The sequence below is a fragment of the Alosa alosa genome, chromosome 8 (assembly GCF_017589495.1).
Source record: "Alosa alosa isolate M-15738 ecotype Scorff River chromosome 8, AALO_Geno_1.1, whole genome shotgun sequence".
In the NCBI taxonomy this organism is placed as follows: Eukaryota; Metazoa; Chordata; class Actinopteri; order Clupeiformes; family Clupeidae; genus Alosa; species Alosa alosa.
This window is the reverse complement of record NC_063196.1, coordinates 20,987,101-21,059,189: the sequence shown is the minus strand read 5'-3', so window position 1 is coordinate 21,059,189 and position 72,089 is coordinate 20,987,101. Positions and strand designations below refer to the sequence as shown.

The following is a 72,089-nucleotide window of genomic DNA, read 5'->3' as shown; positions in this document are numbered from 1 at the left end:
TGAGGGCTTGTATTTATTTCTTTGCTGAAGGCCAAAAGAGGGAAAACTCTCCAGCTCAACATTTTACCAGAGTGCAAGAGATGACAAACATGTTTACTCACTAGTGCTTTGAACTCCACCGCACTTACCACATTTACAGCATGGGTACATTACGGCATGACAGACATTTCTAATCACTGACTTTTTTGATTGCTGACGTTTCCAAGGGCTGCTGAGTGCTGACGTTTCCAAGGGCTTGACGGGGAAACTGTTGAACTCTGCACTACCTTTTTCCCCCAGAAAGAACGTGGGCTGTGCAGTGCTAACAAACTACAGTACCTGATTAAGTATCTGCGTCACTGCCTTAGGTCTAGAGGTTTTGTGTGTGTGTGTGTGTGTGTGTGTGTGTTGTGGGGGTGGGCAGGAGGGGTGGTGGTGATTAGAACTGGGGGAGATGTTTCATTACCGGCCTCATTGTTTACTCGCGCGTGTGATACTCGGTCTTGCGTTACAGCAGGATTAAGGCCCATTGTTATTTCTTGTCTGTGTCGGCGCTTCTTGCCTCCCCTCTGCTGCTCTGCTCTGCTGCGGAGTGCAGTGCACGCGTCTGTTTGGAAAGCTTATGTTATCTGGCCCGCAGCCTGTCGGGATGGATTTTTCAATGTGACTCATCTTCAGTCCGTGTTGTTGACAAAAAAAAAAAAAAGAAAAATGAAAAGAAGCATGCAAAAAAAAGAAAGAGAGAGTGAGAGAGAGATAACTTAAAAACAGCCCAGGCTGCTGATTGGTCAGGGGCTTTGTTGTTGTAGTGTGTTTTGCAATGCAGATGGAGCTGTTTCTGGGGAGAGAGAGCGTGATGGAGAGGAGAGGAGAGGGAGGAGAGGAGAGGAGAGGGAGAGGGAGAGGAGAGGGGAGAGGAGAGGAGAGGAGAGGAGAGGAGAGGAGAGGAGAGGAGAGGAGAGGAGAGGAGAGGAGAGGCCATGAGGGCAGGGTGGCTTCAGTCTGATGAGAGGTCCACTGAGAGTGGTGATGGCTTAATGAAGGCGCCGGAGGGCGCATGTGGAAGACACACACACACACACACACACACACACACAGGTTTCACTTGGGGGGCCCCTCCGCCAGGATTGGTTTCACACCGTACCATATGGTCAGACACACAGACATACACACACACACACAGACACACACACACACACACACACACACACACACACACACACACACACACTCAGACACAGACACAGACAGAAACGCACAAAGACACATAAGCTCACAAACATACACACACAGGTGTACGCAAACAGCCATACAAACACAATCACATTCAACTCAGACACGTGCATATCCCCACTTGCATAGCCACACATACATGCACAGCCACCCATAGCCACACATACATGCACAGCCACGCTCACCTGACAGCCTTCGTTCATCACTATGCCGTGTACCTTCCATTCCATTCACCCATTCTTTTCGGGGCCCCATTGTTTGTCACATGATCTGCATCCCAGCAGAAAAGATGAATGAGCATTTGGAGGATGCAGATGCACTCAAACGGAGCTGGTTTTAAACTGTGACCGTCACTCACGCTGCTCAGACAGTGCGTGCAGGGCGAAGCAGGCCCAGGGGAGGTGAATGGCAGTAAAATAAAATTATGCCACAGCCCTGTGACAGCTTCTCCCTCAGACAAGCACACTGTTTATTCTGTCGCCTATGTATGTTGCCATGCCAACCCCCAAGCCCTGTCAAGCTCTGATGCTAGTGTCCATGCAGTAGTTTTCAGTTATTCACAGGAGAAGATTAGATTCAGTGCCGCTGGTTGGGGGCTTGCCACAGAGGCCAAAACACTGTCACAGTGATAGCAGAGAGCCTCTGCTTCAGAAGCCTGAGACATGAGTGTAATTCTGATGCTGATGGGACTGATCAGACGAATAACACATAGGCTCATGGGAACTGGGCAAACACACACTCTGGGCAAGGTTAAAGGTGCAGTCCTTGATTCCTGCAAAAGATTATTGATATTTGTGCCCATGCAAATGGTAAACCTTCCATTCTCTCCGTCTTGAAAGAACATGTAGATTGGTTGGAGCTGGTTGGCTAGGTTTGAGCCAGTTGGGTTCTATGCAGAATCTGGACGATGCACAGGCACTGTTTTAAGGGCACACCCTGGACGCACAACAAGAGCAGTGTGAGGAGAATTTTGCTCAACAAAAAAAGTAATGGATTAGAATCAAGGATCACACCTTGAAGATACCTTGACTGTCAGAGAAGATGATGTTTTAGTCACTTATCAGACAAAGAGTTATGTCTCTTTCAACCACTAGGTGGAAGCAAAGACCCTGTAGTTCAAAACCTGCAGAGGGATGATGTCACTGGTTTTAGTGGAGGCAGTACAGTGGACTCCAACCACTGAAATCGATGCAAACTTTACGATCTTAAGACCTGTCAAGTTCACTTACTCCGGTTCTGACTAAAAGTCTTACCGATCTCATTAGAATTGATTTGGCAGTGGCACTTCACCTAGTGGACCACTGTCATGATCACATCTCTCATAACTTGAAGTAAAATAAATAATTCATGTGATACTCTGACTCAGACTTGGCTCTGTGATTTCAGCAATGAACCCCCAACGAGTGTACTTGTGTGTTGAATGGAGAGTGGTGAATATGCAAAGGACACTATATTAGGAAACTCTTGGGGTTTGGAGATGTGCAGTATGCTGCTGTACATTCATTAAGAACTGTAAATGTCATCCTCCACTCTGTTTCCCCCTCAGCCCTCACATGATGATGCTTTCCCCAGTGTAGATTGACACTAAATGCAGCCATATAAGATTCATCAGTAAGAGTAGTAACACAACCCACAAGCATAGAGTTGCTGTATTTACATGTAAATGACAAAAAACCTGAAATGATCATAAATAATGTACTTTTTAGAAAATGGTGTTTTTATACTTTATTCCAGCCACTCACACAAGTCATCAAACAAAAGGACATTCAAGGGGAAACCAGCACAGACAGCAGTTATCTCAAGTGCTATCAAACTAGTTAGACTCACAAATACAGTTGTCATATATGGCATCAAGCAAATTCAGCTTTCAGAAGATGTTACATTTTAGCTCACCACTAACCACACAAATCAGAGCCGTATATAGAGAGAGTTTGAGCAGCTGGTGCCATGTTAGAAACCAACGTCAGATGACTCTACAGCATAACCCTATGAGGCAAATTGAAATAAATTGCTTATTTTCACCATTCTAACAGGCATATACCGGTACATATTATCATCAACCTTTGTAAATATTTAAAAGGCCCTTACAGAAATATTGGTCTCCAACATGGTGCCCATTCGATTCCCTAGTTGTCCAAACTCTATCTATATACGGCTCTGACACAAATGATGTTAGTCTGACCTCTGGTGGTAATAAGCTATAATTGCTCCTCTGTCATCATGTCTGGGAAATGACAACAATGGGCTGTATTTTGCACACCAGCGCATGGCGTAAAACCCGTTTTTCACCCACAGTTTAATTCGGTATTTTGCACGTTTATTTTTTAAACATTTTGCCCAGGGGTGGCAATTAACAACCTAGGGAGGGGCCTGGCGCGTTGTCTAAAAATCGCTATCGTACACCACCTAAACTTGGTCAGAAGTCAATGGCGAGTTGTTCATATGCTATTTTAAGAGCGCATGTCAACAGTAATATTGGCAGGTGCACGCACCATCCTTCTATCATTCATGAACGCACACCAGCGCGCGTCCATGCAAAGCATTACAAATTGCACGATTACAATGGGAAATATAATTAGAATAAAGATATTACGAAATACTGTACATCTCATGATGAGTAGTTATTCACCATCATTTACAAATTGGTAATGACGGTTACAAGTGATTAGGGGAGAGGCGAGAGACACTTATGGAGCACAGCTGAAGACGTACTGTCACGAGATATAAGCAACTCCTCTGCAGGATAAATGTTGTTTTATTTAGTCATTTGAGCAATATTAGGGTAAGTGTTGCTTTTTCCAGCCTATGTTTTCGATGGTAACCCATGGTCAGTCAATAGTGAACGTAACTGCATATAACTGTCTTCGTTGACTGACACCTTGGTAAAGTTAGTTTCACTTTGCCAATGAGTTCAGATAATAGACGAGTGCCGATGCGTGAAGGCTATGCTAGGTTTTAGTAGCCTAAAGCATGGTTTAAGAATGACTATTTCATACGGTCTTGCAAGCAGCCTCCTTCAAATGTGCCTTGAATGCCAAAATACCGATGCATTTATTTGACATATCGCGCGTTGCGCCGTTAAAGGGAATGACAGATGTCATTCTCATTGGTTTAAATGATGTTACGCCCCAAACACACCCATATGACTGATTAAAAAACCTAGGAACACCTTGTTGCGCCATGCGCTCCACGTTTGATAACGAAACCCCTCCCAATGTGAACTGGACATCCTACTAAATTTGAATAGACTTTTGACGAGTGACGATGCACTTTAGAATGTCATGATAGGGCCCAATGTCTTAGTCAGTGAAATGCACCTTGAACAAATGTAACTAAGTCATGTCGCTCATGGATGTCATGACTGTTATGGCTGTCGCTCAGGGATGAGTAATTCATCTAAGCAAACAGACACCAGATTCAATTTACACTGACAACCCCAAATTCTCACTGCCCTAATCAGGTCATCATTGTTTCCTGATGCCTGTTACCCCTGATAAGCAGCTGTAACGCAATAGAAAAGGGCTGTTAACCGGTCGTTTGACGTGGAAATTGGCAAGGCTTAAGGAATGGCGGTGAACAGAGGAAGCTGGAAAGGGATGCATTAGGAGATCATAATGGCCTGAGTGATGATTAGCACACCTCTCTGGGGTAAGGGGGGATAATATGGTCGTTTGTTGTGCGTCAGAACAGGAGTCACTAGAGGGGAGCTTACTGGCCTGGGCTTTGGTCCATACCTCACACAGAACTGGTCCATCTTGTGACAACTTCCTGCCAACGACGCCATGACTGGCTCATGAGATGTTGAGCTTTTAAGTGTGATGTTGACCAGAAGCCATACTATCAGATTTTCTTTATTTAGATACACATATATTTTGATAAGTGTGTGTTTGTGTGTGTGTTTGTGTGTGTGTGTGTGTGTGTGTGTGTGAGTGAGAGAGAGTGAGAGTCCACACATGCTTGCTGTTGAAGTAATGGATTCCAAGAACAAACATGGTGGAAAGAAAGAGTTATACAATCTTTGGAGTTTGATCATATCACTGGGCCCATGTATGCCAAGTTCCTATCACACCCTGTGCATGCTGCCAGTTTTGAAATCCATCCAATGCAGCTTGAGAAAAAAACAGGCTAGTATCAATCCCATTCTCATCCAATTAAGACGTTTGAAGCCAGCAGCATGCAGCTATGCAGCCAAGCTCCCCAATACATAGTGAGACCTTCATAATTACTTTCCCTGACCTCACTCACAACAACTGAGGCAAACTTTAATAGCTTTACAAACTACCCATCAAGCAGTGACTGAGAAAGTGGTGCTGGAAAAACAAACACATCGAAACTGCTACACACTCACGGCCACGGTTAATAGGTTGGAAACATTTAAAGGCGAAATGACAGCCGCTCCACGAGGAACCATTTCCCAAACCTCTGGGGTAATGGCTATAAAACCTCTCTGTTGTAGATGCATGGAGTCACCTGTGGTAAATGAAGGCGAATGAGACATTGTACTTTCAGGGAAGACTGCATACAGAGGGGCTGTTGGGGGAGAGGGGAGCAGAAGGCTCGGACGACACACACAGCCTCATATATCAAGATTAGCGAGTGTCTGGTTGAGGTCCCCACACACAAACCAGAACAGGAACACCCGTCGGCAACACCACAGCCCGCATGGAAATGAACATGATTCTGCGTCTTTATTACTGAGTGGAAGAGGACATCCATCTCCTCCATGTTACATATTTCACACAATAAATAGTACAGGCTTCAAGTGACAGGAAAACAAAATGTTGTAGATGATGAAATGTAACACAAAGTTCAATGTGTTTTGCTATTACATTTTGTTACATCAATAGTGCAATAAAATATTCAACCATAACCCCAAGAGTTAAGAAGAGGTAAGTAAACATTTTGAATTTGAGCTTCATTGACTTTTTATGAAGATTGTGTTCCTCTTGTGAACTGACAGCATACTCATGCGCAGTCTGGCTGTGCCTGAAGTATTTCATTAATAAGACAGACAAGAGGGATGCAGATATACCAAGTGACAGCAGATGGGGAACGATAATCAGTGCTCGAGGTCAAACCAAAGTGGATTCATTCTCTCCTGTCTCCTGTTCTTGAGTCATATCCAAAACTGTTCAAATATATTGTAATGATTCATATCCAAAACAATTAAAATAGTCTATAATATATATATATATATATACAAGATAAGATACAACATAACGTTTTTGGCTAATTTAGCACATTAATTTATCAATACGGTTAAGAGATATCTTTCGTGTTTCTCTGCTCAGTGACGAGGCGTTGCCTGAAAACGAAGCATTGCCTTTTGACCTGTAAGGCCAGCACTGCTTTAACACGGCTCTGGCCTTCCTTCGGAAGTGTTTCCCCACGATCACATAGAGGAAGGGGTTAACGGCACTGTTGCTGTAGGCCAAGTAGACGACCAGCTGCTCGCTCACATCCATGAAGTCTCCCCACCAGCAACTCGTTTTGACCCGGAAGTAGTCTATAGTGTCCAGCGCCCGCATGACCTGGTAGGGCATCCAGCAGAAGACGAAGACGATGAGGACGGCGAGCACCAGCTGCGTTGCCTTCCTCTCATTCCTCATGCCGCGCGCCGCCACGCCCACCGGGCCACCGTTCCTCAGCGCCTTGATGATGTGATACGTGCAGACGGTCACCACGGGCAGCGGCACCAGGAAGCCCACCACGTTGACCGTAATGTTGTGCTGGACGCGCCAGCCCTGGTGCGGGTAGGCCAGGAAGCAGGCGCTCGCACGGGCCTCGGGCACATACGCCACCGTGCGAAAGAGCAGCACGGGCAGGCTAAGCAGCAGGCCCAGGAGCCAGATGGCCAGGCAAATGCGCTTGGCCCAGGGCGCCCGCCGCAGGCAGCTGGGTCGCATGGGCTGGACCAGGGCCAGGTAACGGTCCACACTCACCAGCACCAAAAAGAGCACGCTGCAGAAGTAGTTCATGTAGATGGCCACGCTGACCAGCTTGCAGAATAGCACGCCGAACACCCAGTCAAAGTTGTTGGCGATAGTGACCGCCCAGAAGGGCAGGCATATGACCAGGACCAAGTCCGCCGCGGCCAGGTTGCCCAGGTAGACATCCGGCACGGAGCAGGATGCTTTCCTCTGGAGACAGAAGATGCAGAGCACGAAGCTGTTGCCCAGAAGCCCGATGGCGCTGATGAGGGTGAGGTATATTGGCTGCAGGGTGGCCAGCAGCTCCCAGAATCCCTCAATGTTGGTGCAGTTGTCCACGGGATAGAGTGTGGGGGACACCTCAGCAGAGCCGTTAAGAGACATCCTCAAACTGTCAAGAAATAGCAGAATGCCTTAGTATTTTAGAGTCTATGTTTACTGTATAGTATAGTGTAGTATTGTATAGTATAGTATAGTAGAAATGTTAGTGGATGTTAGAAAAGAAAAATGTTTAGTAAAGGTTGGAAAAATCTTTTTTCTTTTTTGTTTTTAAAAGGTGTTTTTTTTAAAGATGTCTATGTAGTTACAGTGCGCTGAACTACTTCAACACTAATTGTAATATTAACAAATCAGTGAGAACATATTTGTTGATCAAAACGTTTCCATCTGTTATTCACTACAAATTAATTTAGTTTCTATCCATTTTACAGATGTGTTTTGAGAACTAAGAATGTTGAAATTCCTGCTTCTTCTCGGAACAGTTGTTTACGTTGATTTGACACAGTTGTTAATATTTTCTACATTCCTCAGAACATAGTGAAATGAAATGATACACTGTACTTTGCACATTGATATAATAAAACTATATAAGGTATCAGACCATACCTTATTTAGTATAATGTGAGCAACTTGTCAACAAAGTCCCAAATGATCTCTCCTAATCTGTTTCTCACATCTGACCAAAATTGTGTATTTTATATTGATTTTAAAAATAAGCAAATAAGAAAAGACACTTACCTATCCCGCACAAACTTCAGGAACTGTAAATTTGTCCCTGATAGGTATTCATTCTAGATGTGCTGTCTGGTCAAACTATCTCTTCTCTCCCCACACAAGAGACAGCAGTGCTTCTTATAGCAGGGGGGAGAGACCCTTGGCTGCTGTCGTCACTAAGGGATGGGGTCTGTTTTCTCCGATTTCCCAGAGCTCTCTGCTTCACTGCATTTCTCAGATGAGTTTCATCGGAGAGATGTGCTGATTGCCTGTTGTGACTGAGTGGGCAGTTATCACACCGCAAGTGATACAACAAAACACTTCAGAGATTCCCTCCGAGGAACTCACCCAAGATAAGATCAGTTAACACTCACTTGATGCCACAGGAGAACATCCACATGGATTTTGACACTGACTAAATAAGGTTGTGAATATAAAAATCATAACAATCATACACTATGTGTAAACTACCCAAACCGCATTACTTTTGCCTTCGGGTGGGTTAGTATTAAGCCCACTCTAAATCAATGACTAAACTAGGAATAAACACATGCTCAGTTTTGTCCTTCTGTTTTCTGTTTCACATGAATTCAGGTGCTGACTAACCGAGCAGGTACTATGACAAAAGAGAGGGGGTGGCTTTCCTGTAAGCAGGGAGTGTAAAATGCAAGGGAGCGAAGACATAAATCTTTCACATTGTTTTTGCTGGGACTCACAAATCCCCTCTGACCATTTTTGCAAGCTAGAGAACTGTGAGTTTGAAAACATGTTTTTATCACGAGAAAAAAGAGATCTGGATCTGATAAGCAAACATTAAATCTCTACCCCTCACCAAATACTTGGCCTGGAGCCTGTACATTTGATTCAGTACAATCTTGTAAAGGCCACTATGAGTTGGCCTCAAAGTCTCATTTTAAAACTGCATTACATAATACTTTCCACATTGGCTCCTGGGTCCACTCTCTAAAATGCTTAATTTTTCCTTTTGGCTCATTGTGGGAATAATGAATCTGGCATGGGAGGTGAGCTCTGGTTTCCAAAAGGAAATTAAACCAGGTTTTTACTGCCAGGATGTTTTGGAATTTGAAAAAAACACTCCTGGCGGATGATAGAAGACATCTTGCTTGCAGTGATGAGATATGATGACGGCAAGGACTAAAAATGTTCCCATTCACACTGCTCAACACATACATGTCAATATTGTGCTTTTTGTTCAGTATGTGTAATATAGTATATATGCCTACATACTTCTAAGCTTCACTGATAACCATAGCATAATAAAAATCTGATATATTCTGGTGGTTGTTACATTCAGTTCATTTGTTGGGTGTTACATGATCTAACATTAAAGTGTTCATTTTCCATGTAGTAGACCTATGTATACATGTATACCAGAATAAACCTTCACTGTTGTCACTCAAGGAATGTAGAAAATCTTAGTCCACAGCATTTCCATACAGTACATTCAGCTCAACTACCTGTACTTGTCATCTGTCAGGATCTGTAGATGTCAACATAGATCAAAGACTGCACTTGGAGTTTCTGATTCAACTCATGGACCCCTCACTCTGATACCATAAGGGTAACAGTAACACTGTTACTCACATTCTCATGTCAGTCTCATAGCAGTGGCGAGATGGCATGAGGGTCTGGGTGGGCCCGCACTGGCCTGATAGACAGTTGGCTCATCCAGTCAATGAGCTTGACAATGAGGGCAGAATATGATCTCATATACTATGGGTTAAAACAACACAAGAAGTGTTGATAAATAATGCTATGGGTAGTCCAGATCGTTGAAGCGAATAGAATAGTCTGCACACAGTCTGAATATGCAGGGTATTTTATTCTCCCATAAAAGGACATTCTTCTATCCACACCATCCACTCATTTTAGAATATCCTGGGGATCGAAACCTTGCCCTTTCAAGACCGCCTCTTCTTTTTAACATATGGTCTAGCAGGTTTTGGATTTGCACACACTTTTCCATAAGTTTTAATTCTCATCCAAGTGGTAGTATAAACCCTGTTTACGTAAAAGGCTAGACAATCTGGCTACAGAGCTGCATTCAGTTCAATGGCAATGCAGTGATTGTCAATGGGAATGTCCTATCTTTGCCAAGTAACACTACTCTTCTTCTACTTCGTCTTGAACGAGAATTCATTTATAAATTAGAGTATGCCAAAGTCTGTACTGTGATTCAGTGCAGAGCTTCATGTTTGGTGTCTGGGTGGTCTGACTGTACATTTAGCTGTGTGTCCTGATGGGACTTGTGTGTAACAGCATCTTATGGTGATAATGAACCTTTAAACTATGACTCACTGCAGGCCAGTCCTTTGATGAGCATTGCATTGCACACAGCTCATCCAGAGCTCCAGAGGCTGGGGAATGCAGCCACATTTCCCTCAGCCGCTGTCGAGTGTTTTTGCCCAATCACAAAGCACTTGTAAATTAGTAAACCTCATCATTGAGAATGCTTACAGCTGTGATCGCCTCATGTAAATATGAGAGCCGGTGGAAATATTTCTCATCTTCTCATCTTCAACTTTTCAAGACAAATAAGGAGTGTGGGAGACTTTGGGGCTTGTTGAAAATGCTGGGGCTAGGGTGGGGGGTGGGGCTGCTGATTGTGTGGAATCTCCATGGCAACAAAAGAGCCCTGCTTGTTTCAACGTCTGTCTGCTGAGCAGAGTTTAATATCGGCCTCCCTGGGTAGACTCCTATTTACCTGCCAACAAGATGTCTCAAAAGAGGCATGCAGTGAAAACTGAGAAGCGGATTATCTAATTCTTGGCAAGATGATTCCAGGAAAGTGTGGTCACATGGTTCTATGTTCTGCACTTACTACGTCTTGCGTGTGTGTTGCATTAATCTTCTCTCTGTGTATATGCAGTCTGTTGTCAATATGGATGTGGTCAACATTTGTAACATTTAGCTAAGTGACTACCTGTATGGCTTAAAACATAAATGAATTATAAAATCTTTGCTTCATTCAGCTCTAGGTTTCAAACAGTAAAATAAGACGGAGTTAAGTATTACACATAAAAGCATAATGGAGTCTCATAAAAGTGAGGAACTGCTAGTTTGTCTGTCCTCCTCTTTTGCATTAGCAAAGATGGTAATTGTTAAAGACATAAAAGACAAACGGCACTACTTTAACGGTTTTATGGATTATGGCAGACTGAAGAATGGAAGATAGCTGAATAACATCGGCAAAAAAACATTGGGAAGGTACATCTGAGGTTTAGGCAAGTTGAAGATGCTGTTCAAAACATGGTCTGGAATTGGTTGATCAAATTGTTACAAATTCCAATGTACAGAGAATCAGTGTAATCTGTAAATCTTACTTCCCATTCCCTTAAAAACATACTCCCTGGCAACTGACGTTGGCAAACATGTGTTTCAGCGTCCTGGCTACCATGCTCACTTGTCACTTCCCATTCCAAAGGCTGCAGGTTTGAGTCCAGTATACCATGCTCACACCTCAGCCCAGCTCTGCTCCTGATGAGGTTATGTGTGCGCCCCCAGAGTCGGCCTGTTCATGAAATTGGATTGTGGAGGGGAAACTGTAGAGAACATTTGAACTCTTCACCCTGTAGGCTATGGTGCCATATCCAATTTAAACAAAGCTTCTCTTCTCTCTTCTCTTTATTTTATTTGTCTTTTGTCACAGTTTTCAATCAATATGTTGTTATGGTTTAGCTATCTGTTGTGATCATATTCAAAATTGATGTATTTTTTGTGATATTTATTTGTCCATCTGTCACTTTGTATTGTGTGTGTGTGTGTGAACACTTTGTATTATGTGATCTGAACCTGACCTTTCTGAAAGGGTTTGCAGTAAGGTCTACCTGCCAGCACAACTTGGTCCAGTTCACTGGCCACTGCTAAGGGACGTCGTCGTCCACACCAGGAACAATAACTATAAAGATGACTATAACTTTAACGCTGAAAGCACCCACACTGACCAATGATAAGGAAAGTCTGTCCTCATGTTGATGAATGTGATGGCTATAACTTAATGGATTCTGCTTGGCTCTCAGCTTTTTATCGTTCTCAAAATCGCTCTGAAAGTGATATCGTCCTTCATGTTGTTATCGTTATAGTTTATGTGTGGACGTTGTCATTCATATTAGCTATAACAATACGTTTTTGTTGTTTTATTGTCATAGTTATTGTTCTTGGTGTGAACGGCCCTTTACACATCCCAAGAGGATGGGCCGACTTGTCTGCGCAGGACAGAGTGACACAAACCATCCACAGAGCATCAGCTCAACTTACAAACTGGAAATCAGGCAATGCTTATGCCACGTTTATCAAGAATGATTCACCAATTCACAAGACAGGGAAAGTCCTCCTTAATCTTTAGGCATTTTACTCATCCACAGGCAAAGGAGGCCCAGACAGAAATTTCATTATGTCATGAATGACTGGTAATCTGAGCTATGTTAATCCACAGTCCAGACCTATAAAACCTTGTCTCACAATCTGTTATCTATATACCATCATGATGAAGTGTGGTTATGGAATCTATGAAACCTTTGGCTGTTTTACAACTGATGGAAAAAAGACTTGAAAATGTTGTGCACCAGACTTTTCAGGCAAATTTAATTTAGATTGTACATTTTCTCCAAATTATACTTATTACACTTCCCAAACTCCCCAGAGAATGTCAGTAAGTGAGTTTGAATCAGCCAGACTATCTCTCTCTCTCTCTCTCTCTCTCTCTCTCACTCACTCGCTGTCTCTCCTGATCTCCCCAAGAGAGATAACAGCCTAACTCACAGGAACACATTAACCTTGTTATCTGGGGGAGGGGGGAGGGGCACAGATCCTTGATGCAAGATCAGGGTGAAAATGCCACCTTATATGCAATCGAAAAATCCTGTTAATCACACTGCTGCAGATTGATAAATGATCAAAACCTGTGCACTAGCAATATTGCATAATGCTTTTATGTATCTGCTACACGTTTCTCATATTATTTCACTATTTTCATCTGTTTCCTTTATTTCACATTTCAGTACCTCTTAAATGCATCACAAAACAATTTAAGAAATACTGTGGTATTATAAAAGCATTTGACTTGGATTTAACATGTGCATGTCTTTCATATGACACTGTAATAACAACATGGAAGCATCATAATCATAACAAATGATGACCATTTTATCCCTTTCAGATTTATCGGGAGGAAGTATGTATGGTAGAAATATAAAGTACATGTATTCAAATATACAATACTCAGTTGTTCTGTCTCAGTTGTTCTGCAGTACGCTTAGAACACTTACCGCCCTAACCATACATATACGTATATTAACCCTTAAAGGAGTACCGTCACACCGGTGTGATGGGAATGTTGGGAAATTAACATTCTAAAGAATATCTGGGTTCATTGAATTCAACATAGAATTTTAGAACCTTCAATTGTTGCGGAACTTAGAACGTTCAAAAACCTACACCTTTAAGGGTTAAGAGTCAACAAACTAGATTCCTGTCATTTGCATCACACCTGCATGTGCCAGTGATTTCTAGAGTGACCCAGTGCTGTCAGTGTTGGCTGAGGAGATGGAAAAAGCGCGGGGCGCCTCTGTCCATTTCAGGAACTTCCTCCCTTTGCTCAGCCACACGTCAGGCTTCACGCTCACGCACCCGCGCACATTCTCCCGGACCAAAAGAGGCCTTCCTCCTGCAGCGAGCCAAGCTGTGATATCTCCACGGAGACCCAGCTATTCCCCCCTCCCACCACCACTCACTTGCCTGACACCCACACTCAGAGCTGACTGGAGCAAGAGAGAGAGAGAGAGAGAGAGAGAGAGAGAGAGAGAGAGAGAGAGAGAGAGAAAGCGTAGCCTTAAATCAAATTATTTAGTGTTGGAGAGCTCCCATCCCGGGACATTTAACAGCCTCCTCCTCCTTTAGTGGAGGTGGTGTTTGCTTACAAATTCTATTTTGGAACCATTTTCTTTTATATTATTGAAGGTCAACTTGTTGACCCCAGACTCATGTTGACTCAACACTGCCCCCTGGTGATGGGAGGTGAAGGAGCACAGTCGCCTCCTCTTAAAGGAGAAGTTCGGTATTTTACACTTAAAGCCCTGTTTTCAGATAGTTTATGATTAATAGAACGTTTAAGATTGAAATTTGGACACATGCTGCTGTCCTGAGGATTTTCGGTTTCTGTGGTAGCGCCCCCCCCCCCTCCTCCACAACACTGCATAGGTGCACTGGAACAATCCTTCCTAAAACGCATTAAACTTTTGTTTACAAAGATGTGAAACTCACCAAGTGGTCAGGGGTGTTCACTGATCACACAAAAATCGCTGCAAAAGATTCTTTCTGCAGGCTTTAAGTGTAGAATACCGAACTTGTCCTTTAAAGGGGAATTCCAGCGATTTTTCACATATCTCCGTTTCTCAAGGTCACCAAGTACTGTCGGTACGAAAAAAACTAAAACAATCAGTTTCACCTAGCTCGAGTTACTGCAGCCAGCAGCTAAGGCAGCTAGAGTCTGGGGGCATGAAAATGGGGCCTGTCCAATGACATATTCACAACACATGATGACATTATGATTCTCAAGAAGCACTGAGGCAAGCACTGTCTGAAGAAGATTGGCGTGATATGCCAGTTTTAAACAGTGGTTCATCTCACTTCTTCATTCCTGCCAAATATTCGTGGAAGTTGTTTTTGTTTACATACTCCTATTCTGAAAGCATTTTTTTTTTCATTACACAGTGTCAGTGTATTGAGTCCTGGTCCTGCTCTGATATTCAGGGCTGGCGATTGCTTTGGGGGCGCCCTCCCTCGGTCGCCCTTAGGCCTACTTCCTATTAATCATAGAATTACAACGACAAGCAAAATAAAACATGTTTATTAAAACTATTAAAACATGATTATCCTAGGGCGCCTGCTCAGCCACACGTTTACTTCTCAACCTGATTATTAGATAGAATTGATGACTATTGTCGATCATTTCCTAATTAAGTGTTACATTACGTTAGGCAAATGCTCAGTCAGCTGCTGCATTGATCAAGCTTTCACAGAGGTTGATTCCCAAAATTAAGCGATCTAAACCCTCTGATGCACAGGGACCAAAGCAGAGAAAGGAAGAAAATAAATGTTTCATACAGTACACACACACAGTAACCATTTTAGTGATAGTGGTGGTGTTCACTCTTCAGCACAGTTCCCTCGAATACACTGAAATGTATGCTTTTTTGTCCTGTCTTGTTTTTTTTTTAATTGGCCAGATGCACTATAAGAGCATTTTTGTTTGTTCATCCATCCATTTTTTTCAGTGTCCTTAAAAACACTTTTATTTCCACAGTTAATAGAGTTAATTTCATGTTAAATATCCTTGAGCATCTTTAATTTATGTATGAAGGTAGACAATTAGGCATATTTAGCTTTTTTTTACGATTTCTACTATGAGCATCTTTACATTTTATGGAGTTCACCCATACTTTGAACCAAACTTTGAGTGTGTAATAAAATAATTAAAAAGAAACTATTCTGAAACTATTCTGGTGTTTGTTGTCCATGCATCACTTAATTACTTATTGTTTGACTGCAATGTAGAATAGTAGAATTATAAGTGGGTGGAAAAACTGCTATGCAAAGTAAAGCAGTTAAGTTATATACTGTATGATTCTCAGAGATGTTAGGGGGGGCTAAAGCCGACCCTGCTGATATTGGATGTTTAAAGCAGCACTATGTATTTTGTTTTACCTTAATATAACAGCTTTGAAGTAATTTTGATGGTAAACAAACTTGTAATGGGAAGAATCGTGCCCCTAGGATAGCTGTCAGTGCCCCGCAGGCAGAAAACCAGCCTTGCAGTTTGGCTGACGGCGACTCAGTGACATCTCACGAGAATCGTGAAACATTACCTGGTCAGTAGATATAGCTATTTAGAGATTGTCTTGACCTTGACCTGTTTCGAGTCCTTCAGCTCCAAATGCATATGTACCGTGTCCAGGGGGAAGGGTTCAAGACGTGAGAAGTATTTAGAACGTCAAGGTAAAATATTAATACTCTGCGCCTCTAGTGGGAGCTCTAGAGTTAAGCAATATAGCACGAGTGAGAGTGGGGTTGGTCATGGATATTCCCACGGGTGTTGTTCGTCAGAGTACGCGAGGCCAGAGGCCGAAAGTGGGCGAACGATCACGAAAGTGCTATATTGCTTTTTATACAACAATTCTACAACAAACTAAATAATCTGAAAACACCCCATTATTGTTTAAAAATGTTAATTTCGACATCGTTCTTACGCATCAAAAAATAGTTCTTTTCAATAGACAGCATCTTGGTTGCTAGGTAACCAACATTCCAGATCCCTCGTTCTGGTCTTGGTGGTTTACATGTCTTCTTGAAAGAAATGTTGTATCTTACTTACATTGAGTTGACTGTGTGGTTTAATCCACAGATGTGGTGAAGCACTGTTTCGTTATGGTTTGCTAAGGAGTAACCCATTGCTTGAAATAGTGGAGAGCTGGGAACATTGTGTCAAATCTTCGCATTGTATCGCGGAGTGATTTATTATTAGCTGTGCAAGTCTGAGTTGAAATGTCCAGGGATATTCCAACTCATGGAACGTCTCTCGGCCAATCAGAAACAAATAAATAGTTCCATAGAACCCAATTGTTGTATAATTGTCAATATAGACCCTTTCAACAATAAAAACAAAAACAATGCTTGAACATTCTATTTGGGTCCCAATCTACTTCCTCTGCATTAAGATAACATATGGAATGTTAAAAAGGAGGGCCAACTATGATGCTGATAATGGAACTCTCTTGAAAGGGTCCATGCCTTTTTAACCTTTTAACACAGATAGGGGGTAAAGCGATGCAGTGCTCACCTGAGAGCTTTGAGCGTGCTGACGTGGAGGTGCTCCTTGACTGTGGAGGTCAAAGCCACCCCGAGCATGGGCGGATTATGAACTTTCGGGCCCCTGGGCCCAGATGTATTAAGGGCCCCCCACTTATTGTCGTATATATGTGGGAGGGGGGGTTTGGGGGTCCTCCCCCAGATCATTTTTAATTTGTTTGATGTGATTTCCTGTATTCTGCTGCATTTTGGGGATGGCCAATACTAAATTCAATCAGATTCATAGCCTAAATCCTGATTTGTTGATATTGAGGCAATGATTTCATGCAAAGGCTTGGGCTTCAGGGCCCCTTGACCCCTTGGGCCCCTGGGCCTGTGCCCGGTAGGCCCGTGCAGTAATCCATCCCTGACCCCGAGGCTTGAGGCGCAGGAGTGTGGCGACTCCCTACCTGCTCGGCCCGGGAGTAATGCTTGAGCACCTTGAGTTCCGTTTGAGCTGGACGAGGGAGGATGCTCATTGATTTTCTGTCCTGAATCTCCATGGAAACATCCCCCCCCCCACACACACACACATACACACAAACACACACATACATGCAGACAAACACACTCACACACATGCATGCACTCTCTATCTTACACACTCACACTAATGGACACACACAGAATCACATGCATGGGTTCACCTGGTACACCTCTTCTCTGACATGTTTTCTCTCTCTCTCTCTCTCTCTCTCCCTCCCCCTCTCTCTCTCTCTCTCCCTCTCTCTCCCTCCCTCTCTCTCTCTCTCTCTCTCTCTATTCTTATGCCTTTTTTTGCTTTTTCACCTCCATTACTTCTCCCTTTCTTTCCTTTAATCCCATCTCTCATTGTATCATTGTAATTCTCTAACGATTGCAATAAAGGCTATTTAACCTAAACTCTCTCTCTCTCTCTCTCACACACACACATACACACAAACACACACACACATTTGCAGCAATGGAAAAACATGGAGAGGGCCTCTGTTTCTTGCAAGTAGACTCTTCTTCTTCTCTCTCTCGCTGTCTGTCTGTCTGTCTGTCTGTCTCTCTCTCTCTCTCTCTCTCTCTCTCTTAGGAGGTGCACTCTTCAGCATCAGACAAAGGCAGTGAGCATCAGACTGACTTGGGTCCCAGTGACATGCATGGGGCCTACTACCAGCACGGGCCCCAGTGTGACATCTTCCAGGAGAGAGCGCAAAGGCTTGGTAAAAAACAGACATCCAGACAACCAGACATCCACTGCAAATGTCCCTTTAAAAGCTCACACACTCAGCCTTGCAAGATATCAGAGCATCGTGTTTATATACCGCAAGACAAGAGTCCCTGCATTGCAATCAGATAAGACACATCGAGGTCTGTTTGAAAGAGTGGGCTTGTGTCTTCATGCAAGCGATTCCGGCCATTAATCCGTTCAGGCGGTCAGTGTTTTCCATAAACGGTTGCACAACCTTGTTTCCTGTCAGTGTGGATGCATTAACAGTAGCGTGGGAGACAGTAGTTAAACACAGTCTGCAGCAGAGTGAGAGGAAGTTTTGTTTAAAATCCCTGTATCACTGCAATATATCTTCATGCTATCACACATTGTTGACCTCAGCTCTTACAGTAAGAGTGATAAGTTATGTGTAGTCAAATATTTGTACTGACATGGAAAAAGGACAAACTATGCGCTTGTTCTTTTGTGTCTTAACCCATCAAGACTACTGACACTAGGGCATGAAAAAACAAGACAATTTATAGCAATATGTTTCATTGTTCAGGGTGTGTGTGTGTGTGTGTGTGAGAGAGAGAGAGAGAGAGAGAGAGAGAAAGAGAGAAAAAAAGAAAAAGAGGGACAGAAGTGGGGAGAGAAAGGAAGAGATTCTATTTTCGGATGTAGCAATTCTGTATCCCCTTATGCATGACTGTTCCAATTCCAAAATGTGTTTGTCTTTTAACGTAACCTTTGATGATAATTCACTACAGAGTGAAAAGTATAACATTATTTAAACTTTGAAACACGGTAGATTACATCATTACATCTAGGGTCGTCTTTCCTTTACTGATCAAATTAGAGAAAATACCGCCCCCTTCTGGTAGGTCATCAGATACCTCAACTGTATAACAATAACTGCAGTGAAACCCCTGCATTAGTGTTTATTTAAATGGTCGAATGTGTTCAAGTATTTCCTGATGAAGTCAGCATCTAGACGGTGTTTTGGTGATTCTCTTGGAAACAAGCCCAGAAACTTGATGGTCAAATTGTGTGAATGCCTCATATTAATAACAAAAATGAGCCTGAGGGAAAGATAGCAATCACCTGATTCATTAACCTTCAGCTAGGTACAAGGTCTCTTAATTAAGTGTGAGGTTGGGTGCACAGCAAAACTGAGAATATCTAAAAGTTATCATCTGCCAATAATTTCTACATCCAATTTATCTAAAAAATGAATGCAATTCATTCCATAATCATGTAGATCTATCTGAATGTATTCTATTAATATATTCTGGAATAAATTCATATGACGTATACACTTATGTATGCATATACATACTTTTATGACGTATTGTAAGTTGTAAGTTGTAAATGTATTCCCAAGGCCCGATGAGCCACCTGGGCTGTTTGTTTACCTGACACCTAATGTCACACACAGTTGGCTATCCATCACTCTGGCTGCATTACAGGACGTGTTATAATTGGAGCCAGATTTCCCCCATCCGCCCTGCTGCCAGCGCGTAATGAACAGAGGTCCCCCCCATCAATCTCCCTCACTCAAGCAGCAGGGCTCCCACACCCCAAATGAATCAGGGTGACACACACACGTAGAGACAGATAAAGGGGGAGATGAGATAGCAGGGTAAAGGGGAGAAGGGAGTCGGACTGGGGAGTTTTCAGTTACCATGAAAAGTTTGCAGTTTCTACATCTGTGGGTTGCTTGTTATGGAACTGTTCAGCGAGCATCACATTTAATGAGGAGGAGTTATCCTTCATGAAGATTAACTTCAGCCTTTCACAAAAAAAAATCTTTCACAACAGAGCAACACTTTCTCAAGCTAAAAAGGTAATCATTTATTTGTCATTATTGAGCTGAAAATCTAAGGTGTCAGCTGTGTGAAGTGTGAAGCGAATCTATCCCTAGCCTGCCTGCCTCCAGCAGATTGCCTTTAAAAAGGCCTCATGGGCCCAGGTGTCTATAAATATGCCATTCAGCCAATGTCACCGCCAGCAGAGGCTCAAGAGCCTGGGAGTTTGAGAGCTAAACACATGGTCACCATGGCGACAGGGCTATGTCGACGGGAGAGGGCCGACCCACATGTCCACGGGTCTGTCCAAGGTTCTGCTCAAGAGCCTTGCCTGTCTGACCGGTCACATGGAAAAAATGTATTTCACGGACCTCAGCTAAAGTTCAACAATGTGCAATGGAGCATCTGACTTGGAATAACAACACAGACATTTCAAGGTCCTCACAGCAGGAACGCAAACTCCATTAGCTAAATCTATTTATAACACACCAATCCTGGTGGCCTATTTCCATAAATATGTTTGATTATATAAATGTATATACATATACATATACATTTCTCTCTTACAACAATTATGTTTTCTAACCAATAGCTGAAAGAAATGTTTGATACACAGTACAGTATACTGTATGCCTACACACATTTCTGTGTCTTTAGCTCAGGCTGTGGATTCAGGCTGCAATTATATGCGGTCTACCTTTGGTTGAACCCCTTCCTGAATTGCAGATCAGCCACAATGGCGCAGATCCATCACGCTGAAGGGGATTCACCGAGTGACCCTGAGGAAAACAAACAAGACTAACATAGCGCCGCATCCACACAATCTGAGGGAAAGAAAAAAGAAAGATGGCTGGCCAAAAAAGAATTACAGCTGAGTCATTACGCCGCACGCTGTCATGTTCAATTTGGTGATTGGCTAGAGGCAGCGCTGGGCTCTAATAAACCACCACTGCCATTGAATGTCACTTTGCAGAAGATGGAACAGTGTGACATTAGTGGAACAGCAGACACATGTGTTGCACCTTTTCTGAGATTGAACATTCATCCTCCTTCCCTTGCGTGCACACACACATACACAAACTGACACGCACGCACACATGCACACACACACACATACACACTCATACACATACACACACACACACACACACAGACACACACACACACACACACACACACACACAAACAGCTATCCACAGCTACAAATCACATGGGATACGTCCAGGCAGGAAACGGTGAGCACAGTCATTCTTCCCATTTGCAGTGACGTGAACAGCTGTGCACTGCGACACCAAATCAAAAGACAAAATAGATGTTTGCTGGAAGAGAACCTCTGACCAATACCCCCTGTTTTTCCTGGTAAAAAGAAACCCAGTTGGGGTTCTGCTCAGAGAAGGGAAAGAAAGAGAGAGAGAGAGAGAGAGAGAGAGAGAGAGAGAGAGAGAGAGAGAGGAAGGGAGAGACACATCCTACTGAGAACACTGACAGCACTACATTGAGAACATGGCAGGTAAGGATGGGTTCTCTTGAAAAGCCTCCTTCATTAAACAGATGAATCCCAGTGTAGCGCTCTCTCCAAGAGCCTTTTCTAAATACTTGCTAAAAGGCTTGTGAGAGTCTGCATTTGACAGCAATGGAAAAACATAGAGAGGGCTTCTGTCTCTGGCAAGTAGACCCTTTTCTTATTCTTCTCTCTTTCTCTCTTTCTCTGTCCTTTCTCTATCCCTCTCTCCCTCCATCTGTCAGGACAAGCTGGGCCCTATTTATGAGGGATTAGTATGGGTACCCAAGGTTAGCCTCTCCAGTCAGGTGGGGTTGGGGTGCTATGGCTGACATGTTCTGCTGAGGCTTGCGGACAAAGAAACAACATTGTGTAAGTATGTTTGTGTGTGTGTGTGTGTGTGTGTGTGTGTGTGTGTGTGTGTGTGTGTGCCTGTGTGTGTGTGTGTATGTGTGTGTCATGGATGTGAATATGTTTGCTTTACTTGCATTTTTGTGTTTGTGTTTGTTTGTAATGTGTGTGTGTGTTTGTAATGTGTGTGTGTGTGCTTGTTTTGTGCATGTGTGTACAGTATGTTGTTTTGTCTGTATATTTGTGTTTGTCAGTGTTGGTGAGTGTTGCGGATGTCCTTGGGGGAGTTTGGTCTTGTCATCTCAGCTTGGGAAACCGTAGCGGCAGCAGCAGACTGGCAGAGGTTGAGTGGGCGAGCACTGATGCAGGAGCCGCCAGAGGGACAAGGGTGAGGAGGGGTGTCCAAGATATGTCAGGACTCACAGCTGGACCTCTCTGACCGCCACGCTGTGAGCCACTAACGGGAGGCTTGAGGCGCAAGGGAACTGAAGACAGGCCTGAGATCGGCTTTGTGGTAGCAGAGGCCTGCGGGTGAAGAGCTGTGCTGTGTGTACATCCCTCTGACCAATAAGATGAAAGATGTGCTGGTGACAGACATTAGCACCTGTGGCTTTTAGCCTGCTAGCAACCCCCAACTTCCAAGGCCGAGGCCCCAAGGCTGTCAATCTAGCCTGTGGTTCTCACTATTGTGACAGCTAGCTCTTTGCCAGCTATTCTGTTCAGGATATGATGCTGCTTAATTTCTTACCCCTGTTAGTGTTCTCCCATATTAACCATTAATAATGAACTCCTGTTCTATCTCGTTCTAGTCCTTACAATGTAGCTTCGTTCCTCCTCCACACCTTGTCTCAGCTATCGAGTACTTCAGCTTGCTGACACTAACGCATGATTGTTATAGCCCTTAATTTCTATTTTCATGGTTTTTATAGCCCTTACTTTGTTGTTTTCTCTTCATTTGGTCAGTTGTGTTGTGTTATACCTCACTTACCATATAAGTTGCACTGGAGCCACAGTCACAGAAGCAGCAGATATGGGAGAGCTGTAATAGTCAGCTTGGTCACCTAAATTAGTAGGCCTACACAATCGTAAGGCCATCATATACATCACATAACAGGTCCAACAGACCATATAAGAAAGGAATGTTGAGAGCTGACACCAAATGACAACACAGAGCCCTGTGACATTTAATGAGGACATTTTTAATATATTTGTACAAAAAGCAAAAAAACATATCTGTGTGCAAGTGAGGTACAATGTGACTGTCTACCACCATATGTAGACATTAGAATTCTCTGTAAAGACTATTCACCCACATCAATATACAGAAGCTCTCTGTTCAGGATATGAAGAGCCTACACAAAATATATATGTATAGAAATCTGTACAGTTTCTAAGCAGATACCATTGCAGTTTACCACGTTAAACTCAGAGAAGACACGTGAATGATGCTGTAGATTTGGTTGAGCAACACTTTCAGTGTAGAAATACTGCCTACAACACAATGTTGGTTTGGACACATCCATGAATTTAACAGGTCTTTTTTACTGCCTGTCAGGCTTGTATCCTCAGGGGGAGGCCAAATTTACAACATCAGTGTTCAGTGAACATGTCAGGATCTCAGGTGTAATACACACAGAGATGCCATCACTTTTACCATTGCGTTCTCAATGTCACCCTTGAACAGTTTAGATGCTGCTTTCCCTTTCTCCACCACTTAGTGTAAATCAAATGCAGCACAACGGAATTAAGAAATCTCTCCCCTTGCTTGGCCGCCTCTTCACCTCCATCTAACCCATGAGTCATCCGTCACAGGAGAGAGGGGGTAAAAAAGATGACCAATCAATTAAGATCAATAGAAAACCCACCCTGGTAAGAAAACAGGCAGCAGTTGTGTGTGTGTTTAAGGATTGCCTCGTAAATTAAAACTCTCAGAAAAAAAGGGTCTTCCAGAAATGCCACCCAGAAATGGATCGTTAAGCAACTGTCACAGATGCAGGCGCTGGTGGCTGGGATGTGTGGCTATCCACTAACAGCTGACGATTTTTGTTAGCAAGCTTGGCTTGACCTCTCCCTCACACTCGAGGGAGTGTCTGAGATTTACAGACACTTTATTAGCCAACCTCCCCCACACACACACATCTCAAGGGAATTACAACACCCCATCTTACCCTAATGCTTTCACTGATGCTACTGCCAGGACCTAATGCCAGGCAAGTAGTTGGCAGTGTGTGTGTGTGGTGAAGGGTGTTCCAGCAAAGGTAAAATATGAAGGTGTCAGTTTAGAATGTAAATAAAGCTGCTTCCTTGTTCCGGGTACTGGGTACTGAGTACTAACATGACTCTCGCCAGATGAATTTCGTTCCGCCTAGCTCCACACATCCATCTGGGATCGCTCCATTGGAGAGGTGTTTCAGAATGCTGGGCATATGATTGGATAAGCCACTTGTCCGTCATCTTTATTGACGTGATACTTCAACCACTCACATCGAAGCCAACCCATGACGCTGATGACGCTTGCTTCCTCGATGCGAGCCATTGTCTGAATCAGAACAGTCTCACAGTCGCTTCTCCACTACGTCACATCTATGAAACTTCCACCCTGCGTCCCGATTGGCTCTACCATAAAATCTGGTGCTGAAATCACTCCTAACGGAAGCGATCCCTGATGGATGTGAGTGGAGCTAGGCGGAACGAAATTCATCTGGCGAGAGTCAGGTTAACTGAGGTGACTCATGAGGATGGTTATTTCTCTTGAGAGAAAAACGAGCCATAGCTAAGGAGAAAACAGTTAGGCCTGTCTGTGCTGCGCTAGAGAAGAGCTTTGTTGTCGTTGCACTGCAAATAAGAGTACTCCATCAAATCTTGGCATGGGGGAAGTTTGCCAGTGTTCAAGTTGCATGGTGTGTTTTGCAGAAAAGGGGCCGTAAATGGGTACCAAATCCTCTGTGTTCTGAAGGAAGGGGGACAGGATAGACGGGTCACCATGGCAACGGCAGCCTCTTATCCAGAGCTCATTAAGAGCAGGCAGGCTCTTGTTTTGTCGAGCTGCAGTTGGCCAAATACAACAATGAAGAGGCTTTTGTCCACTTCATAATCATTTCTTTCTGCACAGCTATATCGCAGCCCACAGTCAAACTGACTTCTCGCGATTAATGTTGGCAGATCCCAGACAACCTTTTTTTCTGAAATCAGAAAGATTGTCACTGCACTTTGAGACTGCGTCAAAATTAATCTACCTTCACAGCCCTTACCAATCAGATTTAGTATTTATTAAGAATACATAAGGCCGTGGTGGGCCAGATTGTCTGGGAATTTAAATGTTCTCAGTTGCTGTGATCAAATTGAGAATATATCCCTTTTGTCATTTCGGAAGAGACAGAGTGGCAAAAGTTGGCATCGGAGAGAACTGCAGGCAACAGATTGTCTTTAGCAATCAATGCGATAAGAGAGATGGACTTACTAAGACACACCGTCATCCTCACACTGCCCAGCCTCTTCCAGAGAGTTCGGAGTCTTCGCAAAGCAGAACTGAGCTCACCTGTGAGTTTGTGGATGTTGGCGTAACATGCAGTGGTGCTTCTTGCACGATTGGTCCTTTAGTTAAGATATTTGTGACTCTTTACAGCCCCAATCCCAACTCCATGATTGTTGCCAACTTAATATTTACCTATGACACCGACACCAAGAGCCACTGTTGATTACAAGGCAGTGTTAAGATGTTCAGATCTGTACAATAATAAACAGCGACAATAATTTACAGTTGACTGTACAGGACTGCACTTGGTAAAGGTAGGTTCTATATACCAACACTGAGTACATTTAAAGCTTATGGTAGTACAGTACATGTTGCTCAACTAACACAAAGGCAAAGTAAGAGCGAGGAAAAAATGCTTAACAGCCTAAACCTTTGGCAGTAGTTTTTGTCCGGTTTTGATCATTCATTTAGGTTTTTGAGATCAACTCACACTGGGGAGTAGCCTATGCCCAGTCTCTTTTGAGTGAGTCCTTTGCAATGTTGCAAAACATTTTCTCCAACCTGTTGGATTTTTTTGTAGTAAAGAAAAGAACCAAACAAAAATGGAGAAGAAGGTGAAATTGATCTATAAATACTTGTGATTTGTGAAATACACAACTAAAGAAAAAACATGGGGGAAATGGGGGAAAAAAGTGCCTTCATTGGGGTTTCCCATCCATGTTCTTGGCAGCTAATTTCTCTGACTTCTCATCACTCTCTTCTCCTGTACGCAGTCCAACAGGCACTCCATACATCCGTCTGTCCCTTATCGGTCCAGACCTCAGAAGGTGAAGGCGTAGACCACACCGACCACCACGATGTTGCCGATGGTGGCGGTGATGGCAATCCAGAGCCAGATGGCATCGCGCGACATGGGCTGCTGCTGTTCCTCCGGCTGGTTGTGGGTAGTCATGGCGGCGGCGTGGACGCTCGCTGACGAGTTGAAGAGTGAGTGGTCAGTGCTGTAGTCGTCGTTGGGCGATGAGTCCATGAAGGCGCCCGTCATGACGGGGATCTGCGGGAGGGGGAATAAACAAAAAAAAAAACTTGATGAATGACATAAATGGTGTTGAGAGAGACAGTCAATTCCTATGGAATAAACATGAATGTGTTTACATTTCGATGAGTACACAATATCCCACAGTGCATTGCACACAGCATGAGTGCCATATACTATGCAAGCTTCAGCATCAAAAGCAAACTGCATATAGTTAGATATTCTCAAAACAGCTGGACGTCTCCCCTTGTTTGGGAGATCTAATGCCTCAAATGTGAAATACCTTCGCTTTGAAAGGCATAACGGTCATCCTTGGAATTCCAATCAAAAAGCAATTTCCATGACAGTGGGAAACTGCAAACATGGATGATCATGCACCATGCTTTAAAGAACTAGATGTACCGCAGAACGGTACAAAATATGACCGCCGCCCAGTCCAGCACATTTTTTCCACAAAAATAAATCACGCTGAAAGGCCTATATGATTCTAACTGTCTCACTAAATTGCATTATCCACACTCAATTCTCACTGCTAGACAACAAGTACCAAAACATGATTAGTTCATAGATTTCACATGTAAAACTAATTTTATACAACCCCACCCCCATCTTGCCTGTTCATAATTCTGAGAAATTCTTGAATTGTGTGCATGTGTGCCTGTACATGTTTGTGTTTATGTGTGTGTGTGTGTGTGTGTGTGTGTGTGTGTGTGTGTGCGTGCTTGTGTGTGTGCCTGCGTATGTGTCTGTGTTTGCATACGTACATATGTCTACTGTGTGAGTATGTGTCATACGTATGATTACTGTGAATGTATGTGTGTGCGTGTGTATCTGTTTATGCACATGTGTGCATATGGAATGGGTTAACATGACCCCTGGAGGCAAACATACGGAAAACATTGGTCATCCTAGGCCCTACGGTTCTCAAGATATTCACAGAAAACTGCCCTACCCTCCTTTTGGGGGGTCCAGTCCAGTGGGGGGACTACAGATCAAAACGAAAAACGATGGTTCCATGCTATCCATGTGGGGTTACATGCCCACCAAGTTTCGTGTACCCCGGTCTTTTAGTGTCCTGGGAATCCTTGTTGGTGTACGGTCACTAAATCTACACATAAATTATTTTATTCTAAGGCCCCCCATTAACGAAAGCTCACAAAACTTGGCACGCATTCGGAGGGTGTCATAATGATCCTACACTTTCAATTTTGTGCAGTTTTGACCATGTCAGCCAGAGATATTGTGATGAAAACACCTAATTTTTTGCTTTTTAATTTTTAACTAGGTGGCGCTATACATAAAATAAGTGGTAATGGGATGGGTTGACATGCCCCCTTAAGACCAACATACAAAAAAAAGGTGGACCTCCTAGGCCCTACGGTTCTCGAGATATTCACAGAACACTGTCTCCGGCCACCTACAGGCCAGTTGGTGTATAGTAACATAAATTAATTTATTGTTTGGCCCCCCATGAACAGAATTCCACGAAACTTGACGTGCATTGGGTGTCATACTGATCCTACACTTCCAATTTTGTGCAGTTTTGACTATGTTAGGTCACAGATACCTGCGATTACAACACCTCATTTTTACTTTTTTGTGTTTAACTAAGTGGCGCTATACCTGAAATGAGTGGTTATGGAATGGGTTGACATGGCCCCTTGAGATTAACATACAAACAAAAAATGGTCCTCCTAAACCCTACGGTTCTCGAGATATTTACAGAAAACTGTGTCTGCCCTACCCTCCTTTCGGGGAGTCCAGTCCAGCGGGGGGGCTACAGATCAAAACGAAAAACGATGGTTCCATGCTATCCATGTGGGCTTCGCTGCGCGGCGGTCATAATAAATATAGCGTCTCAGAGAGCTTTGTAAGCGGTTTAAAGGTGTGGGTGCTATATTCTTAGATGGGTGCTCTTAGTGGGCGTTTGGTGACAGTGGTCCTTCTTGGAAGACCAATCATGGACTAAAAATACCACAGAGAGATGAAAAAACAACCTTCGTTCCCCCTGGTCTTCCTCACTCCTCCCTTCCCCCAAACATGTCTCCTTGCCATCTTTGCCTGCCTCACACACACTTACTGCCAGAGAGGTCAGTCGTCACATCTTCTTCATATCTGCAAGTGACAGATGCATGCACTACCGATGTGGGGGGTATCTCTGTGTGTGTTTGTTTATTTTGTGTGTGTGGTTGTGTGTATGTGTGTATGCTTGTCTGCTTGTTTTGATCTGTGTGTGGACATAAACGTGTCTGCTAAGCAAAAATAGGCAAAATGCACATGCAAGCATTTTGCTGTACACACACTGCACTTTATACTCTCTCTTGCTATTTATTATGACCGCCGCGCAGCTAAGGTTTATATAGGTTTAGTCAGATTTTTTTTTTTTTTTTTTTCGCATGGCCAATTTTCCGTCAAGGATTCCTGGGACACTGTAAGACCGGGGTACATGAAACTTGGTGGGCATGTAGCCCCACAAGGATAGCATGGAACCATTATTTTTCGTTTTGATCTGAGATTGAGATTGAGATTGATTGAGAAATCAAAAATAATAAATAAAAAGTTCTATGGAGATGTGCAAAAGTTGGAGAAAGTCAGATATGTGTGTGTGTGTGTGTGTGTTTTGACGTGTGATGAAATAAGAAAATAAATAAGAGGTCTGTAGCATAGGATGAGGAATGTAAAAGTGCTAAAAGTCTTGTAGGGTGTGTGTGTGTGTGTGTGGGGGGGGGAGGGTCATGAGTGCTGAGGAGTGAATGAGTGCAAAGTCAGTATACAGTGTAGTGTGAGTTCTCCTGAGTCTCTCAGTTCTGGCTTTGTGACTACATAGGCGTCTTCTTGATTTCAGCGGTAGGAATAATCCATTGTTAGGATGACAAGAGTCCTTCAGAATCTTTTGGGCTCTTAGGAGTACTCTTCTGGAATAGATATCTTGTAGAGCAGGGAGTTGAGTTCTTATAGTACGTTCAGCTGAGCGTACTACAATCTCTAACTGTGGAGTTCCCATACCAGGTGATGATGCTACCAGTTAGAACACTCTCAACCACTGAAGTGTAGAAGGCCTTCATGATGGATGTAGAAACTTTGAATTTCCTTAGCTGACGAAGGAAGTAGAGTCGTTGTCTGGACTTTTTCAGAACATATTGAGTGTTAACAGTCCATGTTAAGTCTTCAGTAATGTGGACACCAAGGTATTTAAAACTTGTGACTCTCTCTAAAGGTCTACATTAGTGGGGTGTAACTGTAGTTCTGCTGCTGCCTTCTGTAATCCACTACCATTTCCTTGGTTTTATTGATATTCAGTGTCTACAATTTTTTTACAATTAACCCTCCTACAATTAACCCTCCTAAAGGCATTGCTCACATCGACATCAGAGACACAGAAAGGTGCATCCTCATTTGCTTCACATGCTGCAGCTAGTCCAATATAGTCTGTGTTTTTCATGTCAAAGCGAGCATAAAAGCATTAAGTTCATCAGGGAGGGCTTTACTCACATTCATCATAGGAGGGACTTTCTTTCAAAGCCAGTGATGGTTCGAGTCCTTTCCACACTCGTGCTGGATCACCCTCCAAGAAATCAGCTTCAACTCTGTCTCTATAGCCGCTTAGCATCTTTAATAGCTCTCGTAAACTATAAGATGCTGCTTTGTAATCCGTCATATCCCCTGAAATAAGCCCAGCATTATAAGTCATGGTGCGTGTCTTTAATGCCGTTCTCACTCTATCCACCCATGGCTTCTGGTTAGGGAAGCTTCGGATCTTTACAGTTGGGATGATGGAATCAGTTAGCATATTGATGTAACTCAATGATACTTCCGTAAACTCATTGATGTCAGCAGAGTTCGTCTTGAACATCTCCCAGTCAACGTTGCTAAGGGCGTTCTGTAGCCTGGCTTCCGATTGGTTAGTCCAGCGCTTGACCTCCTTCGTCACTGGGGGGTCCGTCCGACTTCTCTGTTTGTACATAGGCAGTAGGAAAACAGCGGCATGATCTGATTTTTCGAAAGCTGGTAGAGACTTCGGTTTGTAACTGTCAACCGTCTCTGATCTAACTGTGCAAAGTAGAATACTGAGGTAGAACACTCAATCAGTTTGACCTGGCTACAACAGAGATAACACTGAGAGAGAGCTTTCTGCTGGCAATATGACACAAATTCATCAATTCACCTGTTTCAATAATCACTTGTTATCATTAATCCTGTGCTTCATCAACTACTACTGCTAAAGGACAAAGGAGACGTCTATTTTTGAGACCTTTAGACCAAGTTGAGGCCGATTTCAGTTGCTGAAGATGGAGGTGAGGGGAGATCATGGCTGCTTTATGCAAGCAATGAGAGTCTGCTTAGCCACCATTTGAGACCAGATCAGACAAAGGAGAACAAGACAGAGGACCAAAAACTATAGGATCTGTCGAAACTTGGCCGTGGCCAAGACTGATTCGGAGATGGGAAGAAGTTACTGGATTCTGGGCTGAACACCAGGGCGTATAAACCAAACCACGCGGCTAAAGTTGCATCTGCTAACATGGACACCACTCAGGGAAGGAGGCAGGAGGAAGATGGAGGTCCTGGAAAACTCCAGGACAGAATGAAGGCTTCTCTGCAGGCTTTTCAGGAGCGGCGCAAGCCATACTGGGTGCTCCAGAGAGAAAAAAACATGGATGATATAAACAGGGAGGCCTCTCAGGCCAGAGGGGATCTCCAGCCTGGGGAACCAGCTACTGAGAAGGTGAACATGGAGGACACTGAGGCTGGAGAGGATCTTCAGCCTGATGAACCAGCAAGTAAGACTGCAAATCTTAACACTGATAATTCATGCCCATAGTTTTTTTATGGGAACATCATAGACTTTAAACGGATTAGTCATGCCCACAGTTAAGATAGCCTTTTCTGGGTTGGGTTGTGGCTAATGGCGAGATGTGGCAGAAGATAGCCCAGGATGGTCCTGTCATTTGCAAAATGGCCATCATGAACTGTAAGTGAAGGTTGTATTGACAATTTGATGTTGCTACATATGGTTAGTTTCCCCTTACACACATTTAAGGCTAAACCTAGACTAAATGCCTATTTTCAATGGATATCTTTACTGTAATGGACTATATTATTCCATTTAGTCTTTTAAGTGTATATCACCTTAATAAACTGCTGCTTTTAAATGTGCTTTACAAATTTAAAATGAACAGTGACATTGACAAAAATGTTGAATAGTGTTTCCTGTTTGACTTGAGTGTGTTATTGTTATTGTCACAGCTGACCTTGGCTCTGGTTACCCTGCCCCAGTCGAAGGGTCCCTTGACACCCAAGCTGGAGAGGATGTTCAGCCTGATGAACCAGCAAGTAAGAATGCAAATAACATTGACCTAAATCTGCTAACTTGTGATCATAGTTTTATGTGAATACCATAAACTATCTATAAACTGATAGTTAGTGAATTAACATCCAAAAATATTTGACCTTTATCCAAAGTACTAATCCCGTTGTGCATCATCAATATTGTCGGTGAATTTAAGTACCAGTACCTACAGGCTTACTGTACCAAAAATAACCAAACCGTGACTTTAAAACCAAGGTACACACCGAACCGTGATTTTTGTGTGTTATGCCCCAACTTATAGTTGTTACAATTTACATGGCTGGTTTCCCATACAAGGATAAAGCCTAAACATAGACAAAATGTCTATTTTCAATGGGGATCTTCATTATATAGGCCCATGTTCAATCCATCTTGTTTTGAGATCATACAGCAATTGCTGTTGTTTTAATGTGCTTTACAAATAAATTGACATTAACTGTAACATTGACAAAGATGGGTGAATGTTGAATGGTGCTGCTGCCTGTTTGACTTCAGTGTGTTATTGTTTTTGTCACAGCTGACCCATGCTCCAGCTACCCCGTTGCAGGTGAAGGGTCCCTTGACACCCAGGACGGAGATGATCTTCAGCCTGATGAACCAGCAAGTAAGACCACAAATAGCATATACTTCAACCTGCTAATTCATGCCCAGATGACTGTATGGGAATAGAGTAGACAAAAACTGCTAATTCATGCCCACAGTTAACCTTTTTAACTGTGGGCAAACCTGTTCTAACAGGCTGGGTCGTGGCTAATGCCCAGATGTGGCAGAAAATGGCCCGAGATGGCCACATCGTCTACACAATGCCCATCATGAACTGTAAGTTAAAGTTTTTAGATATCCAGAGTACATTTGTAGCGACAATTTACAGTTTACACAATTCATATGGCCAGTTCTGAGTACAGGGAATAAGCATAATCCTATACAATGCAGATCTCCATTGGAAATAGTATTTAGACTATAGGACAATCTATCCATCTTGTTTTTGAGCAGCTGCTGTTAATGTATAAATGTGCTTTATAAATAAACTGACATTAATTGTGACATTGAACAAAAGGGTGAATGTTGAATGGTACAACTTGTTTGACTTGAGTGCGTCATTGTTATTGTCCCAGTTGAAGGGTTCCTTGTCACTCGGGCTGGAGAAGATTTTCAGTCTGATAACCCAGCAAGTAAGACCGCAAATATCATAAACCTAAAACTGCTAACTTGTGCCACTATTCCATTCCACAAGTCCACTATTCATGCCCAGTTGACATTTTTGAAACTTTTTCTAACAGGCTGGATTGTAGCTAATGGCCAGATGTGGAAGAACTTGGCCCAACAAGACGGTCCTGTTGTCTGAAGAATGCCCCTCATAAACTGTAAGGTTTTAGTTATTATGACCGCCGCGCAGCGAAACGGCGGTCATATAGGTTTAGTCAGATTTATTTATTTTTTTTCTTTTCTTTTTTTCGCATGCCCAAATTTCCGTCAATGATTCCCGGGACACTGAAAGACCGGGGTACACGAAAACTTGGTGGGCATGTAACCCCACATGGATAGCATGGAACCATCGTTTTTCGTTTTGATCTGTAGCCCCCGGCTGGACTGGACCCCCCGAAAGGAGGGTAGGGCAGACACAGTTTTCTGTGAATATCTCGAAAACCGTAGGGTTTAGGAGGACCATTTTTTTTTTTTGTATGTTGATCTCAAGGGGCCATGTCAACCCATTCCATAACCACTCATTTCATGTATAGCGCCACCTAGTTAAACACAAAAAGTAAAAATGAGGTGTTGTAATTGAAGGTATCTGTGACCTAACATAGTCAAAACTGCACGAAATTGGAAGTGTAGGATCATTATGACACCCTCTGTATGCACGCCAAGTTTTGTGGAATTCCGTTCATGGGGGGCCACACAATAAATTAATTTATGTTACTATACACCAACTGGCCTGTAGGTGGCCGGAGACAGTTTTCTGTGAATATCTCGAGAACCGTAGGGCCTAGGAGGTCCACCTTTTTATGTATGTTGGTCTTAAGGGGGCATGTCAACCCATCCCATTACCACTTATTTCATGTATAGCGCCACCTAGTTAAAAATTAAAAAGCAAAAAATTAGGTGTTTTCATCACAATATCTCTGGCTGACAAGGTCAAAACTGAACGAAATTAAAAGTGTAGGATCATTATGACACCCTCCGAATGCATGCCAAGTTTTGTGTACTTTCGTTCATGGGGGGCCTTACAATAAAATAATTTATGTGTACATTTAGTGACGTACACCAACAAGGATTCCGGGACACTGAAAGACCGGGGTACACAAAACTTGGTGGGCATGTACCCCCACATGGATAGCATGGAACCGTCATTCTTCGTTTTGATCTGTAGCCCCCAGCTGGACTGGACCCCCAAAGGAGGGTGGGGGCGAACACAGTTCTCTGTGAATATCTTGAGAACTGTAGGGCCTAGGATGACCAATTTTTTCCGTATGTTTGCCTCCAGGGGTCATGTTAACCCATTCCATGTGCACACATGTGCATAAACAGATACACACGCACACACATACATTTACAGTAATCATAACATTATGACACATACTCACACAGTAGACATATGTACGCATGCATGCACATGCACAAAACACACATTCACAGGCAAACACACAAGCAGCACATACACACACACCCACACACATAAACATAAATTTGTACACGCACACATGCACACAATTCAAGAATTTTTCCTGTCATCTACTCCCTGAATTTTTGGTCATTGATACCCGGGACACCGAACCACCGGGGTACATGAAATTTGGTGGGTATGTAGCCCCACTAGACTTTTACGGAAAAATTTCATTTCGGCCCCCGGGGACCACCACCAACCCCCGTGCTGGGCCCCTGAACCAAAAAAAAAAAACAGTTTTTCCTAAATAACTACCTGAACCGTGGCACTGAGGATGAAGAATCTTTTATGGTATGTTGGTCTCAAGGGCCCACATCAACCTGGCTCATAATCACTCATTTGTGATTTGCACCCCCACCCCCCGGTAAAAAATGAAAATGCAATATTATTCTGCTTTAATCGCCCCTATCTTCAGTTAAGATGTTCAGAACTGCACCAAATTTTATGTGTATGATTGACCTGGCATTCTCGGGGATATGCCAAGTTTCTCAGAGAATTTCCTCCATGGGGGGTCTATAAAAATTAGGTTATGTGTACATTTAGTGACTGTACACTCATTGGCCTGTAAATGGCGGTGCACACATATACACATGCACACACAGGCACCCACATACTATCGGTATTAGAACGGCCGATACATAATTACAAATTCAGTAGGATTAAAAGAAAGCCAAAATAAATATTCATCATCATGGCTGCATTTTCAGTATTGGCGAGAAGTAGTCGTTTGTCCACTAGATGGCGATCGTTGCAGTGAGGCGTAATTTTGTTGGAAGTTAAAAGTGGGTTGGAAAAACAATGGACGCTTCATACAAGGACTGTAATTTACCGCAGCGAACATCTTATAAGGATAGGGCGATGTTCACATGAAGTGTAATTCCCATTTCTTCTTGAAGCGAAATAAATCTGAGGATGTTTATCGGACATGCTTGGTTTTTACTGCAGGATGCGTTAATCTTGTAATATCAATAAGGACCTAGGTAATGTTACCGTTAAGCGTTGGTTGAGTGATGGAGGCATTTGGTTGATTGCATTTGTAGAAAACTATAAATGCGGTTATACCAAGCAAATGTATAGCAGCACTGTTTGTATCTTTTGACTGTCATTTATTGCACGTGCTACAAAATCATTCTGTGCAATGGAAGATTTACCAACGTTACACCGGTCTGATACAGTTTTGCCTATACATGCGTGAGACTGAGACGCCTGTTTATTTTGTTTTAAGTGCGTGCAGGGTGTGAGAGGGGAATCGATGTGCTTTGATTACAGCTTGGTAGTTGTAGTCTGTGAAATTAAAAAGCAGGTGTGTGTGAAGTATCCAAACAATGACACCTTCATTTCATTATGGCTGCTTTAGCAAAACACCTTAAGCTACTGTGTAGTGGGTCCCATTTAGAAGTGGCTACTTCATTCGCGCTTTCCTTGACTCATGGAGCTGCGTGAATGTTATTACAACTTTTCGCCACGATATGACAGTTTAAGTCCGCTTGATACTGTAAGGACGGCGTGAAGCCATTGGTTTCAAAGGAGATTTTATTTGTGTCGCCAGCATAGCCTATTGACAATTTATGTTGTAAATAGGCCTACCTTATAATCCTACCTGCAGCTTAGGGAAGCTAACAGCTTTCTATTAGGATCTAGTTTGTTAGTTACCGTTTTGTCATAACTCCCTGACGCATTTTTGCATTTAGAATAGCCAGAGCGTGTATATCTCAATCGGAAAATTAAACAATATCGGGTGCCTATGGACTAGGCTGGGTGAACCCAGCCTGATCTGCCCGCTATTTATTTTTTGATTTCTTAAAAGATTGAGCTTGGTCTGATGAAAGCCAGACTAGCCATGGACCTCAGTTACACAATGCAAGGGAACATGAATCAGCCTATATTTGCACGAACAATAACGGACAATAGCTCTTCAACTTTGGCCCGTTAAAATGTGTATGAACAGTCTAGCGACGCATTTCATCAAGGCCCATTTGGACATGTCAGTTATTTGCACCACTGGTTAGATGTAAAACAGCATTTCGTTCCAGACTACTGTTACTTAATTTGTGCATTAACAATAACGTTTCAGACTACTGTTACTTAATTTGTGCATTGACAATAAAGTATTACATGAACTAAAGATGACTAAAATCTTATGTAGAAGAAGAAACATCCATCCATCCAAAATGACCTTTGTTTTTTGATAGCTGTTGAAAACGGCATGGAACTGACAGAGATGTTTTTGTTTATAAATACATAATAAATAAATAAATAAATAAATAAATAAATAAATAAATAACATTATGCTGATACCTTTTGCTTTTCCCAAATACAATGTAGCCTACAGGTGTAAGTGACCTTTCATCAATCCAGTTGCAATGGATGAACTGTGATGAACTGCCCTACTTGTGATTGTTTAGAGATTTTAAAGGTTTTATAACAATGCTACATCTTCTTTGGCTATTCTACAATCTATTCACCTTTTCAGCACCAGTAGGCTACTTTCTGTGCAGCCGCACACACACACTCAGGCATGCCAAACAAGCATACGCAAAAGTTTCAAGAGTGGGGGATGGAGTAAAATATGGAGACAAATTGAAGTGTGATTTATTTTCGCGGAACGGATGTACAGGACTGAGCGGCGGTCATATTTTGTACCGCTATGCGGTACATCTAGTTTATAGTACATTTACAGTGTCAACTTCTAGTCGTTAAAATTCATAGGGACAGTTTCCCGTACAGGGAGTAAGCTTAATCCTAACTAAACGTCAATTTTCAATGGAGATCTTCATTGCAAAAGTCTATTTTCAATCCATCATGCTTTTGGTTGTACAGCACCTTGATTAATTGCTGTTTTAAGATGTGCTTTATACTGCTTGTCTTGAGTGTGCTATTCGTATTCTCACTATAAATCAACACACTATTCATACTGAGGAGTAAGACATTAAAGGTGAAAGTCTGTGATTCTGATCACCGCCGTCAAATTCAGTGAGCTGCACCTCTAGCAGTGTGTTGTGTGTGTGTACTGTGCCCAAAATACTCCAGTGTGCAGACACAGTCCTGGCCCTGGAAATGGGAAACAAAACAAACACTATTCCTGCCAATAGACAATGTACCTTAGGGGACATTCTTTAGAACATGAAGATGGACATTCTTTAGAACATTAAGCAATGAATTAACACAATCTATGTCCTGATGGTTTCATCCACAAAGGATCCTGGAAGAAGGCCCTCCCAAATCTTTACGGAACTCCATCCTAAATTACTGTGAACAGCCAAGAATGGTTTAACTACTGTTATCATCTATTATTCTTCAACAGTTCAGTTGTCCCTCAAATGAGCTACATTATATTACATTATTATAACATAAAGGATTATCATTGGTAAAGTTATATTATTGATTATTATATTGACATTTCATTAGTATTCTACATGAAATAAATATTTCTGCATACTTTACCGGATGAAACTGTGAAACTGTGTGTGTGTGAATGTGTGTGTGTGAGTGTGTGCATGTGAGAGAGAGAGAGAGAGAGAGAGAGAGAGAGAGAGAGAGTGTGTCTGTGTGCGTGTTCATCATAGAGTCAGAAATGAGGTTGCAGCTATTGTACGGTACTCTCCTCACTAGTGCATGATGGGGGCTGACAGGCCTAGGCCTCGTCCAGGAGCTACCTGTGAACCCTGCAGGTGATTGGCTGAGTGACCAACACAACGTTCCCAAGCACAACACATACACAGACTCTCTCAGAACCGAACTGGGAACCTATCACCTCCATATGGCATTTTCCCAGGCCCTCTGTGACAAGTTCACTCCAATTATTTCCACATAATAAAAACCAATTAGCACTGCCCCTGGCCTTCAGTTTCTGCACTAGCACATCAGAAGAATAAAACTCACTAGGCAGTGCTGAAAGCAATCACACCATAAATGAAACTTTGACATGTGGCAGGGCTAGTGAGTGTTTGATCATCAATCAGGGGAAATAAAACAAAAGCTGCAGTAACACTGGATGAGGACAGCGTGTTGCAGGTGCTACTGTGTTTTTAGTACACAGCATGCTACTGCCACACTAATAAAATATAGAGGCAGCTGCCTGCTATGTGAGCCTGCGCGCTCCCTTTGCCAAGGGCAACAGTGGAGGGACATGTGGGATTAAGGTCAAACTGACAGACTGAAACCCCAGGTTTGCTCCAAGACCACAGGACCATAAACAGAGAGCTAGGTTGCAACTAATGTGTGTGTGTGTGTGTGTGTGTGTGTGTGTGTGTGTGTGTGTGTGTGTGTTTGTGTTTATACTATATATATATATAGTGCGGGAGGGGGATGATGAGTGTATCGCCCAGTGCTTTTTCCACTAGACTGCTTTAGCCTCCCTCTCCGCTTCCAGGAATCAATGGAAGAGAATGAAGCCTCAGGTATACAGTGGACATGGAGGAAGAATAAGAAAAAAAAAGAAATAAAATCAATCATGAGAAAAAGGTGTGCACACACGCACACACATACACACAGACACACACACACACACACACACACACATACACAGAGACACACACAAGTGCAAAATGATAAAAGGAGTTTAAGATATCGACATCCATCCAGGAAGGAATAAAAGAGCCCTTCCCTACGCAGAGAGATAAAACTCAGTCAGAAGGTGATGCTTTCGTCAGGCTTATCTTGCCTCCTCCAAAACCTCCCTAAGAGGCCTCGTATCGATCACACAAGACGAGAGCACATTTCCATGCTGAATTTGAATAGGAGACATGGAGATGAGTACGTCTTATCTGGTCCCAGAGAATCAGTGGCGCAAAAAGTGGGTATGCGCTATATGCAGTGCATAGGGGTGCAGAACCATGGGGGCGCCAAAGTGATGGTAAAAATAATAATAATAATAATATATTTGGTGCATTCTATATGTAGCTACTGTTGTACGTTTCTAAATCATTTCTGCATTTCCTCGATGTTAAATAACATTTTAGAGGACTAACAGGCTAGAGTAGGCGCCCTATCTCATAAGATTCTATCATAGAATTTTGGCATAGAAGAGGGAGTGGGGGCGCCGTGAGCGCTGAGTGAGCAGGTACAAGTAGTGAGTTTTCGTCTATGGAAAAAGATGGATGAAGCAAAAAAGCTGTCGGGGGCTAAAATAGAAAAAGAAAGGGAAAATGAGATGGCATGTCAAGGGATGCGACAGCAGTTAAATAAGTGGATGGTGAAAAACAACAGGTAGGATTTAAAGTGTGACGTCTGTGCTTGGAAGCACACGTTTCATGTTCATGCTATTCATGTTACCAGACTAACTAGCGTTTGCTAAGCATATGCCGATTGAAACAGCCTATATTCCATTGATAGCTAGGTGGCTACCATGCTCATACGGCACTTTTAATGGCAAACTGCACACAGAAATGTCACACTAGCAACAACTCATTACATGATTACATTTCCTAACAAGACTCCTTGTAATAACTTAATATTGTGCTGTCAATGTGGCGCAAACAAAGGTTAGAGTTGGATCAGCCTTATCCGGCTTTGTGAGCAACAGCTGCCAAAAGGACGTTATGAGAACCGTTTAGACTCTCTTAAAGTGACAATGCAACATTTAACAATACTTCAAGTTCAAATTGGCAGAATTTCTTAAAAAATAATAATATGTAATACATTATTGCCTTTTTGTTTTACTTTAGTTGTTTGTGGGTTTTTTTTTTGGGGGGGGGGGGGGCGCCAATTTGTTGTTGCATACCCCTCAAAAAATGGGTAGCTGCGCCCCTGCAGAGAATAACAAGGAGATGAACGTGTCTGTACAGAATTCCATATTCAGTGGACTAAATGTCATTTGTGTGGCCTTAGTCTTTGGTGTTCAGCAGTCCAAATATCACTCTTGCTCTCTCTCTCTCTCTCTCTTTCTCCCTCTCTCTCTCTGTCTCTCAGCCTATTCTCTGAATAGAATTACTCTGCTATGAAAGTGTGCAGATCATTACAAAGTCCCTCACAAATACGGCCATTCTGTGTGGTGAATCAGAGGTCAATGTCCTCCTCATTATCTACTAGTATGAGAGCGAGAACTGCCCAGTAATCAATACAGGACAGCCACTGCTGGGTCTCAATGTTCCAAGCCAGTGAGGTGGGCAATGGGGGAACTGGGGGTGAGAGAAGTGAGGTGGGCAGTAGGGGTGAGAGAAGTGAGGTGGGCAGTAGGGGTGGGGGGCAGTCAGTAGCTGGAGAAAACAAAGTGCTCTTGTACAGGCTGACCATCTGTTTGATGTGAAATGGATGTACTGTATGCATAACGCTATAGGATCACATGATAAACATATGTCTACACACAGTATGCACATATTGGAGCACATGAGGAAATGTGCGAGATCTTCTCCATCTCTGGAGATCTCTATCTGTAGGGCCACTGAGTTGTAGGGTGGAAAGAATTGTGGGAATTTATTGAGAAGAAGACAGTTTGTTTCTAGCATTCTCTGCCATAACCAGTGGCCTATGATACAATACATAGTTCTATTGCTATTTCCTTACAATATGGTAAGGTTATGTGAGGATACTTTGATTGCAGTTTTAGTTTTGACAGTGACTTGGCACTTCTATTTATTCATTAGTAATAAGAAATTTTACAAACATTTTAATCATTACTAATGCACCACCTAACCCAATGTTGCAAGTAAACACACCTACAGGGGGATTTGTTCAATTTCGACAGTTTGTTTATTTATTTCCAGATTGCAAACAAATTTAAACATATTGGTAACATGAATGAAATCATGTTCTAACTGACCGAATTGCTGAAGTGATTTGTCTATAAGCGTGATGAAAAAGTTACAGTCCAGGGGCATCTGTTTCCTATGTGAGAGATGTTTGCTCACAGAGGTCCATTAAAAATTCAAGTGAGCATGATTTTAAATAATGTATCACTGGCTTGAATATGTAACAGATGTTTGGAGTCTACATGTCTCCTTTCTGCTTTGATCCCAAGCCTTGTGTCTTTGGGATGCCTTGGAAAAATGCAGAACAGTCTCAACAGACGTAGCAAATAAACTGGGACGAGCCTGTTAAATGTGACCACTCTGCAAAAACATGCCACTCTTTTGATTTGATCAAATCCAACATTCGTGGGTTGCGCTGCTACCACTTCCCTCGCAAACCTTCTGTGTGTGTCTGTGTGTTTTTGTGTGTGTGTGTTTATATGTTTGTTTATATATGTTTACATATTCTTGCATTCCCTGATCTATTCCAGTTTACCGAGATCCAATCAAAGACATTCAATATCTCAGGAGCCTTGTCTGAGTAAATCCTCACCTAGAGAATACATCAAAAGATGCCCTTCCTATCATCTGCACTGTAGGCCCTATACAACAACTTCTACAAAGGGGTGTGTACGTCAATAACTCAGTGAGCTTTGGCACGACTGTTAAAGGGCTGTTCGGTAAGTCCAGTAACTCACTTTTGTTGCTGCATTTTTCTCTACAGAGCTTCCCCTACATGGGTTGCATATTCCACAACCGTCTTTTTGGTCTTTTCGCTGGCTCTGCCATGATAAAAAATGAAGCTAGCTAGCCGGCATGGCTAACCAGTGCTTGAGGGGGGCGTGTGTATTACCAATGCCAGAATTTTAAGCATTTTGTGTTTCTCGCTCGTTCTCGCTTCTCACAGAACTTCCTGATTCAGACACTGCCGGGACTCTAGTGCAGTGATCTTGCAAAGATGGTTTTACGCTAGGAGACCGTAGAGGGAGCAGGGAAAGATGCCACAAGAGGTCATTTAACCATCACAATGATTTCTAAACTGTTTTATTAAGTTGAAAATGTTGCATAGGGGGCCTTTAAGATAATATACTCTGGGTTTTTGTTTATGAGAGATTGAATATTCTGGCATGTATTCTGTAACATGCAAACCCATATCCCAGTCTGGATGTTTGACCTGACAGATTACAAAACAGGAGAAGAAATAAGACTAAGGGCTCTATCTTGGCGATCAGAAATTAATTGTCAGAGACGTAAAGTTTATAGACATTAAAGGCATGGCCAGTCCATATTCACTAATTTATTGGCGCGATTATGTGATCAAGCGTCGGGCGCTTGGCGCAAAAAGGTTGTTCTTATGTTTCTTAGTCAGTCATGGGTGTGCTTTGGGCGTGATATCCTTTAAACCAATGAGAATGACATCTGTCATTCCCTTTAACAGAGAGCAACGCAACTTCAGCGCAACAGTGCACTGGTATTTTGATAGTCAGCGGTGCATTTGAAGGAATCTGCTTGCACGCGAGACAGTATGGAACAGGTATTCCACTAAACCATGCTTTGCTAAAACCTGTTTGTGACTAGCAGAGTTTAGCCTACACGCATCCACACTCGTCTATTATTTGAACTCATAGGCAAAGTGAAACTAACTTTACTGTGGTCTCATAGTCAATAGTGTACAAACGACTGAATACAAATCCTAAGGATATTTATCCTGCAGAGGAATTGCTGCTTACATCTCGTGTCAATGCGTCTTCAGCTGTGCTTTATGCGCCTTTTCGCTATTGATCAAGTTTTTCTTGATCAGTGGTGTAATGATTTTTAGAGATACTCATTTTTGGATCATGCACCACACCACACCTTATGTTGCTAATTACCACAGCCCTGGGAGTGAGGCTTAATAAAAGTTTAAAAAATCCGCCACTGACTGGGTGCAAGATAAGAATAAGCTTTCGTGGCACTTTGCACCACCTTGCATCGGGTCCAAGATAGGGGCCTAAGTTTGGAGTTGCACTGCTGATGTGTTCTCGGATAGGAGATGACTGATCGGAAGTAATCCGACACACGGAGAGAAGCCATTTCTCTAGGTAGCACAAATGAGCATTAGCGCTGTGCTGAAGATAGAGCACCCTCGACACAGCCTAGTCGCATAGCTATTTTTGCCCTGCCTATCTTCTAATCCTTCAGTTCTTTAGCTCAGTCATTCCTCGAAAGAACAAAGGAATGGAAAAAAAGAAAGAAAGAAAGAAAGAAAGAAAGAAAGAAAGAAAGAAGAAAGAAAATGAATGAATAAGGTTTTGAAACAGCTGCCCTGCCAGCATGGTTTAGTCAGTTCAAATTTATTTAGTGATTTGCAAGCAGTGTTGAGGTACTCAACACATGAAAATGGAGAGAAAGAGCGAAAAAGAGAGAGAGAGAATGTGAAGGAAAGAGAGAGAATGTGAGAGACTTTGTTCTTTGAGTGTTTGCTCCCTTCAGCCAGGTGAACAAACAGAGAAACACCAGACGCGCAGAGTGACCTGCCCTGAGCAGAATGACAATGACAGAAAGGCAAGAGGTCTCTGTGACTGTGCAAATGTCAACCGGATAAATACATCAAAGGGCCCCGCATTGTCAAGCGGAACCCAAACCTCGCTGATTGCCCAGGTGATGCTACAATCGGCTCAAGAGACCAAAACAAGAGATGCAGGGAGGCTACACTGACAAGTCAACAGATGGATCCAGGATGAAATCCCCCAAACATATCCACGACTGACAATCCATCTCAAAGGTGGAAAAAAAACCCAGCATCCCTCCTCTGGGGCACCTTGCTGCATGCTTTTAGAGAGCATTCATGTTTGCAATCATGGCACTGATCGTGGAGATTAGACAATGGCACCGCTGGGAAACAAAAAGCTAACAGCTAATAGTCCTGCTGTGCCACTGCTAAAGATAAAGGCAAGCGAAGGCTGCAGGTGCCTGATAGAGGCGTGAACCTGCCTGGAGATAGAGGCGCCGTTGTTTGACAGCAGCATCTATTACAAACCCCACTGCACATTCATAGGAGATGCTGGGGTGGATCAGGGAGCAACAATAAGAGCTGGGCTGCTTTATTTCCTGTTTATTTTGCAAAGGGCCCTGACAGTGCACAGAAATGATAGCTTCAGCGAAAGTTCTACTAGGAAGACTCGTAGTGTAGCCTTTACTCCTACCATGGTAACACGTAGCCAATCTTAGCTGCCTACTTTCAGGAAAGCCCTGCAATCCGATCATTCACTTATTCAATCAGCGCTAGCCTATAGGAATCCAGTGGGCTCTTTAAATATGTACCACCTAACACTGCTTCTGCTTCTCAGTACACTGACTTTGACGCCCCTCCACCCTCCCTCCAGCCACCTCTGCCAGCAGTCCACGCCAATCGGGCATGGTCTGCCTACCACATCATCATCTTTCAGCCAGCCACCGCCACCAGTTGGTCCCTCGCCTCGCCGCGGGGGTAGGCTCCCCGCCCCTGCCTTCATCCATCGGCAGGAGACGAGATCCGCTCATCGCTGGACGGATCCGAGACGGGGCCTACGCCAAAGACCGTTACCTATTCAGGACTCTTTATCATGCTTGTATCCAAGCCGTTCCTTTACTAATTAAATTGTTAACTGAGTCTACTGAGTCTTTCTGGTAGAACTAATGAGAGAAACCGGGTAAAACTATGCCAGAGTCACCTCTTTTTTTTTTGACGTTGAAATGCATCCCTGTATGAGTCAGAGGTGCTGTGTTTCATCAACCGCCCGCCTCCAGGGAGAAGCGACAGTGATTACATAAGTGTTACAGATTTCTACAGCCGCAACAGTTTGCCACGAGACACTGGGCTCCGACATCGCATGATCGTGGTGTAAGATATTTAGCCGGAGTAATGCTATCACACCACAAAGTGTACAGCATTGATATCTGGGCCACTGCCAAAGTCTGTGACCCCATGTTAATTACACACTGGCAATAATCACAACTTTGATCCACTCACAATGGGGCATTTGTGGACAGATGAAATTGTTATTAGAATTATGCTCAAATGAAGAAAATGTGACTCCATTAACCTGCAAATGCTTTCCTCTGCCAACTGTCATTACAAAGTGCTTAAAGAGAAATGTCCAGGAAAAAACCCCATGAAGCTCAATTGTCTGTTTCAGCTATAAATTAATTAAAAGCAATAGAACAAAAGAGCATTAACTAAATAGTTATGAAATGACTGACGCCTTCCCAATCCTCGTCCATTTCTGAGGCACGGAAAAAAACTTGAAGCAGTGTCTCTCCATTTAGAGTCTCCCATGCTCCCATGATGAGAGTTAGATGAGCAAAGTTTAATTTGCATACTAATAACTGCCAACTTTAATGGAGTTGCACATTAACTGGTGAAATCTACCGATTGATGATATATGGTACGCAACTTGTTGCAGATGCTTTCATCTACAGGGGTGGACATTCTTCACCTAACTCCTAATGAGGCTGTGAAAGGCTCTTCAGGAGACCTGGCTTTGATGTACAACCCACTTCTGATATTGTAGAGATGCAGAGGCTCATAATACATCCCCAACACAATAGAAGAGAGAACATCAGTGCTGTAACAAGCCCTAATTTCCACATTTATGAGATTATTCATGCACACTGAGTATTTCAGTTCTGCAGGGGGAAAAACAGTGCATCATCTGGACGCTTTGTATCTTCATTCTCATTCAACCACTCTTTTCCTCCCAAGACCCAGAAGCTATGAAACCCCTTGTAGCCCATTAGCAGCTAGGCTAACATGTTTCCTGATTGGTGCCCATCCTCCAGACATGTACAAACACACACACACACATACCTACAGTACACACGGACACACACACACACACACACACACACACACACACACACACAGTCATGCAAACCAGGCTGGTCAGTGATATATATAACGCCACGCCGGGGGGGGGGGGGGGGGGGGTTGAGCGTGGGAATGTCCACCTGGATGTGCTCGGCTGCCTCCCTCCAGGGCCTGATGATTTTGCCGTACAGTCACACTACAAAAATCACTTGCTGACCATTTCTTTTTCTCCTGCCATTTTCTTGATAATTTGTGAATTATCCATCTGTTCAGGCATTTGTACTCTTTAAATGTTTAATTTGATATGAAATCGTACCAATGTCATATCAGCTGGGTTTTGAGCTGCCATGTGCTGATTTTGTTGAGTGGGTTGCTTGGTCTAGATCTAATTTTCAACTTTTTCCCCTCTATAGTGTGTAATGTGATGATTTTTCCATAGGTTTAAACTATGTGTTTGCTATGGGTTTTTACCTCAGACCTAGTGAAGTAAAGCTTGTTATAATGGAGCTAAGAAAATAATCAACATTGAATTGAATTGATTTTAACTAAAATAATTGGAGCTTCATTACTGTAATTGCTCCTCAATAGCATGTGATTGTTTTCTATCCATGCCTTGAATATTAACATACAACAAAAGAACCATGGAGCCCTCTATCATTACATGATTAACTACGGGCTTTAATCAGTGATCCACTTAACAGTGCTCACCGTGGTTGTGCCCGGAGTGTGGATGATGTGGATAAACCATGAGGAGGGATTATCGGACAGATCTTTCCTAGCAATAAAACCCTCGCCACACCGTCCTCTGTTATTAGCTGGTTGTAGCGGTGATTACAGCCTACAAAACAGCTCTACAAAACAGCTTCCCACCTCACCCACCTCTGTTGAGTGAATAAATGAAATGTTGCATGGAGAGGGATCATAAGCAGCCATCTGAATGCTATCCAGAGCCAGAGTGGGCACTGTGCACTGAGGGGAATATTAGCTATAATAATGTGACTGTCAGCTGCCCACGTTGGTCATTAAGTCATGCTTCTCTCGGGGGGGGGGCGAGAGAGAGGCATCCCCTGGCTACAGCATATGACTCACTCTCCACTGTCATTTCTATTTTCATTCCATTCTCTCAAAACAAGTTCCCCTCAGTCCATTCCATCTTGTGCCCAGTGCCCACCCAACACACCACCACCCCCACCCACCGCCCCCAAACCCATTAACATTCAGGCAACCATAACAAGCAACGGCATTCAAAAGGGCTCGCTATTCCATCATACTGGAGGCACATAACTGTTACAATACAAAGTAATGTCTTTTTTTTTTTTTTGGTCAAGAAATGCAATATCTGCTAAGACACTACAATTGTATCATTCCGCTTTTTCGTTCTGATGCTATAGTCAAAAAGTAAATGCTAATAACATTGCAATGCATTTGGCACTGTGAGGTTGAAATGACAGTCATGCCACAGTTGTGCTCTTTTTTGTCAACAGCCCAGAGCTTCATTGTCTGATGGTTAATTCTCTCAGATGGCCAACTACTGGTGGTTTTCATTGTCCCACTACCCTTCCCCCTCACCCCAACCTCCAAAGGGCACAGACTAGGTAACTCATCCAGCAGTCGCAATTAATATCAGAAGCCGCTTTGGCCAGAGGCATTCAATCCGCCACCAAATATAATTACATTCCGATCTGGCACCATCTGATCTGGCTTCTGCAGGTGGGACCAAGCCCAAAAAAGCAAGACGGCCATTAAGACCATTTGCTGCCTTTAGTTGGCTCAACACACGGCAGGGGCACAGCGAACATACAGGCAGGCTGTCGAGATTCCTCGAAGCAAGAGAAGCCAATTACTGCCCTCAACCCCCCCCCCCCCCCCCCCCCCCCCCCCCCACACACACACACACACACAGACACACCATGTGATGTGGGGTACACACATCACCGTGTCCCTATTTCACGCGCCAGTTTTCAGTTTTCCATGGAATGTTAAAGGGACACCAGGCAACGTTTTCGTGTTAATTAATCATCTTCGTAAGTCGGTATATGGTTAAATGACTCATTACCGGGCGAATGAAGGCTCTCTCACCTGCCCCTACTGCCTGTAGGAAGAATATCCCACTTGCAAGTTCGGTGTATCCTACCCGCCGACCGAAGCAGAATCAGTTTACAGCACAGAGGCAGGCTACCGAAACGCTAGAGATTGTTGCAAACGTCGCAGAGCCGGCAAAGAAGCAGTGAAAACCCTTGACGGAAGACGCAAAGAAAAGGAAAAGAGCTTCAGACCGAGCGAGGGGGAGTTTCGTAGAGAAAAAGCATCAGGCTTGCCTGGTGTCCCTTTAAGAGCCACAGTGAAACAGGCTAAGAGCGCCCAAGTTACAAGATGAGAATATATGACGGGCCCGAGCACCTTCTGTTCCACAACCCGTGACATTTCTCCATCCAACAATGCACTCACATGAGATGTGTGTCAAATACACCATGTGAATGTGCGTGTGCAAATCCTGGTAGTGCTGTAAGATGTAAGCTGTAAGATTTGTCACATGCAGATGGCATTAGGTAGCATATATATGCATAAATAATTCTGTGTGATTTGAGCATCCTTCTTAACAACCAAGCCTCTGCTGTGAAAACTGGATTAATTACATTTGGCAAGGCTTTCAAATTGTCAACCTTACTTAATTGTCATCATCTCTTTTCTACTTATGACACCAATGTGTAAGAACCAGAACTAGAATTAGAAGCAAAACCAGAACTAGAACCAGCCCATCCCCCTTGTTTTCCCCTTGTAAGGCTCAGCCTCACAATTGTATTCCCTACATTGTAGAACATTAAACCTATGACATAACACAAAATAAAGTAATATTTCATATGTAAGATTCTTAAAAGTGACCTTTATACTGACATGATCATAACCAGATTCATGACAGTCACCTAGAGCCATTTTCATTTAGTATGAGTGAAAGAAAGTCAGCCAAAAAGTGCTGAACATGTAAGTGCTCAACTTCATCCAGACTGTTGGAAACCACTCCAAGTGTCAAGCAGGTTAAGAGAATGCAGAGCCTGGGAGGTGTCATTGCAAGATTTTGTATATTGAGAAAATGTGCGATGATTTTATTGTGTGCTCCTTTTGCTAAATTGTGCATTAATTTCACTCACCAATCATTTTAATAAATGGTGTGCTCACTTTACAAAAATCAAAAAGAGCACAATTTAGAAAAAAAATAATGCACTATGTAGTAAAACATGCACACAATTTAGTAAAATGAGCGCACTATTTAGTAAAACGTGTGCACAATTTACTCATTTGAAAGCACAATCTATAAAATAAGAGCACGGTTTAGTAAATTGAGCACACAATTTAATAAAATGAGCACACATTCTCTGGATATAGACAAAAATATATCTGGCAATGACACTCTTGGGGTTCCATACGAAAATGCATCTCTTGGGATACTGACTATTCCAATTGCAGCACCCCAGATGGAATTTCACAACACAAGATATTGGCACATGCATGTTTTGGCCTTTTTGCTGAATTTTTATTATCAATTGTAAGCCACTTTGATGAGTACCACAAATTCATTTTTAGGAAATGTGAGCAAATGGCCAAGTGTAAGTGTAAGTGTAAGTGTACAAAAAATAAATAATCTAAATTGTAGCTTTCATGTCAATTTCAGTATATAAATGTGTGTGTTATAGCTCCCCTTTAGATGGAATTTCCCAATATTTGGTATGTGACCAGAGAATACTGAGATCTACATTTGATGCACATTGATGTTTCAGTAGAATGTTGACCTTTGGTGCAAAAATGGACTAAAAAAACAAATTTATGACACATTTCCTATTTATGTCATGAGATATTTAAATTCATCATATCACCATTTAAATTCATCATATCACCATTTTGACACAAAGGATATCAAAAATCCTAGCCTGGCCATGCCCACCTAGATCTTTCTAGATCTCCTGGCCATGCCCACCTAGATCTCCTTTCTAGATCTCCTGGCCATGCCAACCTAGATCTCCTTTCAGTAGTACTTACTAGTCTGGAGCACCATAATTCACTAGTCTGGAGCACCATCATTCACCAACGTTTCCATCAGACCCCAAAAGGACCAGCCAATCAACAACGAGAGTGGATGACACTATAACTTCAAAATCGAAAGTGGCTATGGTAAGCGGTTGTCCATGCCACGCAAAGTCTATGCCCATCACCATGCTAGTGTTGGAAACGTATCCCAATTGTGAGTCCCAATCGTGACTTTTATCCAGACTACAAAAATCCCTTTGCGATTCAAAAATTGCAACATCTTGGCATGATTTTTCCCAAATTCGACATGAATTCGATGAACCGTCTAGGAGAAAATCCCAAATTGCAACACTTCCTGTTGGGTGTGGCTAATGCAGTGTACAAACGTTCATCTTGGGGAGCTCTACACGCCTGTCTATTTTTTTTGTCACTGACACAGGGTGCTACGGCGATCCAGAGCCATATCAAAGGTATCAAAGGAGTTTTTGCCCATGGGCACAGCCTCAAAAAGGCAAGGTCTCGGCCTGCACCTCCGGTGCTCGGACTCTAATAAGGGTATTCAAGGGGAGACATTTAGATGATAAATAGATACTTTATTGATCCCCAGGGGAAATTCAAATTCAAATTCATTAAGGGTAAATGTTGTCAATGCCAGACATGGACGGATTATGAACTTTCGGGCCCCTGGGCCCAGATGTCTTAAGGGCCCCACGCTAATTGTCACATATGTGGGAGGGGGGTTTGGGGGTCCTCCCCCAGAACATTTTTAATTTGTTTGATGTGATTTCCTGTATTCTGGTGCATTTTGGGGATGGCCAATTTTAATTCAATCAGATTCATAGCCTACATCCTGATTTGTTGATATTGAGGCAATGATTCCATGCAAAGGCTTGGGCTTCAGGGCCCCCTGACCCCTTGGGCCCCTGGGACTGGGCCCGGTAGGCCCGTGCAGTAATCCATCCCTGATGCCAGAAGCACAGAGCAGATGGATGTATAGCCAGCCACACACCACAGACAGCAAATGGCACCACAAATGGCACCACATCCCCAAGGCTGAGATTCAGATTACAGATAGGACAATTCACAAGGTAATTTTCTCCAATCTAACACAACCTGGCCGATGATGGTGTTTATTGGGTGAGGCCTTCTCAACACAACCACATCAACCACCAATAGTAATTGCACATCGCCAACGGCAGGGAATTAATAAACACATAAGAGAAAAATAATGCATTCGGGGAGATTGCTTCTCTAGGCTAGGATGGGTTACGGGTCAGCCACACAATCTCACAATTAGCTCTGGACATACAGTATGTGAAACTACCTAGCCTCAGTGTCTCAGTCTTGCCACGGGATATATATATATATACAGTATATAGTGTGTGTGTGTGTGTGTGAGAGAGAGAGAGAGAGTGAGTGTGTGCCGTAGGGAGCAGGTGTTCCAAATGAAATCTCAGTGGCAGTAGCACTTGAGCCAGTAGGGCCGGAAGTGGGCACACACACATACCACTCCACAACCACACACACACACACACATACCACTCTAAAACCACACACACACACACACACACACACACACACATACCACTCCACAACCACACACACACACACACACACATACCACTCCACAACCACACACACACACACACACACACACACACACCACTCCACAACCACACACACACACATACCACTCCACAACCACACACACACACACATACCACTCCACAAACACACACACACACACACACACACACACACACACACACACACACACCACTCCACAACCACACACGCAAAACATACCACTCCGCAACCACACACACACACACACACACACACACACACACACACACACACACACCACTCCACAACCACACACACACACACATACCAGTCCACAACCACAACCACACACACACACACACACACATACCAGTCCACAACCACACACACACACACACACACACACACACACACACACACACACACACACATACCACTCCCTCAACAACACACACACACACACACACATACCAGTCCACAACCACACACACACACACACACACATACCAGTCCACAACCCACACACACACACACACACACACACACATACCACTCCACAACCACACACACACACACACATACCACTCCACAACCACACACACACACACACACACATACCAGTCCACAACCACACACACACACACACACACATACCACTCTAAAACCACACACACACACACACACACACACACACACATACCACTCCACAACCACACGCACACACACACACACACACATTTCACTCCACAACCACACACACACAAACCACTCCACAACCACACACACACACACACACCACTCCACAACCACACACACACACACACACACACACACACACACACACACATACCACTCCACAACCACATACACACACAGTCCACAACCACACACACACACGCACATACCACTACCACTAAACCTTCAATCTGCCTTCACTGGTAAAAAAAATGGATTGAGGAAAAAAAATCAATCTACTTTACCAATCTACTTCTCTGGTGCAAAAAGAGGTAAACAAAAACATCCATCTATTTCACTGATCTAATTCACTGGCGTAAAAATGGACCAGAAAAGTGACCTCACCCATCTACTTACTGAACTACTGAAAAAAAAATTAACCTGCCCTTGCAATCCACTGGTGCAAAAAAATATGTCAGGTCAGCTGTATCCATACCACCCACAGCCTGAAGGCTCAGACTTCAATTTCCGAAAGGGCTTTCCCCCCAGGCACCAGCTGTGGTCACTCTGACTGACACTGGCTGGCAACAGCTGTACCGGTGTCCTTCCCAATGGGTGGGTGGTGCCCATGGGCAAGTGCCCAGCTGACTGCCAACCTACACTGCAATTAGACAAATGACAGGAAAGAGTATGGCAGGATGTTCGAAAAAAATGAATAGAAGACAACTGAAAGAATGATGAGTGGTCTATTTCCACCTCCTGGTTAAAAGCTGTGGAAGAATCATGTATTTTCCAATGCCACCATGCACCGGTAGAAAGGACCTGGTTAAGGCTCTGGAAAAGTGGGGATATTACAGTAATGCATTGAACCATCTTATGTGGAGCTTGAAAGTCCCCCATTCAAGTTCAAACATGTATAAGGATGAATAATAAAACCAAGACTGTACGCTCCAGTGGTCCATTGCTTCACATGTATTTCATGCAATGGCAGCATATTTTAGCATTCATGAAAACTGAAGCCATCCACAGTGAAATATGGGAAAACATTGAAAACAAACTTTTCCAAATGTGACAGGCAGGGTTCTAAATTAACTTTTTTGATCACCAGCCAATGTGGCTGGTAACTTTCTAAAGTTACTAGCCAATCAGAATTTCTATTAGCCAATTTTTTTCCGAGAATTATGAGTTTATGAGATGAGTGTCACTGAATGCATTTGGTCATTGTATTACAGTTTTTTTCAACTGCTTACACACTAAATCTTTGCTTGTCACACAATTTTCTAAACATGTCCTTTAAACATCATAACCCGACACCAAATCTGCAAAACCATACACTAATTCTCAGTGTTTGACTCAGTTTTCAATTGACTAAAACACATTTTGCAAAACACCACACACAATTTTCTACCTAACACACAAAAAATCTAACAGGAAGTAACTTGATTTTCGTTCTTCAAACACAACCCATCAAAATGCCACACTAAATCACCAGTGCTTCACTCTTTCTCTTCACATGTGTAAACACTCTTTACTTTACTGAACACCATCCAATCATTGCCTTAGTATAGGTCTATGAATAGATATACTCTCTATATAGGTATAGACCCTTTCAATCTGCTCCTAGAGGATTTCCGGTTGAAATATTCAGAACCAATGCAGATACTTTTAAAAATAGAGAAAATACAGTAATCGGACTTTAGCTTACAGTAATGTTCTACAAAATAAATGTGTCTTTTTACTCTATTTTTGTTTGTCCCCATGTTACAGTACCATTAGCTCAATACATTTTTCTGTGTCTCCAGAAATGCCTTAGGAATGCTTACTGTAGAATTGTTTGTTTCTGCAGTTGAAAGGGTCTATAGGCCTATGAATACATACTGTACACCCACTCCACCCCCCACCACACACACACACACACACACACACACACACACACACTTGTCTTTAGAAAAAAAAAATCAGTGTTTTCAAAACTCCATGTACATCTGGTGGTCACTGTATTCTTCTTTGCTTTTTTTCTTGTTTGCTGTAAAATACTGTATTCACAACAGCAAATTATTTGGGAAAAATCACTATTTTTGGTTTCAATATTGCTTGCATTTTTACTGTGTATTTCAACTTCTCTTTGTTGATACCGTAACTTTCACTCTTGTATGGAAATACATATAGAAAGCCTAAGACAGAATAGCTTTAGGTTTTGAGCAACAGTGTGTACATGATGTATCCAAAATGTCATATTATGACAAAAGTGTTTGTAATGTGAGGCGAATGTTTGCTTTAAACATGTGTTTTTGACATTTTGAATGTTGTGTGTCATTTTGCTGGAGATTTGGGGCATTTTGCATTTTGTGTGAGCAGTTGTGGGTTTTGTGTGTGGAGTTTTGAAAAATAGACACAGAGTTTTGAAAACGTGTGTAAACAATTGTAAAAAACTGTAAGTTAAGATTAAACTAAATGTGGCAGTGGTTGGGACAGACTTATGGGGGCAAGAATAGGAATGAAGCAGGGGATAAGGATATCGACAGATAAATAGTAACAACTGTAACATTGTTGGCATGAATACATACCACAAAATATACACAGAAACTGCAATTCACTTCATTTCATGTTTGGGATCTCTATCTATCTATTTATCTGTCGATATCCTTATCCCCTGCTTCATTCCTATTCTTGCCCCCATAAGTCTGTCCCAACCACTGCCACATTTAGTTTAATCTTAACTTACAGTTTTTTACAACTGTTTACACACATTTTCAAAACTCTGTGTCTATTTTTCAAAACTCCACACACAAAACCAACAATTGCTCGCACAAAATGCAAAATGCCTCAAATCTCCAGCAAAATGACACACAACATTCAAAATGTCATAAACACATCTTTAAATCAAACATTCGCCTCACATTACAAACACTTTTGTCATTATATGACATTTTGGATACATCATGTACACATTGTTGCTCAAAACATAACGCTCTTCTGTCTTTCATAGGCTTTATGTATTTCCATACAAGAGTGAAAGTTACTGTATCTACAGAGAGAAGTTGAAGTACACAGTAAAAATGCAAGCAATATTGAAACCAAAAAATTGTGATTTTTCCAAAATAATTTGCTGTTGCAAAGCAAAGCAAAATACAATGACCACCAGATGTACATGGAGTTCTGAAAAAGCTGATTTTGCCTATGGAAATGTATGACTACTATCAAATTACTTTGCTTTTTGTCTTTAAGATAAGTGTGTGTGTGTGTGTGTGTTTATGTGTGTGTGTGTGTGTGTGTGTGTGTGTGTGTGTGTGTGTGTGTGTGTGTGTGTGTGTCTGTGTGTGTTTGTCTGTATGTGTGTGTGTGTGTGTGTGTGGGGGGGGGTGTTGTGTATGTATTCATAGGTCTATAGAAAAATGTATTGAGCTAATGGTAACTTGGGGAGACACAAAAATATAGTAAAGTAGTTTTACTGTACATAAAGTAAGGTCAATATTTTGTAGAACATTCCTTTCAAAGTATCTGCATTGGTTCTGAAATCCTCTAGGGTCAGATTGAAAGGGTCCATACCTACATATAGAGTATCTATTTATGGGCCTATACTAAGGCAATGACTGGATGGTGTTCCGTAAAGTAATGAGTGTTTACACATGTGAAGAGAGAGAGTGAAGCACTGGTGATTTAGTGTGGCATTTTGATGGGTTGTGTTTGAAAAATGAAAAGTTACTTCCTGTTCGATTTTTGTGTGTGGTGTTTTGCAAAATGTGTTTTAGTCAATTGAAAACTGAGTCAAACACTGAGAATTAGTGTATGGTTTTGCAGATTTGGTGTGGGGTTATGATGTTTGGAAGACATGTTTAGAAAATTGTGTGACAAGCAAAGATTTAGTGTGTAAGCATTTGAAAAAAACTGTAATAAAAAGGAGATATCAATTATCATCAACAATGACAAGCCAGCTAGAACCTTCCACTCGTTTTCTCTCCCTCTCCTGCACAATCAGACGCGTTCTCAATTAAATGGAGTAGCATAGGGCCTATGTTCAAGTTGGATCTTTATAGAGAGGACCCGAAAAGTATTATCTTTATGTAACATGCTGTTGGTGCATGTTGACATTGTATACTTTCTCTAACAAGAGTGAAAAACAGTTTGCAGTACAGCTACTATTTATTGGCTAAATGTTGGTCCCTCCTCTGTCTCTTGGTGCCCTACGCACAGTGCTACCTTTTTAAAATTGAAAATTTTCGCCTACAAGCTCCTCACGTTCCATCTTCAGCTAACTCCATAGACAATAAAATAAATGATCTTGCTGCTTCAGGTTTTGCGGCCTCCGTTACATGACATCAGACCCCCACAAAAGAAATAGGTAAACACAATGCGTTAATATTTCGTAATGCATTATGCATTTGTGTTATGTACATGTGTTAGGTACTTTTTACTTTAGTTTACTGGCTAACTCCCTCCTCTTTCAGTCTATGCTCCCTGCTCTGGCTCCGTTCGTTCTTCTAATTCCTTGTGTTTTCTGGTAGACGCTCCATTCGTTTCCATGGTCTCTCGCGCTGGTTTCACTGCAAACTGCGTGCAGCCGACGTAGCATTACGGCACAGTGGTCATGGGAAATGTAGGAAGTAGGCCTACTGCCGGGGGATATTTGACCGAAAACAGAGCCTTATGTATCATGCATGTAATGCCTCATGCATCACCGGCCAAACTGGCTAGTAAGTTTTTATTAACACCCACCAAAATGAATTTTAACCTGCATTTGGGGGGTTGGCGGGTGTTAATTTAGAACCCTGGTGACAGGAGCTTTTCGGCATGCACATGGGCGGATTATGAACTTTCAGGCCCCTGGGCCCAGATGTATTAAGGACCCCCCACTTATTGTTGTATATGTGGGAGGGAGGGTTTGGGGGTCCTCCCCCAGACATTTTATAATTTGTTTGATGAGATTTCCTGTATTCTGGTGCATTTTGGGGATGGCCAATACTAAATTCAATCAGATTCATAGCCTACATCCTGATTTGTTGATATTGAGGCAATGATTCCATGCAAAGGCTTGGGCTTCAGGGCCCCCTGACCCCTTGGGCCCCTGGGCCTGGGCCCGGTAGGCCCGTGCAGTAATCCATCCCTGGGCATGCAGAACAGATGCAGGCCTCTTCATCTTTAGTTATTGGAGAACCTTAGAAGACACCGAACCAGATCTTACAAAGAGGCCCTCAAAACTTCACCCCTCTCCATTCAGCACCAGTCGAGTGGAACAGAGAAATTCAATTAGAGATAGAAGAAGGAGCGTCGCTATCTGCAGCACGAGATAAACGGGACGAGTCCGGGAGCAATAACGGAAATCTCCACGGTAATCAGAGCCATTATGAAAAACCATAGCGACCCCAGCCATCCGTCATCATCTGCCACAAAGAATAAAGCCGCAGATTCATTTGCATAAAGGACACAAAATAAAGGATAAGATGAAAGAAATTTTGGAGACATGGTGCAGGGGCTGGAATGGGGGAAGGTCATTTAGCAATGAACTGTGGATCATTACAACTGGGGCTATTACGGAGGAGCACTGACTCAGCCTGGAGAGAACGGTGAACTCAGACTGGGGTATTCAGACGGGCAAAAGTGCCGGAGATCAAACGGTGTCTCGCACCATGAGCTGCCCACGACTCAGGCGGCTTTGAACCTTCATGCCTTTCCCTGTGAGGTGACTGGAGCTTGGTGAGACAGTAACTGTGCAGGTGTCGAGCATGGGGTTGGGGGTGTGTGTGGTGGGTGGGTGGGGGGTTGTTGGAGGCTGTGGGGGGTAGGGCCAACTATTCTTAGTTCTCGGAGACACCTCTCACTGCCACGCAGTTCCGCTGGCAGGCATGTCTGAAGTTGGCCTATTGCATTAATATTAAAGTGACAGCCTGCTGCCAGTCTGCAGGATAGAACAGAGAAGGAGAGAGAAAGGGAAAGAAAGAAAGAATGAAAGAACGGTAGGTCTGATAAAAAAGGAGGTAAGGCAGATAAAGGGAGGAGAGAGAGAGAGACAGAGAGAAAGAAAGAATAAAAGAGGAGATGAGAGTAAGAAATAACAGATAGAAACAAAGGAGTGTGAAAGAGAGAGAGAGAGAGAGATAAAGAGATAGAGAGAGATAAAGAGAGAGAAAGAGAGAGAGATACAGAGAGAGAGAGAGAGAGAGAAAGAGAGAGAGAGAGAGAGATAAAGAGAGAGAGAGAGAAAGAGAGAGAGAGAGAGAGAGAGAGAGAGAGAGAGAGAGAGAGAAAGCAAGACAGACAGCATGCTAGAGATGACACTGACACAGACTAATGGGGTGCTGGCTCTGGCTGGCGAGTGGAGCAGTGTCAGCTCCCCCTCTGTCCGCCCTTTGATCTCTACGCACTCGCTGCTCGCAGGTGTTTGCAGCTGGGGAGAAACACAGCCACCGCCAGCCAGTCAAACACCTCTAACAACCAGCTATACGCAGATAGAATGAGACATACGGAGAGACAGAAAGAGGAGAGAGAGAAAGAGAAAGAGAGAACAAAGAGGCGAAGAAAGGAGACTTCAGCTGTTTCCCAATCAAAATAGACATGTTCTGAACCAAAGAGGAAACTATGAGATAGACTCTTAAGGGCCTGAACAGAAAACGCATAACATGCAGCAGTCTCTACCTCTGTCTCTATCAACTGGTGACACAAAAGCCACTTTCCTTTGAAATACCTCTGACCAGTTAACACAAACAAAATCTGATCGGCTTACGTGAACTTCAGTGAATGTCTGTGCACATATTTCAAACATTGTTAGACACCTCACCTGTCTTTTAAATGAGTGGCTCTCATTTCAGCCATGAGAAAACAATGAGGTGAAAATTACAATCACGGGTGGATCAGAAACTTCTCAGGACCAACAGGCAGCAAATATAGACATCCTCGGTTGCCATTGGCAACACCAATATGAGCAAGAGGCCTAATTTCCACATAAAACACATTTAGTGAAACACTGTTCATTCCTTTCTTTTCATTCAGAGGCTGAATACCAAGATGTCCACAGAAATATTACCTATAAACACCAACTAACAGCTGGTTTTAACAGTCCACTTAGAAGGCTAGTGTGGATAGATTGATTAATTGACATTAACAAATGGGATGTGTTTTCATGGGTTGCAGATTTTAAGAGAATAGGAACACTAGTGGTGTTTCAGAATGCTATTACAGCTGTGACAACAGATTCATGGCAGGTCATGTCATTTGCACAAGTCTCTAAATGCAGGCGAAAATATTCAAATTATATGCAGGTGACATTTAGACATGGCATTAGATGCTGTTCATGAAACCCAAATAACCAACAAGTTTGAAAATAAAAAATGTCAGTATAGAAATGTCTCTTTCATTTGGGATTCTCTCCATTGGGATTTGCATTGAGATATTTTTCACCCTCTACCTCTCACTGACATCTTCAAATTGCCAGAAGGTCACTAAGTGGAATGAATGGAAAAGGGAACTTGGGGTGCACTGACAAACACATTATTCAATAGTTAATGTATGTGTTCAAGAAAAGTCATCCTCAAAATGAAACCACAATCTAAAACTGGATCATTCATTCCATTAACAGTGTGATTAATCATATAAGTATTTAAGTATCCATGCAAACCTGATTGTATACTCATAGAAGACCTTGTTATTGATGTAGTCCAGCTGCATTCTAACTGCATTTGATTTAAATTAATTTAGCAAATAACCCAGGAGATTAGAAATATGTGTGACCAAACACCCGACCATTTAAATTAATCATGTCTAACTGTAGAGAGATATGGCATATCAGGTGTTTGTGTTTGTGTATACATGTTTAGGAACATAAGTGTGCGAGTATGTGCGCGCCTGTAATTGTGCGCGTCTGACGACATGGTGGAGGAATAGGCTTCCTTCAGCATACCTTTTCACCTGTAGAGAAACGCTATTACGCATATTCAAGTAAGCGGTAGGCTACATGAAAACAGGCAAACATTGCATTACACTGTATGTACATTGAAACCGATAGCATCACTACACTCACGATCAAGTTCGAAAACTGACGAGTCTTTTCTCCTTTATAAGAAGGTTGTAATTAAAAGCAATTAGGCTATATTATGGTGCACGCGAAGTGTCTATCTTCTTGCAACTTTCTTTAAAAATGTCCCATACGTAGGTTATTTTCATAAAGTTGACTGAAAACGATATCAAATTCTCAACAATGACATTGGACACATAGATTCGACTTACCTGCGCAGCCATAAATGACAAATCCATGGTGATTTGCGCTCAAGACACCACGGGACAAATTAAAAAGGAGAGGAAGGTCGAACAAGTCCAACCGGGGACATGAAAACGAAATCTCCGGTCCAATGCAACCTTTTTGTCCTCAGCGCCAGACTGTCTTCATGGCTCGCGCATGATGGCAGGATGACTGTATGAGGAACAGACGACTACGGGGAGCGAAAGAGCGAGCAATTGAATAGCGAGAGAGAGGGATAGGAGAGGTAGAGAAGGGGGATGAGGGGAGGGCGCAACAGCTTTGTTAGACGACCCAATCTCTCGACAAGACATCCGTGTAGCATGTAACTTTCATGAAGATTGTTGCAGTAGCCCACGTTATTTGATCGTTTTGCACTCTTTGGTATGTTTTAGTTTGTCAAATTGTACATTTGTGCAAACAGTTCGAAAGAGATTAAAAAAAAAAAACATTGAAATATTTAAACTGGTATTGCAAGAGGACATGTATCATGTAACGGACATGGTACTGCTCTAAAATACCTTTCCGTTTTCTTTGTTTTGGTAATCATTCACAGATCCCAGATATCAAAATGTGTGATATCAACAAATGAAAGAGTTACACGGAAACCCAGATAGAGTTGTTAAGAGAATATGACCCAGCAACAATGGTCTAGTATAGCCTCTTGCAATGCCCTCAGCAATGTTGCAGCATTCATGAGATTGTGTTGTGTAGTCATATGCTGATTCATGGGCTAATGTAACTCTCTTATGCTAAACTTGACCTGAAACCTGACATTTACCAGTGCATGCAAGACTGTAATGTGAATATTAGCCATTTTGTTTTAGCTTTATTTAGGGCTTCAATATTCTTAAGTCCCCTCTGGAATGACTTAGCCTGGCTAGCGCCACCACTTCCCAGGAATGACTTGCAATCAGTGCTCAGTCTAATTGAGGTCTGAAGGACAATCCAATTTGTATTTAATTGTATGCCATAAATCACAGCAGATCCAGGATGATCACATCCACACTGTTCCTTGGAGATAGTGGGCCATTTGTTTAATTGATAACACTTTTCATAGCATTTAGTAGTATAAGCTTGACAAGGAAGCAAACCTATACAACTTTGCATAGGCATGTTGCAACAGACTACAACTAATTAAAGATCTTATCCTCATAAAAGACAATGTGGGACGCAAATATATTAGCTTCTGCACATGCATGCATGCCTATTGCCTAAAAACAGATCTACTCCTGATTCAATATGGGCAGGTATACATGCAGGTACAATTTGGAGACACTTTTAAACAAGGTTTTCCTCAGCACTACCAAAATTACCTCAACCCAGCACACAGCCAGGACTGGGTGGTTCATAAAATGAAGTAATGACCGTTAATGGTGCCGTTGTAAAATCACGAGACCGCTTGGAGAATATGCAGATGAACCAAAGCCGTAACAGCGACTTGCCTCAGGAGAGTAACATAACGTGATCATGTGCCATATAAAAGCCATTAATATTCCACAGTGTTACGCTATAACCCCATTATGAGAAAATATAATGTGGATATGACAAAGAATATGGCTTTCAAATTAAGCAATCTAAATGTATCATTATGTGCTGGTACTGTTTGGGATGCAATACTGATAGGTAATATGAGTCCTTTAAAGAACCCTAACCAAAAATTACCCCACTGGATTTGTTCACAGCATTCATTTACTAGAACAATTGCCCTGGCATGCAATCTCTTAAGCTCATCAATTTTTCATATGTAGTTTCCCTCCTGCCTTTCAGGATCCGTTTTGGCTGGAGAAAGAGGAGCCTGCAGTGATGCAAATAACCTGTCAGACTGAGGGGAACTTTAGATAAGCGCAGCCAAGAAGAGAAATCACAACAGCAGATTCATGACACTTGTAACAAACAACAGTGTTACAAAGATTCTAGCTTACTTTACCTTCAGCTTCTAGCCTGGCTAGCACCACCACTTCTCAATGAGACGTGGTCTGGGAACCAAACGTTCATTTTCTCGTATTTGAAAAAAATGCCCAGATCCGTTTATTGGGTGCTACGGATGTCTATCAAATGCGTCTGTGCATAGCTCATCATCATCTTGCTTTCCCACCTGTTCTGTGATTGGTTCCCTATCTCAGGCGAAAATTTGCTCCATGGTCTCCAGGCTGCCTTAGCAGCGTGAATCAAATTGCGCGCAAGGCAGCATGGGAACACCCAGGCTATTCAGCTACGCTATCCATACCTATATAGATAGACAATGTATAGATCCTATTCAATGATAGAATCCATCCATGATACATATGTCCCCCTCTCCCTTGTTTTCTATGACCAGTGTGTCATATTAATTGCACTTTCATGTGTCACTCATATACTATCCTCTGGAACATATGTCAATTCCAACAGCAGGTCACAGCCAAAAGACAACACAATTGGACACGGGCAGTGGTGTGTGTTGTTGTTTGTGTACAGAGTCATGTAAATGAAATGACAGACGGGGACAGGTGTCCTTGGTGATATATTGGTTTCATAGCAACGACTCACTGTGAACACAGTTAATCTTCAGAGGCCTGGGCTCGTGCTTGGCGATCATTAGGCTCTGGCAGCTGTGTGGGTGGGTACACCACCAGGAGCTGGTTATTAGCCAGCCAGCCAGCCCCATGTAGAAATGCAGCTCCGCACATTAGCAGCATTCAGGCAAAGAAAGGGAAAAGAAATGGAGGTGTTTGTTTACAAAACATAAACTGCCAGTGCCAGTACAGAGGAATGTGTAATGGCATGTGTAAACATTCTGTTTAAAGGTTAAAGTAACCACTCTCTTTAACAGGTTACTCTGAATTGATTTGTGAGTGCTTTAACCAGTTTTATTTTAAGGAGAGATAAGTTAGTGATCTTGGCTGGTTTATATTGTTGGGGACATTATTTTAGTATTAGATAAGAGATAGTGCTCAGAGTGCTAGATGTATTCTACTGCTGTTATCCATGCTAGCTACTGATCATGAACAATTATGGATTGCATGACAGCAATCAGAATTGTTCATTAAGTTGATCTACTGTCCATATACAGTGCCAGTGCCTCATAAGCATTCTTAAGACCTTATGTTTTACTCAGTTTCCTAAATGACTGTACAGTAGGATTTAGATACATCCACGGGTAATGCAATGTACTGTGAAATGATCCAATACCTCAATGTCCCTTACAGCATCATAAACTTCAATTGAATCACCCAGTTCTACAAATGTTCTTTAATAACCATACTCATTACATTTATAAAGGTTCTTAACTATACTCATTTCATTTAAGTCTTATGACTTTGGACAGTTCCACCAACAACTCAATGTATCATAATGTTACTTGGTTCCATATTTTCCCCTGATGTTATCTCTCCAGCATCAGACTATTATGAACTGTGATTTTTTTTTTTGTTGTTGCATATTTGTGTATCTATCTATTTGTTTTAATGTGCATCTCTGCACCTTACCACCCACATTTCCCTCTTTGGGATAATGAAGTTAACTTTGACTTTTGACTTTGACCTGATGAGCTGACTGCACACCAATTTTTGGTTTGAGCAGAAACTTAATAAAAGTGCCATATAATGATGGCTGGCGTTGGGAATAGTGGGCCGGCACTGCCCTGCCAAGCAGACAATCATTGCATCCACAATTAAGATGGGAAAGATAAGTTCCTCACACACAGACTCTCATGCTGCACACTGGCAAAGTGTATGAGATCACCATCCACCACCCTTATTTACAACTTCGGCCGCTAAACATTTGGCTTTTGCACATGTTTCAATGCATAAAGCCTGCTCCTCTGCATTACAATGAGCTTGGTGAGTAGCACTGAGTCTAAATGCGACTGGACAGCAAGAACACAAATTTATGCTCCTGGCGATGGGGTGGACGAAATGGTTCACTTTCTCTGCAATATGATCTTGCATTATCGGATACACTTCTTGGAAGGCATGTCATCATCTGCACATCTACAGCTCGCCGTTAGAGAATGGATGGAGGGAAACAATATAATATTTTTGAAATCACCCCCATCCTCCTTTTTCGGTTGCAAGTCAATGAAAAACTGGAAAGAAATCAAATCATTCATGCATTTTATGGGGAGGCATAGAAATGTTTAAAAGAAATGCTGCCATCTTGCCTCTGTATGCAACAGCTAAAGTGTGAAGATATTAAGCATCTGCGACAGTGTTCCTCTCCCGAGAGAACATTCCTGGTAGAAAGGCAGTGTATCTGTAATAACATGATGAACATCTGAAATCATGGGCCTCAGGGGTACTGAAGACACTGGTGAAAGCCTTAACTCCAGGACACAGCCTAGTTTCTAAGACATTTGCCGCCTTAATCCTGCACACAATGTTTCATACAATGATTCTAAACTAGGCTGAAGCAGACAATGATTCTAGGCTGAATCTGAAATCACATTTTTGACCTTAAGAAAGCCTGGATGACCTTGTCCTTGTTGCTGTAAAAACTAGTGTCAGGTTGAGACACTCCTTAGAGAGATGGCTGATTTGAAAGGTCTTGTGTTTTCAGGTTGGGAAATTCTCATTGTGTGTGTGTGTGCATGTGTGTGTATGTGAATGTGTGTGTGTATGTGAATGTGTGTGTGTGTATGTGTGAGTGTGTGTGTGTGTGTGTGTATGTGAATGTGTGTGTGTATGTGAATGTGTGTGTGTGTGTGTGTGTGTGTGTGTGTGTGTGTGTGTGTGTGAATGTGTGTGTGTGTGTGTATGTGTGAGTGTGTGTGTATGTGTGTGTGTATGTGAATGTGTGTGTGTATGTGAATGTGTGAGTGTGTGTGTGTGTGTGTGTGTGTGTGTGTGTGTGTGTGTGTGTGTGTGTGTGTGTGTGTGTGACAGGAGTCCTCTCATGGCCTGATTTTCTGCTCCGCTTGGCCTCACTGTCATGAGATTCAGAACTCCACACTGAGTTCAGCTGCTGCTGCTGCTGCCGCCGCTGCCTCTGATGCTGCTGTTAAGTGAGAAGTGCTCTGGAGATCCTCCAGCTTTTTGGGTTCCCAGTGTGTGTGTGTGTGTGTGTGTGTGTGTGTGTGTGTGTGTGTGTGTGTGTTTGTGTGTTGATTTAAATGTTACATATCACCCTATTCAGAATATTTGCTTCCTGATAAAACTTGACGTGTCAATGAGTCAAATAAAGTGTACAAAATGAGTCTGTGTGTGTGTGTGTGTGTGTTTGTGCACGCATGTGTGTATGTGTGAGTGTGTATGTGAGTGATCCCGTGGCATCACCTAAAGGATTGAGGTTGTTGAGTCACTCATTTAGTTGAGTCAGTCTATTCATTTATTATTGAAACACACATATACACACACACTCACATATATTTTCAGTCAACACACACACCCACGGCATGCACTGGCCTATATTTATATTGCATACCTATGATGTCTGTCAACAGCCACACACAGCAACATTTCAACATTTATTTCATATACAAGCCTGCACACACATGTCTCTTAGATGGTTTTGTGGTATTGAGGGTGAATGTGTTGCTAAATCCTATGATTCTTATGGATCCACCCACAGCTCTCCATCAGAATGGTTTTGAAGGAAAAAAATGAATTCCTTTATATTACAACAACAACAATAACTAAATCAATAGAACATGTTATTATGTGTGAATCACAAATGCACTGGAAAACTGCACTAGATCAAATCACATAATCATCAGTTTCTCCCCATTTTTCAATTTGTCCAAAGGGCAGAAAGCACAAGCAGTCAAACTCCACTCTCCAGCAGATGACACAGTGCTCAGAGGATGTTGTCACAGAAACAGCGTGGAGTTCATCAGATTGGATCGCCATGCTCTTGACAAGAAGAGAGGACAGCCTGCACGTTGTCAATCACTCGGAGCGAAATAGAAAGGCTGTAGAAAAAAACATTGTCTGGAAACTGATGTATACCCCATATCATATATGACCCTGACATTGTTCTGCATGTCCTATGACATTCATTCATTCATTCAAAACTAACCACCACACGCTGTATTTTATTGGGAATAATGAAAATTCATTAAAGACTCGGTGGTTCCTTTTTAGATTTTCATTTGTATCTTCTTGCTACCAACCAACCAGCACCTGATTGTTGGCTGTGCACAAGGATTTCTGTTCAATCACTCCAAATGTATTTGCCATCGATTCCAAGACATGAAGGGAGGAGCAGTGAGGAGACATTGGAGATGTGTTTACCAATCAACAGCAAGACCATCCTCACTGGGCTTTTGAGCCTCCCTGCAGTTAAGAGCCTTACGCAACTATTCCCTTCTGTATGTGGTGACAATTCAACTCTCGGCCAGCCTCGCCGTGTCTGTGACTCAGCCAGTCCCTCAAGAGACAATCAGCCTCGTGAAAATCTCTTCCAGCAGGCCCAATCTCCTCAACCCCATCCCCCAAGAGCCCCGTCCACCCGACAGTTGAAGGTCAACTCCTCCTTGAGTGTAGATCAGATCACGCCTCAACGAGGCTTGCCCAGGTCTGCTGCGCTCCATTATGTAACGCAACACCGGGGGGGGAGACGATCTGGGACACACAGGAAGAGCCCAGGCAGCCGGGAAGCCGACCAGAAACTCATCCTCAGTAGGCATCTATTTTGTTTGTTTGACCTCAGTCAATAGCAATAGCATGGAATAAAGCATACTTTTGAATGGAGGAAAAACACCCCAGAGGCCCATGCCACAGTGTGATTATGTGTTATGGTGGATCTTTCTTCTTTTTTTTGCATTGTAATTAGGTAGGGGAGTGTGGGCATCATGAGGGATATTGAAAGGGAATTATAAGTTGTTTGTGTTTACAGATGTGATGGTATTGAAGGTCTTAAAGGAGTGCACATTTTCTGCAGGATGTTCTGTAATTAGTTTGTATGTCACCAACCATTGGAAATTAAATTCACTGTTGTATATCAGTGGAAAAACGGGTGAACAGTCTAAAGTTGTAACCATGGAGAAAGCCTAGTCCTAGGGTAAATTAGACTTTCAGTGAAAATGTGTTTAGACTTCGTCCATATGTGAAACCAGCCCATGGTGTCAAAAATCTCGTCTGACATAAAAATGCCAATGTTGTTTCCTCTGCACTCAATAATCACACAGCATATCTCCACAATACAGTGAACACATCCTAATAAGATTGAGAGGAGACAATTGCCATTATTTGCCTAAAACCAAACTAAAAATGTAATTAACACGACAATTACTCACCCAGGTCTAAATATGCAGTCTAAATGTGCTTTTAATTGCATGTAGCAGGTCCCAGAACAGTATTTTGACAACACAGATGGTCTTCTTCCAACTTATTGACACACAGTGGACTCTCTCAATAGTCTTTTATTTTTGTAAACAATCAACAGTCTAGTGGGGCCCGAGAGCTGGATCACGTAACTCCAACTAAACAAGTGAGACAAGGGCTGTCCGTCCGTAATGGAGGTGCCGAGGTCTGTGTGATAGTGTGTTGGCCTCCATGTTTAATGACGGAGAGTCTTCATGAGAAGAGTCAGGGAGAAAGATTAGACCTTCTAATTATAAACATCAAAAAGGGGGGCCCTAACATTTTGGAAGCACATCCAAACAAGTGAGCCCAGTTCACTACATCATAATGCTCTCAAAAGCCAGGAGACAAACATAAAGATGAGTCCCCTCAGCCAACTCAAAATAGAATTGACCAATATCACACCTACTAATCTGGCGGAAGTAAAAAAAACCACCATGACAAAATTCGACAGAAAAAATAAACCCTAACAAAATTGAATACATGAGAATTAAAAATATATTACATATTGGAACCAAGTCACCAAAACCCAACACAAACTCAAATGCTATTTGGCCCTTAAAGATGATTACAAATTAGCCCCATATTTTACTACATTTAAATACAAAAAAAAAAAAAATTACAAAGGTCTTGACAATGAACAGACTCCTTGAACACAACCTAGCCATAGAACGTGGAAGGTAAAAGCAGACCTGGTTGCCAAGAGAAGCCATGGATGTGCCCTCACTGAGGTCAAAGTGCTGTTGAAACAGACTTGCCTCCTCACTGAGTGCAGTCATTATACAGACCCCAGATGTGAATTCAACACAAAAGCAAGTAATATCTGCCCAGAGTTTAATGAACAAACAAAATGAAGGACAACTCAAATACTAGCAGCAAAATATGTATCGGCTATTCGGCATGCCACAAAAGAAGAGATATAACCCACAACCAGTGAGGCCACCCCACTCTTCAAAAAAGGCTTATGTGTTTGTTTTAGCCTTTCATCCATTAATTCTTTGTATTATGCTTTAGCTTTTTCCTCTAATATTTGTTTCCATTATTATTATTGATAATCATAATTGTTAATACAATGATTAACATTACCATTATTACTGCTGTTATTATTTTACTCTTCTTACAGTAATGCTTTGGCAATATTGTACAATGCACAGTCATGTCAATAAAGCTCATTGAATTCAATTGAATTGAGAGAGCGAGAGACCAGGAGCCAAAGAGACAGAGACAGAAAGAGAGAAAGAGGGAGAGAGAGAGACCAGAAGCCAAAGATACAGAGAGAGAAAGGAAGACCAGCCAATGACAGAGAGAGAGATAGAGAGAGAGACAGAGAGAGAGAGAGAGACACCACACAATTCACGGAAACAAACACATAATTCATGGATTGGGATAAATGCAGAGACTCAAAAGACTAATACTTATACTTATACTTATACAAACAAGTGACCCCGATTCACTACATCATAATGCTCTCAAAAGCCAAGAGACAAACATTGAGAATAGTCCCCTCAGCCAACTCATAATAGAATTGACCAATATCACACCCACTAATCTGACTAAACCACCAAGACAAAATTCGGCTATCAGAGAAAATCCACCCTAACAAAAATTACATACACTGAGAAAGAAAAATATATAACATATTGGAACCAAGTCACCAAAACCCAATACAAACTCGAATGCTATTTGGCCGTTAACCATGACTACAAATTAGCCCTCGTTGTACCCAGAGTCCTGTAGAAACCTAAGACCTGAGATGTGAATTCTACACAAAAGCAAGAAATATCTGCCCAGAGTTCACAGAACAAACAAATGAAGGAAAATTTAAAGAAATTGCACTATTAGCAACAGCAAAATATGTATCAGCATGCCACAAAAAGATACAACCTCAAACCAGTGAGGCCACCCCACACACATACACAACTCAACTGGTCAACTAAGTAACATTTCTGAGGCCCTAACTGCTGTTTATTTTACTGTTCTTAATGCTTTGGCAACATTGCACAGTCATGCCAATAAAGCTCATTGAATTAAATTAAACTGAGAGAGAGAGAGAGAGCATTGATGTTATGAAGTATGGGAAATATACCCTGCCTTACAATGACTCAAAACATGTCTCAGAACAGTCACAAAAAAGAGATGTGACTCCTCATGGCTATGAATGGCTCTAGAAAAGCTCTAGAAAGGCACTAAATTATGACTTCAATGTTTAGCAGAGGTAGACAAGCAGACCTGGAGACAGTTATTGCATAACTAGCCTTCACATACCTTTTACCCTGTGACTTTGTGAAGTTGTGAATTACTGTAATACTCTTACAGTACATTGACTACAATGCCATTTTGATTTATCAATCCATCACAAAAAAAGATGATTTCTCTTGCTAATGAATGAGCCTCCACTTTGATAGAAAGGTGTGTGGGTCTGGCCAAGAGAAACAGGCAGGTAAAGGAGTGAGAGAGACAGGAGTTTTTACAAAGAATCATTTTAAGCATGTTTTATAATTTAGCATGACCCTTTATGTAAACTCTTTGACTTTGTTAAGTTGTGATATAACAGTCTCAAACTACACTGTGATTGTTACAGAGCAATCACAAAGACAGAAGTTATTAGTCTTATGCTTTCCAGCACTTATGCAAGAGATTCTTCCCATTATCCGATTACTGAGCTCCTAAACTGCGTATTTCATGCACAATGGCCCATATTAATGACAAATTTGTGTCAGAGATTAGAGTGGAATGATTATTCTGGTCCTCCGACTTGTCCGTTTTTTTTTTTCGCCGTTGAACCATTTTAATGACAGTCACAGAGTGGTGTGAAATCATCATCGGCCTCTTAGGCCTGTCCGGTGCAGTGTTAAACCACATACTGCCTTCCTCTCCACAGGGCAGTACACATTACACAAGAATAATTAAGTCGATGCAATGCTTTTATTAAGTATATTTTAGAAAAAATGGCAAAGGGCTGAAAACATTATGGTGCAATGTTACAGTTGCCATTCACCATCCACAAGTGGATAGGAATGAGTGGGATAAACACAGCAACTTTGTGTTCTGATCTACTCCCACCCCACACATTACAACACAATAGTCATGTCAAGACAAGCAATTGCTTTTCTAATTAGGAAACAAAGAATAAACTGCTGTGTAAATGAGTGTGTGAGATTACTGGTGAGATATTAAACATCCACGAAAGGGTAGAAATGAATTTATTTTGAGTGCACTTTATACCGCATGTTTGAGTGTCCTCTATACGATAGATATTACATCCAAGAGTCATATTAATTCAAATGAAACAACAAGAGTCGAGCTGAAGCATGTGTTGAGATATTATAGATGCGGTCTTAACGATCCACAAGAGGTGGCTCAAGGTGAATCTGAATGAACTATATAGCCTACAGTCACTTTCAGTTGTAATGTCCTCTTCTACAGGATGTGTATTAAATCAGAATAGTCATTAAGGTTTGAGGATTAACCAGGGTGGTGTGGCTGTGTTATTAGTCACCTGGAAATAAGAGGCTAGACATGAATCTGAGCGTGCCAAAGCACAGGCTGTGGAGACAGCGAGGCTCTGTCTGAGAGATGATCCACCAGCCGCTCCCTGCACAGTGTCCTGTAATGAGAACATTTGGCAAGTCACTATTCTGCAGATGCGACCCATAGTCTGCCTCGCTTGTGTCGTCACTAAGCTGCCTGATTGCATCAGGCAGCGCAAATCGGCACAAACGGCATATTTTGGAGGAGATATGAGAGCCTCAGGGCTTATTTGTTGTCTTTCAAAGTGCCAAGACTCAGGGTCCTGAAATGCATAACATCATTTCAAATATGATTGACACTATCTGCAGATTTCTGTAAACAGAATATCTATCTGTCCTGCAAATGGCAACATAGCGTCTTGTGTATTACATCCCAGTTTGTTTGATATAAGCGGAGAATAATGAGATAGCACACACATTTTCATAATGATAATGATAAAGAACACACAATGAAGGTTCAGTAACTATTGCAATAGTGCAGATACAAAAATGAATTGCTTAGCTTGGAATGACACCAACACATTCTTCATTCTACACACCCCCTTTATACTTCAGCTGAAAACACAATAAATAGGTATATTGGGCAGTGAAATTTGTCCAGCAAAAATGGACTCTGAGGGAAGCAACAAGTTACTGCTGATAAAAAGAATACTCTTAAACATTTGTTTTTCAACAGGCCTCAGGACGACACCCAAATGCTCACATTTATTTGTGAAGACTACTGCAGCAGACATTGATGAATGAGATGACTCACAAATCTCCCTGATTTTGTTTTCTGGTGACAAAAATAGGTGGAAATACAGTAGGCTATAGTAGTTCATCAGGTAGTAGTTCATCAATCACCACATAGACTACTGAGTAATAGA

At 42.4% G+C, this 72,089-nt stretch overlaps 2 protein-coding genes across 2 annotated transcripts; both read right to left on the bottom strand.

The window, feature by feature from the left end:
* Positions 1-6,446: 6,446 nt before the first annotated feature.
* si:dkey-63b1.1 (B2 bradykinin receptor) lies at positions 6,447-8,235 on the bottom strand. Its single transcript, XM_048249666.1, has 2 exons — positions 8,160-8,235; positions 6,447-7,533 (listed from the first exon to the last, which is right to left on the bottom strand). Exon 2 carries the CDS (start codon positions 7,524-7,526, stop codon positions 6,447-6,449), a length of 1,080 nt encoding a protein of 359 aa, XP_048105623.1. The 5' UTR covers positions 7,527-7,533; positions 8,160-8,235.
* Positions 8,236-23,015: 14,780 nt separating this feature from the next.
* On the bottom strand, positions 23,016-60,652 carry LOC125298762 (uncharacterized protein C14orf132-like). Its single transcript, XM_048249609.1, has 2 exons — positions 60,404-60,652; positions 23,016-26,366 (listed from the first exon to the last, which is right to left on the bottom strand). The coding sequence occupies exons 1-2, from the start codon at positions 60,428-60,430 to the stop codon at positions 26,133-26,135; spliced, it is 261 nt and encodes an 86-aa protein (XP_048105566.1). The 5' UTR covers positions 60,431-60,652; the 3' UTR covers positions 23,016-26,132.
* Between the last annotated feature and the right edge of the window lie 11,437 nt (positions 60,653-72,089).

Coding starts and splice junctions, on each gene's coding strand:
- LOC125298762 (XM_048249609.1), bottom strand. CDS start 60,430: ATGGATTTGTCATTTATGGCTGCGCAG. Junction 26,367..60,403: donor TGTCATTTATGGCTGCGCAG/GTAAGTCGAATC, acceptor CCCCTCCCGCAG/ATCCCCGTCATGACGGGCGC.
- si:dkey-63b1.1 (XM_048249666.1), bottom strand. CDS start 7,526: ATGTCTCTTAACGGCTCTGCTGAGGTGTCCCCCACACTCTATCCCGTG.